This window comes from Microtus pennsylvanicus, chromosome 1 (assembly GCF_037038515.1).
Source record: "Microtus pennsylvanicus isolate mMicPen1 chromosome 1, mMicPen1.hap1, whole genome shotgun sequence".
Lineage (NCBI taxonomy): Eukaryota > Metazoa > Chordata > Mammalia > Rodentia > Cricetidae > Microtus > Microtus pennsylvanicus.
Genome location: NC_134579.1, coordinates 149212290 through 149279610, shown reverse-complemented (window position 1 = coordinate 149279610; position 67321 = coordinate 149212290). Strand labels below are relative to the sequence as shown.

At 40.1% G+C, this 67321-nt stretch overlaps 4 protein-coding genes and 1 pseudogene across 5 annotated transcripts; 1 reads left to right on the top strand and 4 right to left on the bottom strand.

Moving 5' to 3' along the window:
• Positions 1 to 6841: 6841 nt before the first annotated feature.
• On the bottom strand, positions 6842 to 8247 carry LOC142837482 (uncharacterized). The gene is given in 3 exon segments (XM_075952572.1): positions 6842 to 7269; positions 7272 to 7884; positions 8032 to 8247. Coding segments are annotated over 3 exon segments (1257 nt in total).
• A 5213-nt stretch (positions 8248 to 13460) lies between these two features.
• Positions 13461 to 24308, bottom strand: LOC142860757 (uncharacterized). 2 transcript variants are annotated; one of them, XM_075992479.1, is made up of 4 exons: positions 24079 to 24308; positions 23177 to 23438; positions 20670 to 20796; positions 13461 to 15853 (listed from the first exon to the last, which is right to left on the bottom strand). In XM_075992479.1, the coding sequence occupies exons 3-4, from the start codon at positions 20788 to 20790 to the stop codon at positions 14064 to 14066; spliced, it is 1911 nt and encodes a 636-aa protein (XP_075848594.1). In that variant the 5' UTR covers positions 20791 to 20796; positions 23177 to 23438; positions 24079 to 24308; the 3' UTR covers positions 13461 to 14063. The 2 variants fall into 2 exon arrangements, with proteins under 2 accessions (XP_075848594.1, XP_075848583.1); XM_075992468.1 differs by having other exon boundaries at positions 23400 to 23438; positions 24079 to 24300.
• Positions 24309 to 33216: 8908 nt separating this feature from the next.
• Positions 33217 to 34157, top strand: LOC142857489 (vomeronasal type-1 receptor 4-like; annotated as a pseudogene).
• A 7920-nt stretch (positions 34158 to 42077) lies between these two features.
• Positions 42078 to 43019, bottom strand: LOC142857439 (vomeronasal type-1 receptor 4-like). The gene has a single exon (XM_075985700.1). The coding sequence runs from the start codon at positions 43008 to 43010 to the stop codon at positions 42078 to 42080; it is 933 nt and encodes a 310-aa protein (XP_075841815.1). The 5' UTR covers positions 43011 to 43019.
• A 13366-nt stretch (positions 43020 to 56385) lies between these two features.
• On the bottom strand, positions 56386 to 57306 carry LOC142857384 (vomeronasal type-1 receptor 4-like). Its single transcript, XM_075985566.1, has one exon. The coding sequence runs from the start codon at positions 57304 to 57306 to the stop codon at positions 56386 to 56388; it is 921 nt and encodes a 306-aa protein (XP_075841681.1).
• Between the last annotated feature and the right edge of the window lie 10015 nt (positions 57307 to 67321).

The following is a 67321-nucleotide window of genomic DNA, read 5'->3' as shown; positions in this document are numbered from 1 at the left end:
TTTTCACTTAAATATCTAGTAATCTATTTGTTTCTCCAAAATACAGTTGGCCTTTCATTTGCTTGGTAATTATTTGCTCATATCCTTAGGTGGATGGGGAACACTCTGTATGCGCCATGTAGCCTTGACTTTACTGCAGTCTTCTTGCTGCTGTCTTTACTGAGTGATGGGATTACAAACAAGTGTGTGCCACCACTCCCAGTTCCATCTGTGTTTCATGCAGTCCAAGTGGGGATGCCATGGCAAGGGCCCATATAATTGTAAGTCATGAACAGTGTCACTAAAGAGTACACCCCTGAATGTGCTACTGCTTTTGGTTTAGTGTTTTCCATGGCAAAAGGAGTTCTGCGTTTTTCTAATGGACTGTACCCATCACAATAATTATTTGTAGTTGGATAAGGAGCTGTAGGGGTGGCTCAGTGGGTGAAGTGCCTGCTGCATCAGCGCGATCTGAGTTTGACCCCTATTACCCAAGTATAAATGACGGCATATGGCTGTCACTCCAGAATCGGGGAGGTACGGATAGTTAGATCCCAGGAAAGTGTTTACCAGCCCAACTGTCATGGTAAGCTTCAAGTTCACTCTGAGATTTGTCTCAAAAAATAAGAGGTAGGTGAGGGCTGGATAGACGGCTCAGTGGTTAAGAGTGCTTGCTTCTCTTTCAGAGGACAGGAGTTAGTTCTCAGCATGTAGGTCTGACAAGATGCAACTGTTTGTACACCAGTTCTAGGGGACCTGATCCCTTCCTGTACTGTGTAGGAACCTACAGTCTTATGTGTACCCACATATAGGCAGGCATGGATACATGTAACTAAAAAGTAATAATCTAAAAAAAATAAGATGGAAAAGCAATTGAGGAATTCCTGGCCTCCACACGTCACTCACAGGTAAGTACATCTACACACATGCACAAGCACACGCACAAAAACAGTGGGCAAAGGAAGCAGGCATGAGTACCTATGTGTACCTATTGGTGAATATGACACCTCTAGTCATGTATTCAGATCTGGGGAAGTAAGTACAGTATGGGTTCAGGAACCCATTAGGCTTACTACGAGGTGGGCCCATGGCAAAACTCTGTAGAACATCTGACTTTATAACAGCTCCAAGACTGGGCCACTCTTAAGTGATACAGGGTCTCTTGGAATAGCGTAGTCCAAGACCATTGTTCAGTAGTCATCCAAACATCTGCTTTCAACAAGGAGTTACCCTTGGGTAGTTTCCTCTGGAGGGTTTGGAAGAACATTTTTAAAATTTTGTGTGTGTGTGTATGTGTGTGTGTGTGTGTGTGTGTGTGTGTGTGTGCATGCATGTGTGCTTGTGTGCTCGTGCACATGCATGGGAATGAGTGCATGGGATACGTGTGGGTGTGCAGAGACGAGGGCATCAGTGCTCTCTTCCATCACTCTGCCTATTCTGAGGCAGGGTCTCTTACTGAGCCTGGGGTTCCCGGCTACGCTGGAAGTGAGCATGCCCCAGAGATCCCCCTGTCTTTAGTGCACACTGGAGTTGTGATTACAGGCATTTTATGGGGACCCATGACTTGCTATGTGATTGCAGGGATCCAGTGGATGCTTTGAGAGCAAGGGCTCTTAACTGTTGAGTCACCTGTTCTGTCCCATTCTCTGTTATTCTCTGAGACAGGATCTTTAGTCCACATTGGTTCAAAACCCCCTCTGTACCAGGATGGCCTTGGACTTCTGATCCTTCTGGTGGGAATGGAAGAGTGGTATGAGTGCAATGCAGGGGCTCTACCACCTGGGATACATGCCCATCTCCTGAGAAAGCACAGGAAAATTATTAACTGTGAATTTTGGTCATTGTATGGAGAACCATGTCTTGTTGAAGAGGTTCTGACTTAAATTGGGGAAATAATTGAGGGTGTTTATGACTTAGGTTTGGTTGATAGCAGTGATATCTTGTTTGTACTCTAACAAATAAAGATTGCCCGAAGATCAGAGGGTAGAACTAGCTACTAGTTAGTTAACCATAGAGTCTGGAGGTCTGTATAGACAGGAAATGATATGGCTGGGCAGAGAGAGGAATATAAGGCAGAAGGAGATAAGATCTCAGCCCCCTTTTGACTGGGAGTTAGCAAGGTAAGAGTTGGCTGTGGCTTGTTCCTCCTTGCTCTCTCAGATATTTCAGCATTTGTCCTGATATCTGGCTCTGGGTTTTTAATTAAGACCAATTAGAACCCATGCAAAATTGAGATCTGTTGACTTAGAATTCTTCCACTTCTACAAACTTAGTAGACTTCTTATCTAACACAGTTCTAGGACCACCATGGTCAGCAGCTCAATGATGTATAGTTTGTGTGTGTCTGAATGTGCATGATTGTATGTATGAGTGTAAGTGTATGAATGCAGGTGTGTGAGTGTCACAACGTGAGTGTGGAGGTCAAAAGACAACCTTGGGTGTTAGTCCTTGCTTTGTACCTGTTTTAGACAACCTCTTTCTTGTAGCTTATGGCTGTGCACTGCAGCTTATCTGATCCATGGGCTTCCAGAGATTCTTCTGTTTCCAACTCCCATTTACACACATGAGTGCTGGGACTATAGATGCATGTGTTACTGACTCTGGAGATTTTATGGGGTTTTATTATATAAACTCAGGTTGTCAGGCTTGTGTATCAAACATTTTACTGAGCCATCTTCCCAGCCCCAGACACTGTATTATTCTATGAGTGAACTGGTTCTGATTGCTTTTCAAACAAGTTTTATTTTTTAATATATTTGCATGTGTGACTCCATGTGTGTCTGTGCATGTCCCCACAGAGGGCATCAGTTCCTCTGGAACTGGAATTACAGGCCGCTGTGACCTTTCCCATGTAGGAATACAATTTTGGTCCTCTGAAAGAGCAGTAAACGCTCTAAATTGCTAAGCCATTTTCCCAGCCACTTTTATTTATTCTTTGATTTTGATATCTACTACCAAAAAATACCTTTCCTGTGGTCATTGAGGGCCACTACCTGGTAATTGTCACCTTGTATTCAATTTCTGCCTTGCACTTTTTCCCATTCAGAGGAACAGGTTCCCAAGTAAGTTCTGAACTATAGACAACAATGTTCACAGAGGTCTTCTATGTTTCTGCATTGTCTCACAGATTTATTTATCACAGCCATGGTGAAAGGCATGTTCCTAAGGTGGAGGAGAGAGAAAGTTAAATGGTAAATGTATAACACTACAATTTCCTCAAAGCTTTTGCCTTTAGTTCTGTTTAGTATGCCAGCAGCAGTTTTGATAGCCAAACCATGTTAGTTTGGCCCACTTTGATCCATATATCTCCAACTGATCAGATAAACAGCTAGAACCCCTTTTATCTCTAAGTCACCCCACTAATTGTATATTCCTCACTTAATAGGGTCATGTCAGAAATCAGTCACATCCAAGTTCATGCTTTATCCTGGATTGTCCCAAACTCTTAATATGTGTTACCGTAAATATCCTCAGAGTTAACATTATAGCTATCCCTCCACCTTCATAGGCTATGGAGGTGTGTTTTTGAGATGTGTTTCACCTGTCCATCAGATGTACTTTTCTCACAGCCTGCTGGAACTTGGGTCTAGTTGCAGACATGGAAGCACAGAGAAACATTGGGGGTGGATGCTGAGTAAAATCCATTATGTCTTGCAAGATAGTACCAGGAGACACATGTTGGGGATGACACCTTTAAATCAAGTGAAGCACCAATTGGGATCTGATTAGGGTCTTTCTCTTACTCAGGCTGTCTTTCTCTTACATCAGGCTGCCTTTTCCTTATTCCTTTGGGATTACAGTTGCTTTTCTCTATTCTCCCCAGACAGTTTCTGCCACTATTGCTGGATATTGTATTAAGAACTTTTAATAGTGTTCAGTGCTTTGTGCAACCCCAAATGGTTTCTGAGATAATCTTCTCTCCCTTGCAGACAACTGACACAGTGTTATAGGTGATGTGATAATCACTCAGCAGAAGGGAGTTGAGATCACTGATTCCAAACTTCTGTCTGAGGTCATGGGCCTCTTCCCACACACTCCACACATGCTTTTCTCAGTCCTGTGTGCAAACTGAAATCTGAGAAGCAGCTCCTCGCACCAGGGGATATCATAATTTTAGAACTGTCCATCTCAGGGAAGCTAACTTAGTTCTCCTTAAACTTTGTTCTCTGGAATTAGTAACAAGAACCATTACCTTCTGAGACACAGTTAGATGGATAGGTAGGAAGTACGCTGGAAAGAAGTTCAACAGGTGCACTCTGTAAACTCTTATGGACCTGTTTAGGGGCTGCCTACATTGTCATAATGAGTGCTGTTGCTGATGATATGATAGAATGCCTCCTTTTAAATGGTTTATCTAGGTAAAAATTGGAGGCTCAATTTTAATTTGTATAACTTCTCCATATAGAACTCTTTCATTATGACATATAAGATCTCTGATTTGGACTCTGAATAGTGATGCTTTCTTTCAATTTAAAATGAAGATAATAATAATTATTTTTTTGAGACAGAGTCTCTTTATGTAGCCTTGGCTGCCCTGGAACTCTCTATGTAGACCAGACTGGCCTCCAATTCATAGTGATTCTCCTGCCTCTGTCTCCTGAGTGTGCAGATTCCAATGTTTTTCACTTAGAATATTTGACATCTTTTACATTGTATATCCAGTGTTATTTGATTCTAAATGCATGATCAAATCTCTGTTTTACTAAAATAATGGTTCTAATACCGTATATTAAATAAATAATGTCCAAATAAACTGATCATTTATAATAATAAACATATCCATATATATGTGTATGTGACTTGCTATAGATACTTCTTGTATACCACTAACTTTTCTATTTTTATGTCAATATAAATAACTCTACTTATGTCTTAATTTTCTTCTTTAAATTTTATAAATTCTTTGTTTATAATTGAGAAATGTTATGATAATTATGTTAAATTAATATTTATATTGAGGTTTTATGTTGATCTATAGTCTGTTTTTGCTAGTCCCTACTTCTGATGTTCATATTTTAATAGTTTAGAATCATGCTTTTGTTTCCCTCAACGTAGCTTTATGTTAGTGTTACTTTGCCAGATTTTAGTAATATTTTCAAATTAATCAGTCATGGTAGATTTTTTTTTATTTTTCCATTCAAAAATTTACACTTCCTCCCCTCCTCCCATTCCCCTCCTCTCTCCCCCTCCCTCCTTAAGAGAGGGCAAGGAACCCTGCCGTGTGGGAAGTCCAAGGCCCTCCCCCCTATATGCAGGCCTAGGAAGCTTTGCATCCAAATAGACTAGGGTCCCAGAAAACCAATACATGCAGTAGAAACAAGTCCCAGTGCCTTTTATCAAAGGCTTGTGAGTCAGTCCCCATTTTCAGCCACATTCTGAGAGTCCTGTTGATTGCATGCTCATTTATTCTCAGTCCAGCTGGATTTGGTGAGCTCCCATTAGAGCAGGCACACTGTCTCAGTGGGTGGACCAACCCCTCATTGTCCAGACTTCCTTGCTCATCTTCTCTTTCCTTCTGCTCTTCAACTGGACCATGGGTGCTCAGTCCGTTGCTCTGATGAGGGTCTCTGTCTCTATCTCCATCCGTTGCTGGATGAAGATTCTATGGTGATATTCGAGAAAATCAGTGTGATAGTCTAGACAAAGGCATGAAGCCAGATCCACATGCGCCATCCTGATTCTGGTGAGCTCCTTTGCCTTTTATTAAATCTATAACGCCTTGAACATCTGGACAACCATAAAACCAGCTACTGGACGATGAACAGCTCTGTGTTTTTGAGTACTTGTTTACCAGCATTAAGCCCTTTTGTGATCATCATCATTAGTGATAACAGAATCTCTAGGTTGTGCTTTGACTGTTGCATGAAGACCAAGTGTCTTTCTGATTAGTTCAAGTGCTCTGGCTTTCTTTACTTTCTTTTATGAAGTCACCTCAACATTTGAAAACAGTTATCTATTACATGGTAGAATTTTGTGAAGTCAACCAGGGAAAATAGGACCAGTAATGCCCTTGCCCACATGGACCATCTCATAAAGCTAAACATTTACATTATAAACTCACATCTAAAATGACTAATTATCATCACTATGTAGTCTCAGTGGAGCAATTCAGGGAAATGTTAAATATTGTTTTGGAAGGAAAATTTGAAGTTTAGGCATTATGGAACATATATTATTTTGGATTTGATGACATATATTATTTTGGATTATTTAAATTATATATACAAGTCATATATGATTTGCATATAATCGTGTTAACTTCTTTCTGGCTGTGGGAAAAGCACCATGTTTAGGAAGTTGTATGAGTTCCCAGATTTTAGAGCATTTAGGTATTTAGAGTGAATAAGACTGGGGAGAATCTATGATCTAGAAAGGAAGGTGTTAGAAAGTTCTAGGTTAAGAAATTAAGACAAATGAAAAAAAAAACCATGACTATTTAAAAGAATTGCAAGGCTGGGGTGGAATGGCTTGGAACTGTGGGTGACATAAACAGTTATCTTTGTTTTAAATTCCTTACAGAATATTTACTTAAGATACTCATTTTCATTCCTCATTTAAAATTATTTTATTAAGAGTATATGTTTGCTTGTATGGGGGTATATGTAAGTGAGTGCAACACCTGTAGCGTCCAGTAGAGGGCCTCAGATCCCCTAGATTGAAGATATGAGAGGTGGTAAGCTACCCTGTGCTAGTGCCGGGAGTCTAATTTGAGTCCTCTGAAAAGGAGCAGCTCTCAACTGCTGAACATTTCCTCTCAACCCTTTCATGGTTTGTTTGTTTTGAAAACTGAGTCCAATTAGTCCTCAATGAAAACTATCAATTTGTAGCATCTAGTATATAGCATTAAATGCTTACAATTTTCTCAGCTGTTTTCATCTGAAAACAATTTCAAAAGAGAACAGATGGATATTAAATTTCTAAAATGTGGACTTTCAGGAGCTGTGGTAGACACAGTGTTAAGGAATTTCCCGTATTTGCTGCCTTCCTGAGTATTCCCCATGCCATGCCATTTTTGGTGTTGAAAGAAACTGGAATGCTGGCTAAACGATTTACCACATTTGGTGCATTCATAAGGCCTTTGCTCAGTGTGGACTACTTGGTGTTGAATGAGGGCAGACTTGCCTAAATCACTTTCCACAGTGTGAGTTCTGCAATGTTGGGTAAGGCTGCTGCTTCGGCCGAGGGATTTCCCACATTCACCACAGGTATAAGGCCGCACCCCAGGGTGAACGCTCTGATGTTTAATAAAGGCAGTCCTCCAGCTAAAGGACTTTCCACACTGGCCGCACCATAATACCTTGTGCTGGTATGGGTTCTCTGGTGTTCAACAAGACTGTAGCTCTGCCGGAAGAGTTTCCCACGGTCAGCACACTCAAAGGGCCTTTCTCCAGTGTGAGTTCTCTGACGTCGGTCAAGTTTGGATTTGTACCCAAAGGCTTTGCCACATTCCCTGCATTCATGAGGCCTTTCTCCAGTGTGAATTTGCTGGTGTCTGATAAGGGTAGCTCTTCGGCTAAAAATTTTCCCACGCTGGCCACACTCATCAAGCTTTGTTGTAGTGTGAATTCTATGGTGTTTAATGAGGCTGACGTTTTGCTGAAAAAATTTGCCACATTCCCTACACTCATAAGGCCTTTCTCCCATGTGAATTCTCTGGTGTCTAATGACGGTAGCTCTTTGGTCAAAGGATTTTCCACACTGCCCACACTCATAAGGCTTTTCTCCAGTATGAATTCGGCAGTGTTCTATAAGGTTAGAGCTTTGGCTAAAGGGTTTCCCACATTCTCCACACTTATACGGCCTTTCTCCAGCGTTAACTCTCTGATGGACAATGAGAGCGGCTTTTTGACTAAAGGATTTCTTACACTGGTTGCACGCACACGGCCTCATCATGGTGTGGATTTGCTGATGTTCAATGAGCCTAAACCTGCCTGAACAGTTTTCCACTTTTGTCACATTCATATGGCCTCTCCCCTGTGTGAGTTCTCTGATAGGATTGGATTTACATCCAAAGGCTTTCCCATGCTCTCCTCACTCAAGGCCTTTCTCCACTGTGAAGTCTACAGTGTTCAGTGAGGTCGGAGCTCTGAGTGACTTCCCACATTCCCCACATTTGTATGGTTTTTCTCCAGTATGAAGCCTCTGGTGTGTAGTAACTGTGGCCTTTTGACTAAAGCATTTTCCACATTCCTTACTTTCATAAGGCCTTTCTTCAGTGTGAACTCTCCGGGATGGCACAAGTGAGTATCTTGTAAAGTTTGTCTGCATCTTCTAGGCTCATAATCCATCTCTCCAGTGCATACCTTGGGTGCTGAACAAGCTTGAGTTTGTAGCTGGAAGGTTTTCTGAATTCTTGGGACTTAAAGTGACTTTTTCTGCTACTAGCCTCCATAGACTTGGTGATTTCATTTAGCTTCTCATCTCTGGGACTTTTCTGGTACCGAAGAAGTTCCCATCTAGCTGTGAAGTCCTTTCTAATTTTCCTATCGGTGAAGGGATTCCCTGACACATGCAGTATGCAGTTTTTCCATAAGGGAGTCACTGTCCACCCCTCCTCTTAATGGGTTCTTGGCACTGTGATGCTTTTGGCCCTGGAGGATTGAATGTGCCTCTACAACGAATAGGTTTTGTCCAGGTAGGTCATTCAGATGCAAAATGTTTGTCAAGATAGAAACATAGATGTCACAGGGCTCCTTGTGTGCAGAGTGTTTATGGAGAAATGCCACAAGCCAGGACACCAAAAGAAGGTCTACTTACTGAGAAGACTCAGCAGAAGGAAAGGCAATCTGTGATGGCTAAGCAAGTTCAGCCTCATATTTCAGTTCCATATTTTGGAAGCCATGCCTGGGGTAGCCTTTCTTCTTTCACCCCACTGGTTGCTAAGAGTTTCATGAGAAACCTTTCTATGTAACCCCACCCTGGGTTTTCACTCATGGCTTGGGGTTCTTCAGGTCCACGCAGTGGAAACTGGTGAAACAATCAGTTTCGCACACCATTCCAGAGACAAGGAGTGAGGTCATCAGTGAAGGTTCTGGAACTCTCTCTACTCACCTGTGAACAGTCCATAAGTGCTTTGGTAGTCATGAGACTCTGTGGGAAGAAGGTTGCCAAGGATCAAGGTAGGGGTTTCACCAGCTCAGGCCTCCTGCAATCCCTGTCCAATTTTGGAGCTATTAGGTTTTATTATTTTTATTATTTATCCCTAGGCTTTAGCACACAAAGTCGACTCCTAGAAGACTCCTCCTGGCTGAGTTAACCCCTTGGTGTTAACCCTTCCAGTCTACTCTGAGTGTCTTCAAACCATGCCCTTCCATTCTGAGACTCACTAAGTTCCAGATCCATAAGGCTGCAAGGAAAATTCCTCACCTTCTCATTGTAAGGCATAAATAGTCCTCTCAATCTTTCAGACAAGATACACACCTGCCAATTAGCCCTTTGCGGGTCCCGTAGTAAAGATTTCACTCACAAGCTCAGTATTGTTCAGCATGCAGGGATTTCTACAGTGAGAATGAGAACAGAACTCTCTCGGGGATCTAGGACTGTGGTGAGGCCAGGGGAACAGATCACTTGGGCAGGTTGCACCCCTGCGGCAACAGCCATCGTACTGGGCAAATGTTCGAGCATCCCTCCCAGGGGCCAGTAGTAGTAATGTAGACCTGAAGCCCTGCCTGTCCTCTCTACTCACCTTGGTCCCCACTCCACACACTTATATCAGTGATAGCCAGAAATAACTCCAAAGCAGCTACAAGGACCGCTTGGCAGAGATTTGGGAAGTCTTGCCTACAGTTTGCCGTTCAAGCACCTAAAAGGCCTTTCTCGGAGTTCATTGGTCCAGCCTTTTGCCACTCAGCGCAAAGAATTGTGAGTAATGTAAGTTTCCTTAGTCTGCAGCGTTCCCCATTGGTTTCAGTGGCAGGTTCATGCTGCTAGAAATTTAAGAGTACACCCACAGAGCCTCGCGGGGTCCCTACAACCAACTTTCCAGAATGAGTTAGGGTCCTTTGGGATAAAGACCGGCGGTGTCCTCTCATATAGTCCTGAGCCTGGGGCCGACCCAGCCCTTTTAGAATCTCTTGGGTTAGGGGAACTGCTGTGGAAAGTACCAAGAATAGCAAAAAATAGAGAGCTAGAACTGTTTGACTCATATGGCATCAATGAGACCAACCAAACCAAAAGACAACAAAAATCTGAAGTTTTGGAGTCTCTATGAACAAAAGTAGACTGGCGAAGTAGAGACAGATGAGGACCAGGTCTCTCTAGAGGGAGAAGCTGAATTTGGAGTCATGTGTAGATAGATGTTCAGTTTGTGATTAATATGGCTGTATATTACTCATACGATGGCATTTTGAAGCCCTCTCTCATCTTCGAGCCCTTACATTCTTTCTGGTTCCTCTTCAATAGGGTTTCCTGAGCATTGAAGAGAATATGTCCTATTTAGGGTGAACACTCAACCATCGAAGTCTTTTTAGTTTTAATATTTATTTTTATTTCTCTCTCTTCCTTTCTCTCTGTCTGTTTATGGAGGCCAGAAGAGGTTATCAGATTTCCCAGAGCTGAAGCCAAGATCAGCCATTACTATGTGACTAGATGCTGGGAACTGAACTGGGCTCCACTGGAAAATCAGTACTAGCTCTTAACAACCTGACAGTTCTTTTCTTGAGTGCTTGCTTGGTGGTTCTAGAGGGCAAATACTCCTATATTTGTGATCAAAGGCTGCTTCTTTACCAGGGAACGTTTTCCTCTTGGACCAAGCTCACAGCTTCATAAGGGACATGCATGGGGCAGCAAGGGAGAAAGAGAACACTTGCCTAGCTAGCCAGTCAACCAATCAACCCTGGCAATCAATGGGCCTACAGATGTTGTAGCCAGACTGCCAGCACATTCTAAGAGTGTTTCTTAATGTGAATCACAATGGACTCAATCAGTTTGAACGTGTTGTGAAGTTTTTTAAATGTGTAAGTTCCTTTAACTAAAATCACTAGTATAAGTTAACTAGACTTTCCAAAAAAGAACTGCACACATGGGTTCTTTGTAACTTTATTAGTTGTCTTCAACTGGCCACAAGCTGCTTGATCATTAACAGACGAACAAATAGGAACTTGCCCACAGAATAGAATTCTGCTTAACAATAAAAATAACGATGTGTTCATATAGGCAACAATAGCAAATCTAAACCAATTACCCAATATGAAAAATAATTAGAAAACGGCAAGCACTTTATGATTCTCTTCAAATAAAAATTCCGAAAGCTCCTTGTGTAAAATCAGCCATTATGAAGGAAAGCAAGTCACCAGATACTTAAAACCTGTGGAAACCAGATCACACAAGAGAAGAGAAACTTTGGATAGAAACGTTATTGAGATCATGAAGACCTTATGGTTTTATAACCTGATCAGTGCATATACCCATAAAAATGTTCACATAAATGCACAGCTGTTATACATCAGCATGTGAATTTTGCATAACTGAAGGAATGGTTTACTCAGGTTCCATCTCAAAGGGTTCAGTCTGTCCTACTGGGGAAGCTAGGCTGGGGGTAGGGTATAGCTTAGTTCAAGGCAACAGGAGCATATGGCAAAGGCTGTGCACCGGATGGCAAAAAGCAGAGAGGCAACCAACACAACCAGGCCAGCGGTTCTCAACCTTCCCGGCGCTGACAGCCTTTAATACATTTCCTCATGTTGTCGTGATCCCTCCTAACCATAAAATGATTTGCTACTTCATGACTGTAATTTTGATACTATTATAAATTGTATTGTAAACATGTGATATCCAACCTAAAGGGCTCACAGCTCTCAGGTGGAGAGCCACTTAACTATGGGCTGGGGATAACCTTCAAGAGTTGCTCCTAGTGACTAACTCCTGCCACCAGTGCCTCATCGCCTAAGGATCCTACCATCTGCCAAAATAGCACTACTATCTGGGAAGCAGATTCTTAAAATTTGAGAGGCATTTCAGATCCAAACCATAAAATTCCATTCCTAGCTCCCAAAGGCTCATTGTCATCTTCTGACGCAAAATGCATTTAGTGCCACTTCAGCTGTCTTGAATATTAACAGTCTTGGTACTATTCAGAAGCTCAAAGTTTCTTCTGAGAGCAAAGGTAAACAACTGAGCCAAATAAATCCAAAAGAAGGTTATGTAAGTCCAAACTACAATGGCACAGTGTAACCATTCCTATTTCAAAAGGGAAGAATTGGACCACAGAATGGGAACAAAGGAGAGAAAAACAATTGAGTGGAAATCCTGTAGCCTCATTCCTGGGATCAGGATCACACATTGCCATCACCTGAGATCCAAAACGCTTGAGTATGCCTCTTCCTAAGGCCCTGTTATCTGAAGCCTGCATAGCCTCTATTGGACTGGTTCTAATTGGTCCTGGCAGTTTTCCTTGGCAGATATCCCATGTTCCCAACACACAACATGCACTTCATGTTCTCAAGCTCCATGAATCTCCCTGTCAGAGGCATCCGAGGAAAGTAATCTTGGCCCACAGTAGTTAGCATCACAGGCTATTCTCTGGACTCGATGGAAGCCTCCACAACATTATAACTTCGGCCTGCCTACCTGTAAAATGAGCACTGTGACAACGGTATTAATGCTGCTAGTTCAAGCAGAACCGCAGTCTTCTTGGTTCACAACTGCAGTAGCCTGCTTATGGGAGCTGGACCCAGGAACGCATCCCCCTAAGCAATTCTTTATAAAACCTTAGCAGTGCCCTTTAAAAGGGAAAGTCTTTCCCATGAGTTTTAGTTGAACAGCCTGGAGCCTTCAAGGTATTTTTTCAATGTCCTAGCAATGGAATGCTTGGCTTCTTCTATGGTTTCCATTAGCAACTATGGCTGCTGTCTGCAGCTCCAACCCATTTGGTTCCTGGCAAAACTGTAGCTTTTGAATCTTCACGCTCTGCTTTATGCTGATGTTTCTCATAGTAAATCCTGCTGTAAGCAGCCAGAAATTATTATGTCACAGCCTGAATTCAGACTCAGTTAAAATTTCAGGACACAAGATATGGGCAAATTATTTTCCAGAATGCAATACCAGTGGTCTCTGTCTTTGTTCTCATATATAAAGACTCTGTCTCTCAACTAATCAATGTCCATATTAATATTCAGCAATCTTGGGCATCATGTCAGATCATGACGACAGGAATGATGGAATACATTTTAATTTATTCTTAGAGCACTAACAACTAACCTGACCTTCAAGGTCACCTGTGGTCTAAATACAAACTAAACACCCTCCTCCAACAAACAATCCAAAAGCTGGCATTGAGGCAAAAAGCTGGGACTAAACACTCTGCTTTGTTCCACTAAAGGTCTTGGAAAGCAACATAAATAAGTACTCTTTCCCACGACAGTACCTCCACTGAAACATGAATGGAGCTGCCTCAAACACTGTTCCAATCTATACAAACAGGGCCTACGGTAGTATTTTACCCACTTAAGGCTGTGAATAGAAACTCTTGATTAAAAGTACACGAAAGAAAAACCTATAAGGCTTTTATTATTGCATGAAACAGCAGGGGTTACTGGTTAGTGATCTTGGAGTATGGAAACAGCTACATGAATCATGTGAGACAAACGAATAAAAAAAGATAATCCTTCCTGAAGCCTCCAGATAAACCCAGACCAAGTCCTTTCAGGCAGAAAACGGACCCTAAGAAGGGATTAAGGTCATTTGCAGGGCACAGGCAGCTGAGGCTTTCACTAGGGAAGGGGAGACTATGTTGGGGGGAATATGCACTCAGTGCAAGTTGTTAGATGGGAGACACTTTTCAGGAGACACGACGGCAGGTAATTAGTTCTGGCAAGGGAGACAGGCTGTCTAGAATGTGCAGGGTGCCTTCAGTACATATTACACATGCCTGGCACTCATTTGGTACCCTGCCCCTCTGAAGACTTGTGTGAGGCTCTAGTCTGCCATAGTGAACAACACAACACTCTTGGGATGTCTAAGGGTGTTTTCAAGCGCAGGCTTCCAGGATGTGATGTCTATCCCACGTTGAAGGATTTCCCACATTTTCTGCCTTTCTGTGACATTTTTGGTGTTAGAAGATTCTAGAGGGCTGTGTAAGATGTGCCTCATTTGCTGTATTTAGAAGGTCTTTCTCCAGCATGAAGTAACTGATGCCGGGTGAGGGTAGACACCTGGCTAAAAGATTTCCCGCACTGGTCACACTCATACGGCCGCTCCCCAGTGTGAATTCTGCTGTGCTGAACAAGGTTGGTAGTTCGACTGAAGGTCTTCCCACACTCCCCACACGTGTAAGGCCGTTCTCCAGTGTGAACCCTCTGGTGTTTGACCAGATCCGCCCTCCGGCTAAAGCATTTCCCACACTGATCACAGTTGTAAGGCTTGGCTTTAGTGTGGATTTTCTGGTGTTCAGCTAGGTTGTAGCTCTCCCGGAAGAATTTCCCGCATTTGCCACACTCATACGGCCTTTCCCCAGTGTGAGTTCTCTGGTGGCGATCGAGTCTGGATTTGTATTCAAAGGCTTTCCCGCATTCCTCGCATTTAAAAGGACTTTCTCCCGTGTGGACTCTCTGGTGTCTGACGAGGGTGGCCTTTTGCGTGTATGATTTCCCGCACTGCTCGCACTCATAGAATTCGGTTGTGGTGTGAATCCTACGGTGTTCGATGAGGTAGAAGTACTGTTTGAAGAACTTACCACATTCCCTACATTCGTAAGGCCTTTCTGAAGTGTGGGTTCTCTGGTGTTTCATGAGGGTGGCTCTTTGCCGAAAGCAGAGGCCACACTCCCCACACTCATAGGGCTTTTCTCCAGTATGAATTTTGGAGTGTTTAATGAGGTTGGCACTTTGGCTGAAGGACTTCCCACACTCTCCACAGCGATAGGGCTTTTCCCCGGTGTGCACTCTCTGGTGGACAGTGAGGGTAGCTCTGTGACTAAAGGATTTTTCACACTGTCCACATTCGTAAGGCTTGTCTGTAGTGTGGGTCCTCCGGTGCGTGATCAGGCTGACGACCTGTCTAAACAGCCTCCCGCAGTCACCGCATTCATAAGGCCACTGTCCTGTGTGCGTTCTCTGGTGCCGGAGAAGACTAGAATGGCACCCGAAGGCTTTCCCACACTCCAGACACTCGTAAGGTCTCTCTCCACTGTGAACTCTGCAGTGTTCGCTGAGGTTGGAGCTCTGACAAAAAGACTTTCCACATTCCCCACACTTATATGGTTTTTCTCCAGTATGACGTCTCTGGTGTATTCTAAGTGTGGCCTTTTGGCCAAACAGTTTTCCACAGTCACGACACTCATAGGGTCTTTTTTCTGTCTGCTCTGTCTGGGGTGGTACCAGTGTGTACTTGTTTAAGTCTTGCTTATGTTTGCTAGATCCAAACCCCTCCTTTTCACTGCAAACTCTCTGGTTCTCGAGAAGTCTGTGTTGGGGGCTGGAAGGTTTCTTATATTCATCTGACTTAGAATTATTTTTATTAGTGTGAAAAGCCTTTCCACGCTTAATTTTGTTTTGATTCTCACCTTTGGGAAGGGCCTGGGGTTGGAGAAGATTCCACACAGCTGAGAAGTTTTCTCCAATCTTACTACAGATGAAAGGGTTCCCCGATACATGGCATATACAGTTCTTCATAAGGGAGTCCACATCTCTCCTTAACCAATCCTTGGCTCTATGATGCTTCTGGTCCAGGAGGCTTGCACACACCTCAGTCAAATATGGTTTCTGCGCACGTAGGTCATCCAGATGTAAAATGTCTTTCAGAACTGCGGCACAGATGTCAGAAGGATGAGTCTTCTGTGTGGGCAGGCCCTCCTTTGGAGTCCTGACCTGTGGTTTTTCAGCTGGTGAAACACTCGGTGCACGAGCTGCTTCTTCAGCCTCTGCTTCATGCCAACAAACTGCAAGGACAGAGAACATATTCACTGTGATTGGAATTACCAATTATGTTTTACATTCATTCTCCTTACTGAATTCATCATGAGGGGTGGCTATAACTTTTTATTTTAAATTTTATATGCTTAGCTTTATATTCAGACCATCTTATGATTAACAGGATACATGAAAAAACATTTACCCCAGCTTCTAGCTACCTTTATTACAAACATAAAAGTTTTATCAACTGCATAGAAAGGAAAAAGACATAAACCAGTTGAATCTCTCAGAGCAAACCTCTCTCTTTGGCAGAAATCTCTCTGAAAGACTAGCGAGTGTCCAGCAATTTGCTTTTAGCCAATCATCTGCAGGTTGATTCTATTTTTGTGGTTGGTGAGGGAAGAAGGAATATTATTTAAATGTTCCCATAAAAGAGGAAAGACTATAGGGCAGACAGCCAGTTCTTCCCTTATACACACCATCTATAGTTTAAATGGAAACATCTCTCCAATGTCTACTTCTTTAGTTCCTTTTTTTTCTTTAAGATTTACTTTTGTCTTTCTATGTGTTGTGTACATAAGTGTGTCTGCGTATATGTGTGCATGCATACAAGCCAGAGAATGTGAAATCTCCTGGAGCTGGGTTGTAGATTGTAAGCTGCCTGATGGGCAGGGAGGCCAATTCTTAATAGCTAGCATAAAACTTAACAATAAACACATAGTTCATTTGCCATTAGAATAATCCAGATCTGACACTGCAAACCATATCTGCAGAGTTTGTATATCCAAGAATAGACTTCTTTGCCCTAACCACCCCAGCCATATTCCAGACAAGAAGGCCATATCCTGAGGATGGAGAGATGTCTCAGTGGTTAAGAGTGAGCACTGCTCTTCCAAAAGACACAAGTTTGATTTCCATTTTCCACATCGGGTAACTCAGAACCATCTCTAACTCTAGCTTCAAGAGATGCAATTTTCTCTTCTGGCCTGCACTCGAGTGCACATCATCTGCCGTCCAGTCAGTCCTTTTCTTGCATTTGCATCCTCAGCACTTGCTGTTTCCTCACGACATCCTTGAACGATGCAGTGCACCCCCTCTCAGAAATAAAGCCTCTTTCAATAGCACTCACCTCTCCCTGCTGCCATTCAGTCATCTCTAGAAATCCAAACCCATGGTATGTATTAGCGGAAGTGCGACAGCAGGTAGGGCTGCTCAGGTGGTGGAGCGGAGGGCATTCCCTGGATTACTCCAGTTATTGCCTGAAGTACTGATCAACACGTGTTGCCCGACTGCCCTTCTGAGCACCGGCATGCACGCGCTTTGGTAGGTACTTGTCGGTGCACTGTTCAACTTAAAACTGTAAAGGGGTCATACTGTTTGGCAAGTGTTAGGTTTTCTCCATGTATCTTTGGGTCTAAAGATTGCAGGCCACTTGTGTGTCTCTGGGCCTGTTTGGTTCTGGGGACCATAGGTAAGGTAAGAACAGGATGGGCTGTAGTTGCAGGAATTTTCAGGGCTATTGCCTAGCTGATGGGAGACGAAAGCTCCAGAAGAAACAATGTGAGGTATGCCTCATTACAATTTAAAATGACCGAGGGTCCCACTCAACAGGTAGGCAGTAAAGGGTAACATGAAGGACTAAAGGTTGGATACTGAGCCTCAGTGGCATCCCCACTGACTTTATTTTTTTTAATTAATTAATTTATTTAAGGATTTCTGCCTCCTCCCCGCCACCGCCTCCCATTTCCCTCCCCCTCCCCTGATCAAGTCCCCCTCCCTCATCTGCTCGAAGAGCAATCAGGGTTCCCTGACCTGTGGGAAGCCCAAGGACCGCCCACCTCTATCCAGGTCTAGTAAGGTGAGCATCCAAACTGCCTAGGCTCCCCCAAAGCCAGTACGTGCAGTAGGATCAAAAACCCACTGCCATTGTTCTTGAGTTCTCAGTAGTCCTCATTGTCCGCTATGTTCAGCGAGTCCGGTTTTATCCCAGGCTTTTCCAGACCCAGGCCAGCTGGCCTTGGTGAGTTCCCAATAGATCAGCCCCATTGTCTCAGTGTGTGGGTGCAACCTTCGTGGTCCTGAGTTCCTTGCTCGTGCTCTCTCTCCTTCTGCTCCTGATTTGGACCTTGAGATTTATGTCTGGTGCTCCAATGTGGGTCTCTGTCTCTGTCTCCTTTCATCGCCTGCTGAAGGTTAATATTCAGGAGGATGCCTATATGTTTTTCTTTGGGTTCTCCTTATTTAGCTTCTCTAGGATCACTATTTATAGGCTCAATGTCCTTGGTTTATGGCTAGAAACCAAATATGAGTGAGTACATCCCATGTTCCTCTTTTTGGGTCTGGCTTACCTCACTCAGGATAGTCTTTTCTATTTCCATCCATTTGAATGCAAAATTCAAGAAGTCCTTGTTTTTTACTGCTGAGTAATACTCTAATATGTATATATTCCATACTTTCTTCATTCATTCTTCCATTGAAGGGCATCTAGGTTGTTTCCAGGTTCTGGCTATTACAAACAATGCTGCTATGAACATAGTTGAGCATATACTTTTGTTGTATGATAGGGCCTCTCTTGGGTATATTAGGTTGATCCCGAATTTCCTGAGAAACTGCCACACTGCTTTCCAGAGTGGTTGCACAAGTTTGCATTCCCACCAGCAATGGGTGAGTGTACCCCTTTCTCCACAACCTCTCCAGCAAAGGCTATCATCGGTGTTTTTGATTTTAGCCATTCTGACAGGTGTAAGATGGTATCTTAAAGTTGTCTTGATTTGCATTTCCCTGATCGCTAAGGAAGTTGAGCATGACCTTAAGTGTCTTTTGGCCGTTTGAACTTCTTCTGTTGAGAATTCTCTGTTCAGCTCAGTGCCCCATTTTATAATTGGGTTGATTAGCCTTTTACGGTCTAGTTTCTTGAGTATTTTGGAGATCAGACCTTTGTCAGTTGCTGGGTTGGTGAAGATCTTCTCCCAGTCAGTGGGTTGCCTTTTTGTCTTAGTGACAGTGTCCTTTGCTTTACAGAAGCTTCTCAGTCTCAGGAGGTCGCATTTATTCAATGAGGCCCTTAATGTCTGTGCTGCTGGGGTTCTACATAGGAAGTGGTCTCCTGGTCCCATCTGTTGTAGGGTACTTCCCACTTTCTCTTCTATCAGGTTCAGTGTGTTCAGACTGATATTGAGGTCTTTAATCCACCTGGACTTGAGTTTTGTGCATGGTGATAGATATGGATCTATTTTCATTCTTCTACAGATTGACATCCAGTTTTGCCAGCACAATTTGTTGAAGATGCTCTCTTTTTTCCATTGTATACTTTTAGCTCCTTTATCGAAAATCAGGTGTTCATAGGTTTGTCCCCACTGACTTTAAAACGTACTTTATAGGTCATACTTTATATGGCAAAGAGGGTGATAAGGCCCCTAGTCAACATGCTTATTAAGTTATCACAAAACAAAGCTAAAGTGACCAGTGTTCTTCCAGATACAGTGTCCAAGCATGTTATGTGAAAGTAGAACACCTTAGGAGCGGTCACCATTTCTATAGAGACTATACCTAACACGAGGGCTCATCAAGTAAATATCAAAACAAAAGGTGCAGACCCCAGGCCTTCTCTACCTCCCAAGATCATCTGATGTACGAAAAATGGAAACCAAAGAAACCAAAGGCTCAGAAATTAATAGCTCAAATTCCACAAACAGAAATCCAAACACAGATACACAGAAGTGGGGAATATTAAAAAAGAAAAACAATTGGTAGAAAATGATAGTGCTATAAATACATATATAATATGTGTATGTGTGAGTGTGTGGTGTATGAGTGTGTGTGTGGTGTGTATGTTGTGTGTGAGTGTGGTGTCTGTAGTGTATATGTGTATGAATGTATAATTTAAAAGAAGATTCCTCTCTGTACACGAAGGCCTAGCTCCAGACCAAGGTCCTCCTCAGATTGGCTTTGCCTGGTCCAGCTCATGTACCAGTTTTATCTGGCCTAGCTCCATTCCACAGATCCCATTCTTGTACAAGCTAAGGCGGGACAGAATCTCATATCAGACACAGAGCCAAAGAAATAAGTCCATGTTCTCAGACCACATAAGCACCAAGCATCACAGCATGAAATCCCTGAAAGAGACAGTTAGCTATCAGACACCAGCTAGAAGGGAAAAAAACTTGGAGATAAAGCATTATGGATACGAACATGGCCATCTGGCCAAGGAAAGGGCAATGCCACTTTAGAAGCTGTGGTTATTGTTAACTGTCAATTTAACAGAATCTCGCATGACCTGGAAAAAGGCCCACTGGCATGTCTGTGGGAGACTGTTTTGACTACCCTGAGGTGGATAGCCTGCCCATTATGGGTGTCACCATTCCCTAGGCTTGGCAGTCCTAGACTGACTATGAATGAGAAAATGAGCTGAGCACTGGCATGCGTGAATTCCCTGTTCTCTGCTCTCGACTGTGGGTGCGACGTGACCAGTTTTCTCAAACTGCTGTGACACCTCGGCCATGATGGAGTACAATGTGGAACTGTTGAGTCTAAACAAAGCCTTTCTCCCTCATGTTGCTTTGGTCAAGATATCTTATCAAAGCCACAGAAAAGAAACTACAGACATATTACCCTGACAGTAGGACTTCTGCCACCCAGACATTCCGATGAACGCTCTGGGGTGGCAGGTGTTAGGGCTGCTCAGGGCAGTGCCCATAGCTCAGCACTGATACCCATAACACACTTGCCGAGAGAGAAGGGAAGTCAACAGGCCTACAGCTTGATTGTGGAAAGGGCAGAGCTCTGGTTCTAGGAGGAAGAGACAGATGGGAACCAAGACACAGGGGAGGTACAGGTCCTTACCTAGTGAGGACATAAGGGCAAAGTTCTCCAGCATCACATCCAGATACAGTAGCCTCTGCGCTTCATCCAGGAGCTCCCACTCTTCCTGGCAGAAGTACACAGCCACGTCTTCAAAGGTCATGCAGTCCTGTGATGGGGGCAAGTCCGTCAATGAAAAACTTCTTTTGGGATTCCTAGTTTTCTCACCCACGCATGCTCCCTCTGCTTACTGTCCTCTTAAGAAGAAAGAAAGCCCAACACATAGACTCACCTGTGACCTCATACCTAGATCACCATGACCTCCCAATGCACCCAGCGAAAGGTGACGGGGGAGTAGCTATTGGACCTGCCAATAACAAGGCTACCAAAACTTCTTTTGAGGCTATGGGCCCTAAGGATTGGAGAAGGTGGAACATAAAACCACAGCGTGAGGGTTTTAATTTTTTTTTTCCCTAAGCAATAGGTGGTCAGTTTTGACTCCTCTACACCAGTCCATTTCCCTCTGCACGTGGTGGGTCTCTCTGTGCTTGTCAAACCACAGAGAGCAGGAGGGGTTGGGGCACCCACTCTTATCCCAGCTCGTCCATAGTTACTCATGCACTAAGGGAAGGGACCCTATTACAGCTGCTTCCTTGCGCACAAACTAGGTCACGGCAAGGTCCTATTGCAAAGGTTTCCTTGCTCATAGACAGAGGCTGAGACTCATTTGCTATTGAAGGGGTATGATTTACCTATCGACCAATAGAAAGGGGGTGTGGGGCTGGGGGTGAGGCACCCTGAACCCATATAATTCCACACACGTTTAGAGATAATGGTACTCAGGTATGAATGTGCCCCTACGCGTACTTGAAGAGTCTGAGAAGCTTATCAGTAAACTTAGTTCTGTTCTGATCTCTTTTTCCTGTCTTTAACTCTTTAACTGACAGAGACAGCTCACAAAGTCTAGCTGGCCTGTCTTTGGTCAAGCAATTTTCCTAGGATTCCCCCACAAAACCAAGTAAGACATTGCCTGTCATCCAAATCCCAAGGCCTGCAGGTGTCGAGCTAACATTTCCTACCGCTGTGTGTTTCTTCTTACTCCATACCTTTCTTATACAGCTCACCCCCACAGGCACCTCAGACCCCAGACCCCATACATACCAGAGGCATCTGCCTGGGCATTGTTTAGCAGAAGGTATCTAGAGAAAGCTTCCTAAATGGAAGTAAGAGAGTTTCTAGTGTCAGGGGCCGCTGCCATCCTCTCTCGGTGCCTTTATGGGTGACTCTGTTACTTGTTCCAATGCTAGCCACCATCATGACTTGGGGAATGACAGGTTAGTTTCCCATTTGTGAGGCACTCAATGCCACCCCACCTGTCACAGGCTTCCTCTAACTAAACCCCACTGAATGTCTATCTACACAAGCCCTCCTCTCCAGAATACTGATCTTCCTAGATGAATACTTATGCCCCTGAGCACCACAAGGAAAGAACCTCCTCAGACACCCCAAGGATCCCTCCTAACTGCTGGTGAGGCTGGTACGTGTGTGTGTGTGTGTGTGTGTGTGTGTGTATACAGACACTCATACTAGCCACTATGTGATGTTACCTCACTGATTCCAAGTTGGTTTTTTTAACCTGAGGGGCGTTCCATGCTTCCTATGGAAGCCTTGGCCAGCTACTAGATCAGCGACATTCTCCCGTGGTTCCGACAGCTCCTCCACCCCCTCAGGTGTGCTAACGATGTCTATATCTCCAGCTAGATGCCGCTCAGTCATCAGATCTAGTCCTGGCTCTCACCCTTTTCTGCCAATGGCACTCCCACCAAGATCAGGTTCCTTCTGGGTATGATGTACACACTCCCAGTCTAAGCACTGAGGAGGCTGAGGCAGGAGTAGGAGCTGACCCAAGGAGTTAAAAACAAACAAACAAACAAAACAGCCTTTAGAGCACAAAGAAGGGAAGAACAAAAGATAAAATAAAAAAGACCCAATTCCATTTCCTAACTGAAAGTCAAGCTACAGTTCAGGAAAAAATCAGCCTTCACCATTTGGGGTGTCTCTAGGATTAATCTTTCCAGAGTTTCGGATCTGTATGACTAGCTAGCAGCTGACACCTCCTCTATGCATTTTGAAATCTTTTTTTGGTATTTATTTATTTATATTTATTTATTTATTGTGTGAGTTTTCGTGTGTGTGGAACAGCATGCATGCGGAGGGCAGGATAACTTAATAGAGTTGATCCACTGTTTTCCACTGTGTGTGTCCTGGAGTTAGTTAGTTCAAGTTCTCAGGCTTGGTGCTAAGTGCCTTTATCCACTGAGCTACCATGTTGGTCCTGTCTCTCCCTGTTCCTTAGGTTTATGAATTGTGTGGTGTGTGTGTGTGTGTGTGTGTGCAAGTGTGCGCATGCACATATATGTGGGTATAAACACGGGAATGAGGGGCTAATCTGTAGGAGCCAGTTCTCTCCTTCTACCATGGAGGTTCTAGGGATTGATTTTGGTCCTCTGGTTTGGTGGCAAGTGCCTTTACTTGCTGAGTTATCTTACCAACCACTCTGTCTTTCTCAGTTTCTCCCCACGTAGTCCAGGCTGGCTTTGAACTGGTGGTCCTCTTGCCTCTGTCTTCCCAAGTGTTGAGATTACAGCGGTGTGCTTCCATGCTGGACTGTACAACCCACTCTTATGAAGTCCCACAAAAATGAACTCTACTACCAACTTGAGACAAGGAGTGGGGCCACACTGGTGTGGTTCTGGAACACTCCTCACTCACCTGTGTACAGACCATATGTGTTTCTGTGGACCTCGTTATCTGTGGGAAGAAAGTTGTAAGAGTCAAGCACCACGGTAGGGTTTCATGGGTTCAGGCCTTTCCGTGACCGCTGTCCAGTCCCAGATCTTCATGACCTTTGTATGTCTAGACTATCTCTAAACCTTAGTGCACAATGCTGAGCCATAGCAGCTATGGGGTTGCACAAAGCTCACCCTTCCCGAGGCTCCTTCTGTATCCCCTTCCAACCCATTTTAGCTCTGTGCAGCTTTTGGAATATTTTGAATAGCCTCTGACCGCATTCATCTACCACTCAGTTCCGCTGGTTCCTAGGTCCCTAAGGGTGTAAATAATACGTTCCACCTTGACATTTTTTTAAAGCTAGAATGCTTTCAGCTCAAGTGTCCAAACATGACATTACCCACACCAGGCAATCAGTCTCCTCCTGGTCCCTCTCTCCCAAGCCTCACACTAGTTAGGAGAAATCGGGACCCTGCCCAAGGGCTCGGTACTGTTCTGGACTCAGGGATTTCTTCCAGCGGGACGTGAGCTGAGCGGGGGTGGCGTGGGTGGTGGGCGCTCAACAGGCTCTAGGATCCAGTGTCTGGGGCGTGTGTGTGTGTGTGTGTGTGTGTGTGTGTGTGTGTGTGGTGGGGGGGGGAGCCTAGCATGCAGCACTCACCTGAGCCGGGTGCTTCTGAGTCGCCATCGGACTCTGCTGATGTTGCTGGGGATCGCGCACGGCCATCACCGCAGCCGGTGGTCTCATCGGCCGTCACTCCGCGCCAGCTCGCTCCCTTACCTTGAGTCCAACTTGGCGATCTAAAAGCTCCGATTCCTTCAACTATCTACCCCTGGGAAGTTAAACCATAGACAGGACACAATGTAGGAAGTCCCGCCCAGTGCCTGTCTGTCCTGCCAGTCTGAGACTACTGTCATTGGCTCAACATTTGCAACGCTCCTCTTTGCATTATGGGTAATGTAGTTCCTATTGCTCCAGTAGCCAACGTCAACCCTCGGTCCATCCTCAGAAGTCTCTACTTATTTCTGACTACTTCTTCAGTAAAGGAAGAGTGGGGATTTTATTTGGGGAAACCTATACGTATTCATAAAGGAAAAGCACTCCAGAATCTGTCATATTCATGACCATGTTTAGTGAAGGAATATGTTGCTCCTTAACGAAAGATGATGGATACATTGCGGTATGTTTTAAATAGAGGTAATTTAGCACAAATTTAGAAATTAAAATGGCAGACAGGAAAACCTGTACACGACTTTTTTTTTTTTGCAAGATTTTGTAAACCTCTCTTTGCGTTTTGAGTTAAGTATAGAGTAAGCCAAAGTAAAAATAAATAACAAGAGGTAGAGAAATATCAACACATCGGTTCGGAATCTGAAAACTCCCAGCCAAAATGGACAAGGCAGCCAGCTGGTGTTCCCATTGCGGAGGGTCCCAGGCATAGCAGTGTCTCCTCAGGTGAAGATTTCGTCGGGAAAGAAAAGAACAAACATCATCACTTCAGGTGTTCACCACATCTGGCAGAAACTGGCAGGGAAGGCGAGACAGTGGCGGAGGTTTCTGCCTGAGCTTTCTCCACTAAGATGAGCATCCCAAGGCGGAACATCTTTTTCTCACTGATGAATTTATTCATTCATTCATTGTTTGTTTGTTTGTTTTTGAGAAAAGGACTCACTTCATAACCCTGGCTGTCCTGGAACTCAGTCTGTAAACCAGGCTGGTCTCGGACTCTTAGAGATCCTCCTGGCTCTGCCTCTGAGTGCTGGGTTTAAAGGTGTGCACCATCATGCCTGGCCCATTGCAGGCAATTTCATATCAGGAGAAATAGCGGTAGAGACTGTTGGCAATGTTCACTTTCGAGCTGTTCTTTAGGGACACGTGATTAATTTAGGCTGTTTTGCTCTTCCCTCCTCATCTCAGAACTGGGAGAGGGAGCAGTTCATCTTTAGACAAGGGGCCTCAGAAAAATGCTTTCATTGAGAAAGTGCATTTTTCTAGATTGGTTTTGAGGTGCTCATCAAAGGAAGATTCCATAGGATTGTGTGTGTGTGTGTATGTGTGTGTATTACTGGAGATCAAACCCAGGACCTGTACATGTTAGGCATGCACTAAATCACTTAAAAAGAAAACAAAGAAAAAATAGAAATTAAATAAAATATGAAATGAAGTGACATTATTTAAAGAATAACTTGCAAACAATGAAATAATATTAAAATACCCTAAATGTATTTGAAACTATTTGGAAGTATCATAAAAAGAGAAATAAAAAATAGCATTTGAATATGAGAATGAGCTTTGATGTAAAGAAATCAGACACTGAAACAAGCTAGGATATCGATCAATATAAAAAATTATGTTACATGGAGGCAACCTGATGCAAAACGCACCATGTTGTTTGCCATCATTTCTACCCAATATACAGAAGAGAGCCAGGTGTGGTGGTGCTTGCCTTTGATCTCCTTCTCTGCCTCCTGAATTCTGGCAATAGAGACAGGGCCCAGCACCACCAGTTTATCTTATTTTACTTTCGGACAAGGTCTCAAGTAATGCAAGTCACCCTTGAACTTGCTATTTAGTCAAGGATCATCTTGAACTCCTTATCCTTCTGCTTCTAACTCACAGGTGCTAGGACTAAAGATGTGTCACACCAAACCTTGCTCAATCCCATACTTTAGATGAGTGTAGTGCTAACATTTACGTTACATGTATTTTTTTTTTTTTTTTTGGTTTTTCAAGAAAGGGTTTCTCTGTGGTTTTGGAGCCTGTCCTGGTAGACCAGGCTGGTCTCGAACTCACAGAGATCAGCCTGCCTCTGCCTCCCGAGTGCTGCGATTAAAGGCGTGCGCCACCACCGCCCGGCAATGTTACATGTATTTTATAACAGTAAAAAGGTCTCTCTCTCTCTCTCTCTCTCTCTCTCTCTCTCTCTCTCTCTCTCTCCAAATTAGAATTCCTGGTGAATTACATTGACAGATTTTCATTTTCATATGTTGATCCATATCCTGAATCTCTGGGTTAAAGCCTACTTGATCACGGTGGGTGAATTTTTTGATGTATTTTTGGATTCAGTTTGCCAGTATTTTATTGAGTAATTTTGCATCAACGTTTGTGAGTGTGATTGGTCTGTAATTCTCTTTCTTTGTTGTATCTTTGTTTGGTTAGGTATCAGGGTAACTGTGGCCTCATAAAAAAGATTTCACAATATTTCTTCTGTTTCTATTGTGTGAAACACTTTGAGAAGTATTGGTATTATCTCCTCTTTGAAATTCTATTATAATTCTGTGCTGAAGCCATCTGGCCCTGGGTTTTTTCTCATTGGGAGACTTTAATGAGTGTTTATATTTCCTTAGGGGTTATACATCTATTTAAATCATTTATCTTGTCTTGATTTAATTTTGGCATGTGTTATCTATCTAGAAAGTTATCCATTTCTTTGATATTTTCCAGATTTGTGGAGAACAGGTTTTTGAAGTATGACCTAATGATTCTTTGGGCTTTCTCCTTGTCTGTTTATGTCCTTCTTTTTGTTTCTGATTTTGTTAATTTGGATATTCTCCTTCCGCCTTTTGGTTAGTTAGTTAAGGGTTTGTTAATCTTGTCAATTTTCTCAAAGAACCAACTCTTTTTTAAAATTGATTCTTTGTATTGTTCTCTATTCCCCCCCTATTTTATTGATTTCAGTCCTGAGTTTGATTATTTCCTGCCATCTACTGCTCCTTAGTGATCTCACCTTTTTTTTGAGACAGGGTTTCTCTGTAGCTTTGGAATCTGTCCTGTAACTAGCTCTTGCACACCAGGCTGGCCTCGATCTCACAGAGATCTGCCTACTTCTGCCTCCTGAGTGCTGGGATTAAAGACATGTGCAACCACTAACCAGTGCTGTTTGTTTTTTCAAGTCAGGGTTTCTCTGTGTAGCTCTTTTTGGGTCTGGCTTACCTCACTCAGGATAGTGTTTTCTATTTCCATCCATTTGCATGCAAAATTCAAGAAGTCCTTTAGCCAGAACCTGGAAACAACCTAGATGCCCTTCAATGGAAGAATGGATGAAGAAAGTATGGAATATATACATATTAGAGTACTACTTAGCAGTAAAAAACAAGGACTTCCTCTGTTTTCTTTATGTGGGCATTTAGTGCTATAAACTTTCCTCTTAGCATTGTTTTTATAGTGCCCCATAGGTTTGGATATGCTTTTTCTTGGCTTCCTTTAATGAATTTATTGACTTATTCCTATTTTTTGTTTGTCTTTTCTTCGACTTTTCTTTTTGAGACAAGGTTTCTCTGTAGCATTTGGGTCTATTCTAGAACTATCTCTTGTAGACCAGGTTGGTCTTGAACTCATAGAGGTAGGTATTTCACCTGCTTGCAGGCTGGTGGGGACTGCCATCCCTGCATACTTAACCAAGAGTAAGCCCATATTTGAATTCTTTATTTTTGTTTCACTGTGCCTTCCATCTTTCTCTGTTTGTCTGTTGTGTAAGTCTGGATCAGTACCTACCAGACTGATACCTTGTGCATCTGCCTGAACCTGTCTCCGTGTTTCTGTGTCTGCCTCACAAAAGACTTTGCTCTGCATTTATTGAACAGCATGGTAGCTTCATATGGAGGAAGAAATGAGGGATACTATATAGGGATCTTTAAAATAATTTAGATGGGAGTAAGTCACTGACTCCAACAGCCTCCAACTGAGTCAGATAACAAACAGTGTTTTAAACATCACTGTACACAGACAGACCTATAATCATGTCATTTTCAACATTTTTGGTGGATATTTGTTTCATAAGGTTGCTTTCAAGCTGCTTGCCGTTTTCATCATTTATTATCATAACATACATACTCACATGCATTACACTTGGGTCAGGGGCACAGAAGACTACATGTTTTAGAATTAAAGCTATGCATTAGCTTAGGTTGTAAAAGCTGAATACATGAAAAATCCAAGGTAAGTAATGTTGGTTGTTGCACTGTTCTCTTAAAGGCAGGTTTAAAAAACAGGCTGAGTGCCCAGTGGGATAACAGTTTAAATCTTTTTTTTTTTAAATTTTTATTATTTTTTTTAGTTGTTGAAAAAAAATTCCGCCTCCTCCCTGTTTCCCATTTCCCTCCCCCTCCTCCCACACATCGCCCCCTCCCCCCACTCCCTTCCTCCTCCCTCTTGAGAATGAAGAGCATTCCATATTCCCTGCCCTGAGGGAAGTCCAAGGTCCTCCCACTTCTATCCAGGTCCAGGAAGGTGAGCATCCAAACAGTCTAGGCTCCCACAAAGCCAGTTCATGTATTACGATCGAAACCTAGTGCCATTATCCTTGGCTTCTCATCAGCCTTCATTGTCCGCCATGTTCAGAAAGTCCAGTTTCATCCCATCCTTATTCAGTCCCAGTCCCGCTGGCCTTGGTGAGCTCCCAACAGATCAGTTCCACTGTCACAGTGGGTGGGTGCACCCCTCGTGGTCCTGACTTCCTTGCTCATGTTCTCCCTCCTTCTGCTCCTCATTTGGATCTTAAGAGCTCAGTCCAGCGTTCCAATGTGGGTCTCTGTCTCTATCTCGATCCATCGCCAGATGAAGGTTCTACGGTGATATGCAAGATATTCATCAGTATTGCTATTGTGGCGGACTTCTTGACCGGTGACGGAAGAACGACCACCACACCAGGATTCCACTCAGATCACGCTTTACTGGAGTGCCCTTGATTGATGGGGAGCAGGAAAGGAGGGGGCAGGAAAATGAGGGACAGGGAGCAAAGGGGCAGGGAGCATAGGGGAGAGGCAGCAGGAAGCGAAGGGGAGCAGGAAGCGAAGGGAAGGGGGTGCACTTAGGCAGCTGCTTAACTAGGGAATTGGCACACGGGTCGCCCTGTGATTGGCTGCCACCAACAGCTGACACCAGACCGCATTGGGATAGGCTCAAGAATCTACATCCACCGCGCATGCGGGAAGCGGGGAGCGCAGCTCTCAAAGCCATAGCCAAATATGGAGTTGTTTGTAACAAACAAGATAGGATGTCGGCGCCATCTTGTAATGGCGATCCTGTCCGGCTCACTACAGCTATAGGATAGGGTCATTTCAGGTTCCCTCTCCTCGGTTGCCCAAGGTACTATTTGGGGACATCTCCCTGGACACCTGCGAGCCCCTCTAGAGTCAAGTCTCGTGCCAACCCTAAGATGGCTCCCTTAATTAGGATATATATTTTTCTGCTCCCGTATCCACCCTTCCTTTATCCCAACCATCCCATTCCCCCAAGCTCCCCCCATTCTCCCCTTCTCACGTTTCTCACCCCATTTGCCCTTAGTCCCATGCCACCTCACCCCCAAGTTCCCAGTTTTTCCCCGGCAATCTTGTCTACTTCCCATACCCAGGCTGATGACTATATGTTTTTCTTTGGGTTCACCTTCTTATTTAGCTTCTCTAGGATCACAAATTACATGCTCAATGTCCTTCACCAACCCTGCAACAGACAAGGGTCTGATCTCCAAAATATATAAAGAACTCAAGAAACTAGACTTTAAAATGCTAATTAACCCAATTAAAAAATGGGGCACTGATCTGAACAGAGAATTCTCAACAGAAGAAATTCAAATGGCTGAAAGACACCTAAGGTCATGCTCAACCTCCTTGGCGATCAGGGAAATACAAATTAAAACTACTTTGAGATACCATCTTACACCTGTCAGAATGGCTAAAATAAAAAACACCAATGACAGTCTTTGCTGGAGAGGTTGTGGATAAAGGGGCACACTCATCCATTGCTGGTGGGAATGCAAACTTGTGCAACCACTTTGGAAATCAGTGTGGCGATTTCTCAGGAAATTCGGGATCAACCTACCCCTTAGATCCAGTAGTACCACTCTTGGGAATATACCCAAGAGATGCCCTATCATATGACAAAATCATTTGTTCAACTATGTTCATAGCATCATTATTTGTAATAGCCAGAACCTGGAAACAACCTAGATGCCCTTCAATGGAAGAATGGATGAAGAAAGTGTGGAATATATACATATTAGAGTACTACTCAGTGGTAAAAAACAATGACTTCATGAATTTTGCATGCAAATGGATGGAAATAGAAAACACTATCCTGAGTGAGGCATCCCAGACCCAAAAAGATTACATGGGATGTACTCACTCATAATTGGTTTCTAGCCATAAATAAACAGTTTAAATCTTAATGGATCAATGTGCATTAATTCTGGCCGGGAGGTCCAACAAAACTTCCAGTGTCATAGGATGTAAATGTATGGAATGTAATGTAACTCATGCATCTCTGCAATATGGTGGACTTCTTACTTCACCCTTTGCCTCAGTTCCTGCTCCCTAGAATACACTGCCCATCTGCTTCTGCTACCTGAACTCTCCGCCTCTGACATCACAGTAGAAAAGAATCACTTCACCCTTCTAACTTCCCCTCTGCGATGTTCATTACTCAGTGAAAAGTTTTTCTTGCTTATTGATGAGAAAGGTGATGTCAACTCCCTTGACCTAAATGTCATTGTTCCTCATTGTGACATGATTCTGTCATCCCTCTTGGGGGAAGAGCTCAGAGAAATTCAACCTTCAGCTTTGGGGAGGCTATCAACTTTGTAGTCATATTAGGGTTGTAGGTCCCATTGGCCTCTGAGTTTACATCTAGCAACCAGCATCACAGAAGAATCCTACCTACACAGGTGAGTTACTTTCCTTCAGGTATCCAGTCTGCAGAAGCTAGGGCAGTGTCTGGAAGGTGGGTGAGTGCCGACTTCTGAACTGATCCTCCTCTTTCAGTGAACAGCTCCTGTATGGATTAAATGCTTGTAATGGGAAGATAAGCCCAAGACCTGAACCCAACATGGTCTGATGGGGACTGGAGCTGAGACACTGTTCTGGATTTTGATATTTTGGTGTTCTTTTCCAAGACAGTGACAATGTATTTGTTTACAGTAATGTGGAGGGCCTGGTGACTAAAACAGTTTGTGACTGTTTCTCAGAATGCACCTGCATTTATTTTTTTGGGGGGGGAATCTCGGACCCTGTTCCCTGGCCTGGAAAATCTCTTCCAGAGTTTAGTTATTAACAAGAACAGTTTGAGAGGTGTTTGATGGCCTCTGACAACTCTAATTCCCCCTGGAGCTTTTTATATATGCAGACTATTTTATTTTCACTTTTTGGAAATGCCTGTATAAAGTGGCATAGTGAGAAATTAATATTTGTTTAGAGGGCTTCTTGTTCTGGGCTGTGAAAAGAGGAGTAAGTGGTAAAACACTGTTTCAATATCCAAATTTCAAGTCTGTGGCCATTTTTCTAAATGAATGAATGCCACCTCATATCACTAAGGTCTGAGGCCCCTGCTATTTTAATGTCCCCCAGACACAGATGTTCATGGCCTCCAGAGTTTACTTTTTATTCATTTAGTTTTGAGACAGGGTCTCTTTACATAGTCCTAGCTGTTCTGGAGCCTGTTATGTAGACCAGGTCAGCCTCAAAGTCTCAGGGATCCTTTTGACTCTACCTAAAATGTCTTGGAATTAAAGGCATGTGTCACCATCCCCAACACATATATCATATTTGAATCAAACAGATGTGTCAATTACTATTGGGTTATGTGTTAGGTACCCATTGCATCTTGAACTGACAGTATTTAATATCTGTCAATTTCTGCAACATTTATCACTATATTCATTAAATTTTATATCCCACAGTTAAAAATGAATGCTATTGTTCAGTGTTTCCATGCTGTATCTATTGTGCTTTAATTTTAGTACAACAAGGTGCAGAATCTCAACAGAGATTGTCATTGCACCCTATTTTAAACACACGCACAAGGTCCTTGTTATTTCCTTTTTTGTATACTTGATTAAGTATTATAGGGTTATATTTTAAGTTATATGCAATATGTTAAAAGATTAGAAAGTAAATTTGAAAACACTTACAGGCAAGCATAAGCATGTATATGTATACACGGACATATGCAAATTCAGTTCCTTGTGAGTGTTCTGACAAAGAAGAATTCAAATGTTTTCTTTCCTGATATCTGATGGTCACTAGTTTCTTTTCTTGGTTGTTATTACTCTCTATTTTTCATTCTCAAATTTTATTGTGCTTTTATTATTCTCTATCATGTTTTCTCACTTTTTATCATTAGAGAAATTTGTGTAATATATTTTGATCATTTTCATACCTCCTCCTCCCACATTTACCATCTTTCTCTATTCATCCATCTTCGTATCTTTTTAAGCTTTCAGCCCATAAAGCACAGTTTGTCCTGCCCACCTGCTTTTGGGAGAGTTACCATCCACTGGCTCATGGTCAACCTATTAGGGGACACATTTAAAAAGAAGCAGACTTCCTCTTTTCTAGCAGTTATCGGTTGTTAACGGAATCTTAGGGGTTATTATTTTCTCTGGAGTCAGACAATTTCCTTTATAATAAGTCTCTGTTTTTTACTAGTTGCTGGGATCTTGGAAACCTGTAGTGTATCTGCATCCAGGACACTCGTCAGAATGTAGCTTGATTATTACACCCTGTACACTGTGGAATTTAAACCAGCTGTTAATTCTAAAGTACTTGAAAATGCTAACATCTATTGATAGCAATATGAAGATCAGCTTTTACCACAATGTCTGGTTAAGTATCTGCAAATCAAACAACAGGAATTGTTAAAACCTAGGAAACTTCTTACTGGAAAGAAACATTTTAACATCACTTATGAAGCTAAGATGATAGTGACTATGCAGTGCAGTGTTTGAAATGCTAAGAAGAGAACAGTGCAACTTGTGTAACAGGTGCTCTCTGCGCCTGTTGTGCAGCGACCCAAGACCGTGACAGAATGGCCTCCAGAGACCTGACTGTGCACTTCATCTTCTTGTCCCAGACAGCACTGGGAATGTTGGGGAACTCAGTCTTACTTTCTTGTTTTATCATTGCTGATTTCTCTGGAATCAGGGTGAAACCCACAGACATGATTGTCAAACACTTGACCATAGCCAACTTCATTGTTCTCTGCAAAGGAATCCCCCAGACAACAGCTGATTTTAGTAAGGCTTACTTTCTAGATTATGTTTCATGTAAACTTACTTTATATTTTCATAGAGTTGCCAGGGGAGTATCCCTTGGCTCCACATCCCTGCTGAGTGTCTTTCAGGCCATCACCATCAGCCCCAGTAATTCCAAATGGGCACAGTTCAAGGTCAGAGCCCCCAGGATCATTGGTCCTTCCCTGGGCCTGTGCTGGGCCCTCCAGATGTTGATATATGCCTTCATTCCCTTGTACACAACTGACATAAGGGCTGGAAGAAATGTTACTGGGATAAAATATTTTGGATACTGTGCTGTTGTGTGAACCCTGGAAGATTAATTAACGCACTTAATGCAATTCTATTGACATCCAATGATGTCATGTTTTTGGGATTGATGATGTGGGCCAGTGGCTATATGATGTTTATCCTGCACAAACACAAGCAGAGGGTCCAACACATCCATAGATCCCTGTCTTCTAAGTCATCATCTGTGACCAGGGCCACCCAAAGCATCCTCACCCTAGCGAGCAGCTTTGTTCTCTTCTATGTACTCTCCATTGCCTTTACATCATACCTGTCTGTGATCGATGGGACCATTCAGTGGCTGTCAAATACCAATTTAGCCATGGCTATGTGCTTTCCAGCATTCTGCCCCTTTCTGCTGATCAAACACTATGCTTCCTTTTTCTGTCTCCGCTGTACCTGTTCTCACCAGACAACACACTGTGCTTGTGTAGTCAGAGAGCTCTAAAAGCTGTGCTGTCTGCATTCCTCTTTCTATGTCATCTACTCAGTTCTGTTCTGTGAACCCACTGTCAACATCAACCTTCAGAGTAGACACAGATTGTCTACAAAGTTTCTCCCAATACAGTTTGCAATTTAGTCTGGGACACAGGCAATCCATGCTTTATAATGTGAGTGCTGAGTTAATCACCACTCATTGTTTTTGTGGAGAATACCATAGCATTAGAGATAACTAAGCTGTGGGGGCTCTGTGCATTATCCTGACTAAGGTGAACTTCCTTGAGGATGGGATGTCAATCAAAATTCTCACCTTCTATCCAAAAGTTAACCAGGCCCCTTGCCTATGGATCAGAGTGTTAATTGCTCAGCTACTTTCCTACCCCATGTCTGCCTGTTTGATGCTACATTCCCTGATAAAATGGAAATGGACAAATCCTCTGAGGCTGAGAAAGCCCTCAATTTAATGTTTCTAAATTTTTTTTCATGCTTCATGACTGCAATAGTAACCCTAAATTCGAAGTTGGTATTGGGGGTTGGGATATTGCTGTGACAAGCATGACGATGCTATTATTTGGAGGAATATGGAAGACTTTGGGACTTTGGACCAGTAAAATATTTGAATGCTGTAAGTAGGGTTTCCCAAACCATCCTATAGGAGCTTGGAAGCCAGAACTGCCAAGAGTAATGCTGACTCTGGAGAGCCAGCTAGAGATTTTAGAGGGAACTAATACTACAGACCACTCTTGTGATATTTTTTTTAAAAGAAGTAGTTGCTTTTTTGCTCATGTTTTAAAAACCTGACAGAAGCTAAATCTAAATTGAAGAGTTTTGGATGAATGTCTTTGGCAGAGAAAATTCCAAGACTGTGTTTGTCAGTGATCACTCTTATGCAATCTTCTGAAAAAGAGCAGGTGGGGTCAAAAGAGATCCAAAATGTTCAGTGTGAAGAGAAAAAGAGCAGCAGGGCACATGATATGGGAGACAAGCCCTGTTATCAAAGAGATGAAAATGCTGCTTGCTGACTGGAATACAAGGTGTGGTGCTCTTTGGGTGAGATCCAAGTCAGCTAAGCCTGCAACCTGCAAAAAGAAAAAAAACCTGAGGGATTTCCTAGGGCTAAACAACAGCAAAAAGTTTATGCAGATGTAATACAAAGAAAGAGCTACATTCCCGACAAGGAAGCCTAAGAATTTGGCAGCATCTGACATGTGGTTCTGCCTTTAGAGTCATGAAGGATACAGAAGTATATGAACTGTGGAAACTTCCTCTGAGATTAAGGAAAACTACTGATGTCAACCAAGCATGCAGCAGTGGAGGACCTGCATGGAGGCCAGGAAGACCTTTGTATGAAGCTATGAAGGTGAAGTCTGGATTGCCATGGAGACCGCAGGATGTTGGAGATGCCAGAATGAGAGGATGCTGGCCAAGGAGAGGTGCAGACATGGTGTGGAATCAAGAGAGATAAGTGTGTTGTCTTCAGCACTGCTTAATTGTGTGTGAGATGTGAAGAGCCATCTAATAAGCCTTTGACGTTGGACATAGAGATACAGAATTTGGATTGTGCCCTGCTGGATTTTGTCTTTCTTCTGTATTGTATTTCCTCACTATGTTCCTTACCTTTTGGAAAGGTAATATATATTCTGTGTCACTAGATGTTGGGAGTGTGTAATTTGTCTTTTTATGTTATGAAGGTTAAAGTGAAAAGATGGCTTTAAGTCTCAGAAAAGCCTTTGGACTTTGAATATGAAAATGGCCCCTGTAGCTTCGTATATTTGAGGCTTCCAGTTGCTGGAACTGTTTAGGGAAGATTAGGAGGTGTGTCAATGGCAGTGTGCTTTGCAGTTTCAAGAGCCCACACCAGACTCAGGCTTGCTCTCTCCCTCTATCTCTTGTCTGGGGATTGGGATCTAAGCTTTCCATTTAATTTGATATTAGCTGTTGGCTTGCTATATATTGCTTTTATTATATTTAGGTATGATCCTTGTATCCCTAACCTCTCCAAAACCTTTATCATAAAGGGGTGTTGAATTTTGTCAAATGCTTTTTTTGCATCTAATGAAATGATCATATGTTTTTTTCTTTCAGTTTATTTATATGATGGATTACATTGATAGATTTTCATATGTTGAACCAGCCCTGCATCTCTGGGATGAAGCCTACTTTGTCATTTGTCATAATGGATAATTTTTCTAATGTGTTCTTGGATTCTGTTTGCCAGAATTTTATTGAGAAATTTTGCATCGATGTTCATGAGTGAGATTGGTCTGTAATTCTCTTTCTTGGTTGGGTCTTTGTGTGGTTTTGGAATCAGGGTGACTGTAGCTTCATAAAAAGAGTTTGGCAATGACTCTTCTGATTCTATTATGTGAAACACATTAAGGAATATAGGTATCAGCTCTTCTTGAAACTTCTGATAAAATTCTGCATTAAAACCATCAGGTCCTGGACTTTTTTTGGTTGGGAGGTTTTTTTATGACCTCTTCTATTTCCTTGCGACTTATAGGACTATTTAAATTGTTTACCTGTTCTTGATTTAATTTTGGTAAATGGTACTTATCTAAAAACAAGTCCATTTATTTTACATTTTCCAACTTTGTGGTATATAAGCTTTTGTAGTAAGATCTAATAATTCACTGAATTTCCTCAGTGTCTGTTTTTATGTCCCCCTTTTCATTTCTGATCTTGTTAATTTTCTAGCTTCAACCATTTTCCTGCAAAATTCAAGATGTTGTTATGTTTTCTGCTGTGTAGTAATCCATTGTGTAAATGTACCATATTAATTTATCCATTCTTCGGTCAAGGGACATTTATGTTGTTTCCAGGTTCTGGCTATGACAAACAAAACTGCTATGAACATAATTGAGCACATGTCCTTGTGCCATGATTGAGCATCCTTTGGATATATACCCAAAAGTGGTATTCCTAGGTCTTGAGGACGGTTGTTTCCTAATTTTCTGAGAAGTCGCCACACTGACATCCAAAGGGGATGTACCAGCTTGCATTCCCACCAGCAATGCAGAAGTGTTCCCTTTTCCTCACAACCTCTCAAGCATAAGTTGTCATCAGTGTTTTTGATCTTGGCCATTCTTACAGGTATAAGATGGAATCTCAGAGTTGTTTTGATTTGCATTTCTCTGATGACTAAGGATGTTGAACATTTCCTTAAGTGTCTTTCAGCCATTTTAGATTCCTCTGTTGAGAGTTCTCTGTTTAGGTCTGTACTCCATTTTTTCTACTGGATTATTTGTTCTTTTGATAACTAATTTCTTGAGTTCTTTGTATATTTTGGAGATCAGACCTCTGTTAGTGAAGATCTTTTCTCATTCTGTAGGCTGTTGTTTTGTCTTGTTGACCGTGTCCTTTGCTTTACAGAAGCTTTTCAGTTTCAGGAGGTCCCATTTAATAATTGTTTCTCTCAGTGTCTGTGCTGCTGGGGTTATATTTAAGAAGTGGCCTCCTGTGCAAATGCATTCAAGTGTATTTCCCACTTTCTCTTCTGTAAGGTTCAGTGTGGCTGGCTTTATGTTGAGGTCTTTGATGCATTTTTACTTGAGTTTTGTGCATGATGATAGATATGGGTCTGTTTTAATTCTTCTACATGTTGATAATCATCCAGTTATGCCAAAAACATTTGCTAATTAAGCTTTCTTTTTTCCACTTGATAGTTTTTGCTTCTTTGTAAAAAATCAGGTGTTCGAAGTGTGGATTATTCAGGTTGTCTATTCAGGTCCATTGATCCTCCTGTCTGTTCTTATGACAGTACCAGGCTGTTTTCAGTACTATATCTCTGTAGTAGAGTTTGAAGTGAGGTATTTTGATGACTCCAGAAGTTCTTTTATTGTACAGGATTGTTTTGGCTATCCTGGATTTTTCGTTTTTCCATATGAAGTTGAGTACTGTTCTTTCAAGGTCTATGGACATGTATTGTTTAATTCTGGTTTTGTCATGAACTATCTTGTTTTCTCCATCGATGGTAATTGATAGCTTTGCTGGGTGTAGTATTCTGGGCTTGCAGCTGTGGCCTCTTCATGTTTGCATCACATCCATCCAGGACATTCTGGCTTTCATGGTTTCCATTGAGAAGTTAAGTCTAATTCTGATAAGTCTGCCTTTATATGTTACTTGGCCCTTTTCCTTTGCAGCTCTTAATATTCTTTTCTATTCTCTATGATTTGCATTTTTATTATTATATGCCAAGGGCTTTTTTTGGCTCAGTTTTTTGGTGTTCTGTAAACTTCTTGTACTTTCATAGGGATATCCTTGTTAGGGTTGGGAAAGTTTTTTTCTTGTATGATTTTGTTGAATATATTTTTCTGTGCCTTTAAGTTGGACTTTTGGTCTTTTCATGATGTCCCAGATTCCTGGATGTTTTGTGTTAAGAATTTGTTGTATTTAACATTTTCTTCGACCAATCAACCTATTTTCTTTATAGTTTCTTGAACCCCTGAGATTCTTTCTTCCACGTCTTGTATTCTGTGGGTTATGCTTGCATTTGCAGTTCCTGTTTTTTTATCTAGATTTTCCATATCCCAAATCCCCTCAGTTTGTATTTTCTTTATTGCCTCTATTTCAGTCTTCAAATCTTGAACTGTCTGCATCACCTGTTTATTTTCTTGGTTTTCTTTAAGAGATTTATTGATTTATTCCAATTTTTTGTTTGCTTTTTCCTCCAGTTGTTGAGTGACTCTACAGTTTTGTTAGTCCACATTCCTTACCAGTGGTTTTCATAGCCTTCAGACCAGTTTCAATAATCTGTGTCTTCCATCCTCTTGTACTGTGCTTCCTCCTAACTCAAATATATTAACCTCTATGTCCTTCCCATTCCAGGCCATATGCTTTCCTGGTTAAGCTGAAGCATATTCAACTCCTCTGTGACACTGATACATACTCTTGACAGATAGAGCCTGTGTTATCTTCTTTGTGGCACCTTTCTTCTTTTCTTTTTTACCTCCTTTTTATTTATTCTTTGTGTTATTCACATCATGTTTCTCCATCACATTTATATCCCATTATCAATCCCTTTTTATCCACCCTTTACTCTTGCAACACCATTCAAATAAAATAAAATTTAAGAGAAAAAAGAAACAATGAGAAAGAAAACATCAGTCTCATCCTGGCAGCTAACAGGGTGAGTCATGCAGGAAACACCTTTATCCATTTACCTTTACTTGCAAGTGTTCTTTGCAGAGAGACATTGGTCTGCTTCTAGTCCTCTGGAACTTCTCTTGATTATCCTGCTGTTGCCCTGTGTTGTGAAAATCCTGATGCTTTGGGCCTGAAGGACTGTTCCTTCACCTGCTCTAGCAGATCACAGATTGGGTGGGTGGGTGTTGGAATGGGCCTGAGTAGTTGCAGGGTTTGTCAGACCCCCAGATTTCCCTTTTCCTCATCACAAGAGTGAGCTCCTTAGGGCACTTTTTATAAACTCATGTCCACCATTGTCCTGTACTACCCAGTTCCCTTTATTTTACTGTGCTCATTTTTCTTTACTCCTCTTGTCTATATTCTTCTCTGAGCTTGTTCCATTTGTTGATATGGCTTAAATAAAATTATATTGTATTTGAGTCTTTGAAGATTTAAGTTTTGCATGCTATTCCCCAGTTATGGATCCCCTTAGAAAATTTGTGGATACCTTTGAATATTAAATATAAATGGAGATGGCCAGTAATTATGTGACTCTTATTTATATGATTTTGGATTCTAATATTTGGTTGTATGTTTATGGTATATTGCATTTATTATGCTGACTTATGATATTCATTTCTAGTCACTCCGTGACATTTATGATGAAAGCATGTTGGATTTTGTGAAAAATACTTTCTGAAAAAAAAAGAAAAATACTTTCTGACACCTAGACTTGACAGTGGGTTGTCTCCATCAAACCTATCTGTTAAGAGCTCAGAAAACCTCATGGAAGAGGAGGCATAAAGAGTATTAGAGCAGGAGGGGATGGATGACACCAGGAAACATTTCTCTCTAAGTCATCTGAGCAAAGATCATAAGAACTAAAAGAGATTGAATCTAAATTACAGGACCTGCACAGGTTTACACCAGGACCTCTGCACATTTAGTATATCTTTCATTTTAATTTTTTTATGGGATTTCTGATATGTGAATGAGTAGGTCTCAGATTCTTGTGCCTTCAGAAAGACTGTTTTTCTTTTGTTGGTTTGACATGTCCAACTTCCATGTGATGGTTTTCTTTAATCTTATTGTATTTATTTTGTTATGGTTTGCTATTATGCCTTAGAATCCTGTTCTCATGTAATGACAGAAAGGGAGTAGATCTGCATGGGAGTGGAGGTGGGGAGGAACTGAGAGGAGTAAAGGAAAGTGGAAATGTAATCAGGATATATCATAGGGGAACAGGATCTATTTTCAATAAAATATTCAAAAAATAATCAAAGGTTTTCTGGGCTCTAATATGATAATCAAGCAATTTTTGTCTTTGAGTGCTTTTTTGATGCATTATAGTTACTAATGGCTATATGTTGGCCATCCCTGCATCTTTGGTTAAATTGTGATAGCCTTTTGTTTTAAACTAAAATCACTTTATTGTAATGAACTCAGAAATAAAAGCATTAAAGAGCATCCACGAAATAGCCTCTCCATGGAACACTTGCCCAAGGCCAAAATTCTGTCTATGTCAAAGAACCTTTATAGTTAGAATAGCCATGCTGAAGCAGTGCAGCTTTGCTTAGGATTTTACATCGCCACTAGCAATTACAATTTTGTGCCCTTGTCAGAGTAGGAAATAGAAAAATAATTATCTTTATATCCTCTTTCATAAATCATGGATTCATTTACTTTCTCATCACCTGATGCTTTCTTTATTCTTTGTCTCCTTTCTAAAATGATATACTGAAGTTATATTTACACCCATTTACATAAGTGCACATAGATATTATGGAATAGGATCTACATGTGAAGGAGACCATGTGATCTTTGTTCATTTTGAGATTGTGTGATCTGGCTTAGAACCATCCCTTATAAGTGCATTGATTAACCAATACATGTTATGATTTCATCTTTCACCTTAGTCAATAGTCAATTTTACCTAAGAACACACATTTAATTATCAATTTATCTGTTTTTGGTTATGTAGGTGGGCCATATTTCTTTGTTATAGTAAATAGAGCATAAATGAAAATGGATATTAAAGTACCTCTAGGGTATGGTAAGGAATTCTCTGGGTTTAAAGCCAGGAGTGGAATGCCTGGGTCAAATAATAGTTCCATTTTCCATTTTTGAGAAAACCTAAAACTGATTTCCAAAATGAATGTATTAAAGTTTTGCAAATTCTTTCATGAAGCCAGCATAACACTGATACCAAACCAGATAAAGACAAAACAACAGCAAAGGAAATTTACAAGTCAGTATCCCTGATAATGTTAAAATTCTCAATAAAATACTAGGAAGCAAAATTCAGAATGACACCAAACCCATCCTTCATTTTAAATAATTTTTTGTGTGAGGTGGAAGGTATTAAGCCTATTTTTATCAGGTATTGGAACAGGCTACAGCAGTTCTGTTATGACCATGGCCTCCTGAGGAACAAGTTTATTGCCAGGAACTATTTCAGATTTCCTTGAAGATAGAATGTAAAACACAGAGGTGTCTGTGAAACCACCAAGATCCACTGACAGGATGAAAGCCACAAGAAGGGCATTTTTATTGACAGCTTTTTCCTGGATCCTTTGCACATCAGGTGGTCAGAGGGTAGACTCTCACAGATTCAAGTTGAAGAGTACAATGGGCCTTAAACAATATGAAGGCTGCTGATTTAACCTTCTGACAAAACTCCCATATTCATTCCAGCTAATCTTAAAAAGACAAAGTGTTACCTAGTTAACTTTCTGTGTTGATATTTGGAGTGTGATAGGTCAGTTAACAACTGGATACTAAGAAAAACATATCATTTCCAATGCTAAAATGAGATTGAATAATTTTTCTTCCTTATCCAGACCAAACTAAGTCTGGACCCAATGGAATAATGATTCATGAGAATTAGGGGTCCAAAAGATGGAAAACACAGAGAAGTCAGGCGATTCATGTTCACCAGCCACCAATTGTTATTATTTAAAAGACTGATGTATCCTCTTAAGATGGAGGAGAGAGTGTAAAAAACGAAAAAGTTAGACACTAGGATCAGAATGTTCTGGGTGACTCTGGACTCAGGCGACATTCTACTGGAACCATGAGAGCTGCGGATGTGTTGAACCCTCTGCTTGTGTCTGTAGAGAATGACAATCATGAAGCCACTGGACCAGGCTATGATCACAGAAAGAAAGACTTCAGGGCAAACCACCAATGCTGCATAGAGTGAATCAACAATTTCATCCCGCCCTACAATGGAGCAGTATCCAAAATCTCGTTTCTGTGACACGTTTTTGCTGCTCCTGTTCAAAATTGTGTATGAAAAATAAATGAAATTTATGGACATGTACAGGATCCAGAGGAGGAAAATGTGGCAGCTGATGTACTTCTCAACTTTGACTTTATGATCCGTCCAGCAGGATTTCCTGGAGCAAATGGTCAAGGCCTGAAAGACACTCAGGAGGCAAGTGATACCAATGGACACACTCCTACCACATCCTTGAATGTACAATAGGAGCTTACATCCAAAATCATTCAAGAATTGCTTAAGTCCCCAAACTGCCATAGTTTGGGGCACTCCTGTAGAGAGAATGATCAAGGCATTGGCTGCCAGTACGTTCATCAGAATCACATCTGTGGGCTTTAATGTGCATTTTCTGCAGTAAAGGATTAGATAGTAGAAAATTAGAGAGAAATTTCCCAGGATTCCAGTTGTGGTTTGTAATAAGAAAATAATGCTGATTGCCATATTCCAGAAGTCCATTCTGTGACTTGGCACAATTTCCTTTAGAATATGGCCCCACTATTCTTCTGACCAAATAACTACCTTTATTTCATGTGGCTACTGAAAGAATAAAGGGTATTTTAAGCTTACGTGTTCAAGGCCAGCCCTTACCATTTAGAAAGGCCTCATCCTCAAAAGTTTGATAGTAGTAGTTCCTTTCTAGTATGCTACTGTAAGGATGAACAATACATTAGAATGTACATAATAATGAAGGAGGGACATCAAACTTCAGAGAAAAATGAATCATTCATAATGATTTGACATTGGCCCTTGAGAAACAATGGAAACTGACTGGCCAAACAAACAAATATAATGCAACATTTTCAGAATATAATATTTTCTGGTCATGGTGTTAATAAAAACAACTTAAGTAGTGTCCAGAAAATTACATATATCAATGGTTAATGTATATCTCATCTAAAAATAAGATATGAAAGAAGAAATTTATGATGCCTCTGAGAATTACATTGCAAGTGACCCTTCATCTTGTCTCGTGTCAAGACAGCTTTTGTTTAACCTGAAATTAACTCTCCCTTTTCTACTTCCTCCATGAGGAGTCCCTCCCTTGGAAATGTACCCAACCCGGTTGTAGAAACTGGGAGTCAAAACACCCCAAATAGCTTCTTGGTTTTAGCTTCTCTTAACCTGTTTGATTGCTTTGCTCCCTGCCCACCCTTGCAAACTGACAACCAGGATATACTTGTTCTGTCATGTTTGCCCTTAAAAGCTTCCTGTAAAATGAATTTAAGACAGCACTGTGAGAAATGTTGCTCTCCAAGTAGTAACCAAGTCCACTTAAAACAGACTTTCAATTTCAAATTTTGTCATGCTGAGTGGACTTTGGGTCTTTATACAGTCTTATACAGGAAAAATATTAAAAGCACAAATGCATTAGAATGATGGTTGAATTGACAACTTATATTATGTTAAGATATAGCTTTATGAAAATCATATCACATAGATACATATATGTGTGCACACTTTTCAGAGCTTTTGGAGAGAAGGGGATATCGGGTATGGGGAAATCTCACAGACTGAACAATCATATAAAATAAGGCAAAATGTGCTAGCAGAAGTGGCAAGGAGAACGATATCTGAAGAATGACAGCTATTGAAGAAATGTTTAGGGTCTCTATTAAAACTGTGTCTGGGATAATCAATGCACCATTTCTTAGGCTTATAGTGGAAATTATAGGAAAAAAGGCATTGGATTAGACAGTCCAGCAGTGCAGTTAAGTCAGAGTATACTCCCAGCACACCATATTCTATTCCTGCAGGAAGGTGTCTGAAACCCTCGGAAGCAGGTGAGATCCCCTTGAAGAAGTAGGCAGAAGCAGCTATGTGTTGGTACCAGGATGAACCATGCAGGCTCAGGAAATGCACCATTGCTCCACACAATCAACAGCCATGCAATGACAGCTGAGTAACCAATAACTTGAAGAAAATTGGCTATAAATCTTGAGATCTGAAGAAATTAAATCAAAGTCAGAACATGATCTGAGACCTTAGGAACTACCAAATACTATCGGTCTCTACTTCTCCATGCACTGATACTGGAGAATACCTTCGGCGGGCGAGGGCTACAGCAGAATATAGAAAGTAGTCTATTAAGGAGGTAAAAAGACCCCAAAATAACACTAGCATAATTCTGTCTCAATATTGTTTTTTTATATAGGTGACAGAAATGTGTATTTATGTGGGTTGAATGTGTTTTGAGCTCAGGAAACTAGAATGGGACCCATAAGAGGGTTAAATAGAGTCTGTATGCCTCTGTAAGGACAGAAAAATTACAAGAATCAACAAGATGCTTCGTTTTAAGACAAGCCGTGACCCTGAAGACGACTTTAATGACAGTCACTAAGAGGTATCTGTACCACATCTTTTTGAGAATTAAGAATTTCAGTGTCAGATCTGTGAGGCCACTCTGCTCAATTCTGGTAATGAATATTTGTCTTCACAGTCATAGTGTTCTGCACACAAAGACACAAAAAGTATGGGTCAAATCCAGCAAAATCCAATATTCTCACCATTAAATATCCACTTAGTTTTATTCATTAAAAATTGAGGGTATAATGGCAAATACAATTTTTATGAGTTAAGTGCATATATGGCAGATAGCAGTGACAATTTATGAGTCACAACTCTCGTGTTTGTTTGATTCCATTCCTTGAATTTAAAACTGTATGATGTGGACACTCTCATGATCTGACCTTAGACACTCTGAGGATAAATGACTCTTTAAATCCCAAAGCTGTTTAGAGGTAAAGCAGGTACAGAAAGGTCATGGCTTGGATAGTGTGACACAAACTGTCCCCTCAGTCTGTGATCACAAAGCAATGACAGATGTTCCCAAACGCATTTACTTCTTCTATGTGGTCTGTGTTCCCCACCTGGCACTTTTCACGGTGTTGATAAGTGGCTGTCTGCTTTCTGTGGTCAGTTTTCATTTGAGGGCACTGTAGAGATCGGTCAGTGGTAAAGAACATGTGATGCTCTTGCAGATGACCTAGGTGTGATTCCCAGCACCTACTTGTATCTCAGCATCACCTGAAACTCCACGTCTAGTGGGTATTAATATTCTCTATGGGAACTGCAGGCACTGAATTTCCATAGTGCACACTTATACATGCAGCAAAACATTCATCCACACAAATGCAACAGATAATAACACATCTTTTTAAAATATAAGGATTCATTTCTGCATAAATGTTCACTCTATAGGAAATGCCAAGTGCATATAAAGTCTTCAAGATTGTAATAGAAAACAGTGTTCTAAGGCTGGTTTGACGTGATAGAAAGTTTCTTTCAGTTTAGTTTCACAAGTATGGGATAAACCTGGTGTATGTGATTCCACCAGAAATACGCATTCCTACTGTTGCAGAGACAAAGCATATAGTGGTAACTACCAATGAATTACTACCACTACTAATCTGTAAATATGCAACGTTAAATATCAACATGTGATTAAAAAATAACTGCACGAGAAGAACATTGAGTACAATAATTGACTTAGAATTCCGTATATATTTGCAAATATTTTGTTGCTGTTGTCCCTATGTAGCTCTGGCTACTCACTATGTAGACTATGTTGACTTTAAACTAACAGAGAGCTGCCTACCTCTGCTTCATAAATGATGAGATTAAGGGTATGTACCACCACAACTTACATATGAAAATGCTTATATTAATTTATCTATTATAATGCAATTCATGGTGCATTAAAATAGATGTGGTATTCATGAGACTATAAAGAATAATCAGAATAATGTGAAACCTTAATTGTTGTCTAAGGAGGTCCAGCACTAGTGTGGATATAAAGTAGCTGAATGGTACATTCAAGGCTTTCAAAACACAAGGCCCTTGTTCTATTGGCAACAATAATAAACACCGAGGAAAGGCATGCTATCTGGTTCTTCTTAACTTTATAGTAAGACTAATACAGGAGAGATAGGTAACTCAGGACACATATGGTTCTGTTTGTCACTGCCAAAAAATTATGCTCTACTCTACCTTCCGTTCCATGTTACCTTTACAAGTTCAAGAGTTTTTGAGCCATTTTACTACTGGCTATTCAATACAAGCAAACTTACCACTTCCTCTATAATCATACGAGAAATGAGGTGCCACATAAGAATGTTTTATTACTCCAGAAACATACTCACATCCTACACCTTCCCAAGGTTGTGTGTTTCTTATATTTCCACTTTAATGTCCACTTTGGGCATGAAACCATGGCAAGTTAATCTTTAATAAAACTTCAAAAAAGATCAATACATGGAGTGTAAGGTTAATTATCACATTAACAAAAACTTCAAAATGTACCGCCACACACAAGGAAAATGTGCTCTAACCTCTTAATGATACCAATAAGTCTGTTCCCTTCAAAAAAGAAACAGAAGTCTGATTTTGCTAATTACTTAAAAGTCATTAGTGAGGACCTTATAGTATTGTTTTTCTGTACCTACTGTATTCCAAGATGTGCATTATTTGTCAAAATACTGTCAGATGTAGTATTAGGATTTTCAATTCATTAATAGAAAAAGCACATTACAACAAAAGTAGGAAGGAAGAAAGAGAGAAGAAAGAAATGGAACAAAAGGAGAGAGAGAGAGAGAGAGAGAGAGAGAGAGAGAGAGAGAGAGAGAGAGAGAGAGAGAGAGAGAGATTTTTAGTTGCATAGAACTGGTATCTGTATATGTTTGAGGCCATGAGTTCAACAAACACCATTTCAACATTTATGAACACTGATGTTGACTGAGGTTTCAGTTCACTGAAAGGTTGTCTGAACAGAATTACAAACATATTTATTTAATTTCTGATGCTCCACCTGACGATCAAAGGCATAGCAAGTATGACAACAATTAGGATACACACTTTCAAAGGAAGATCAGGTGAAAATATTGAAAGCTGTGTTATTTTTGTTTCTTTGTTTTGTTTCTCTCTTTTTTTTGAGATGTGGTCTCTCAATATATTTCTGGTTAGTGAAAACCTAACATACCTGGAAGCTTTTTAAATTTCTACCTACCTGGAGTTGTGCTCTCTGAGAGATTAGGCACATTACGAGGAAGATGAGACCAGTGGACCTACACCAACACACCTGTGAGTATGGGAAGAACTACAATTATTGAAAAGATGCTTCATCCTAAGAGCTGCTATGGCCATTGAGACTCTTCAGATGACAATGGCCAAGAAGTCAGTGTTCCATGTGCTTGATAACATTCAGTGTAGAAAGATAATAAAAAGAAACAATGACTACTGTCCGCCATAGGCTGAGGCCACTCCTGTGCTCAGATCAGAGAGACCACTCTACCCAATCTGGAAATGGGTGTTTGTCATCACAACCATAGGATTCTGCACACAAAGGTGCAGTGTGGTCAAATCCACTGAAATTTAGTGTCCTCACTGGTAGTTATTCACTTTGTTTTATTTTGTAAATGTTACATGTATAGCAGAAAATATAATTTTAAAAATATTTATTTTATTTTATTATTTTATTTGTATCGCTCAAATTCTACAGTCTTTCTTGCCCAGTCATGTCCCATCAACAAAGATATAAAGTCCAATATACTGTTGTACTAAAGTCACATAATTTGATTCCCCCCTTAATAGTGAAGAAATTCCTATTCTACACAGTGAACAGAAGTTCCCTCTCATGTTTCCAGCTCCCTCAATTATTCCTGACTATCTTCTGTGAACTTTTAGTTCTTTATGTTCACTGACATAGCCATAAATGACAACACGTCATTTGTAACTCATAAAAGCCAATCAGTCAGGGACTTATTTATCTCATATGTGCACCCTTGTTCTAGAGGAGAGTTATTGGGTTGCATGCCTCAATTTCTCTGCTACCAAAGCACTCACACTGATCCCATCAGATCTAAATTTCAGTTGCCATATGATTCTTGTAATGAGAGAGTCTTCCCTTCCTTGTTCTGAAGAGTCCCCAATGTAGGAAGTTCAAATATAGAGTTTTGCCCAATTTTCTTTTTTATTTTATAAATTTATTTATTATGTATACAATATTCTGTCTGTGTGTATGCCTGCAGGCCAGAAGAGGGCACCACCATGTGGTTGCTGGGAATTGAACTCAGCACCTTTGGTAGAGCAGGCAATGCTCTTAATCTCTGAGCCATCTCTCCAGCCCCCTAATTTTCTTAATATCCTCCCCTGATCCATGTTAAAAACCCCATGCCCATACTCATACATAGATCTTTCCATTTCTGTGGATTACAGCTTAGACTTCATGGTTGTTTTGTACTGCTTTATCTGTTTGTTTCATCTGAAATCTTTTCCTTTTGCACACTGAACATCATAAGCAATGGTATGTGTATTTTTTTAGTAATTAAGTGCATAAATAACCAACAACTATCACAGGGTATCAATGGAAGCATGGCTCAAAGTTCAAATCCTCAAAGTAATCTGCCATCCTCTCCCAGAAATCTTCTGCTGTCAATAACACATCATCTATGAGTGGGGAATCCTGACATCTTTCAATCTTCTGGAATTTTGTCTAGCTTGATTGTTAGCAGGTTTTGTTCATGCTGCCATGAGTTCACAAGTGCAAGTGCACAGTTCTGTCTGTACAAAACCTGTTTCTTTAGAATAATCAACTGTTAGAATTGTTCTAACACTCTTTCTGCCTCTTCTTCCATGATGATCCATAATCTGTGGGAGGAAGAGCTGTGATATAGATGTCCTAATTTAACTGCGCTTTCTGGAGTCTCTTATTCTCTGCATCTTGAATGATTTTGCACCTCTGTAGTAATCACCATATAGTGTAAAATGAATCTTCTGTGATAAGGGTTGAGAACTGTACTAATAAATTGGCATAAAGATAAGAGCTTAGGGGATTGATTGTTACTATGTCCATTTAGCAGAACAATAATATTAAGTTCTTTAAGAGGGTCTTGATACTCTTAAGCCACATAGCCTTTTACCTGGTAATGGTTCCATCTTGGGGGGGGGGGCTTTCAGCTCAATTATAAAGTGCTTGGTTACTCCCATGATGTTCATGACACTATTTCACTAAGATTATTGTTGTTATAGATATCAGGCTTCACATCTCAGTAACATTTATGATTACATCCAGCACTATGAGAACTATTCAGAAGGGATGAAGCTTCCAGGTGGTCACAAATTTTTTCTTGATGGTGTATAACTCAAGAATAAGGTATTTTCAGCAATAGGGTCTTACCATCTAGAACCTATAGATGGATACATATTACAGGGTTTTGACATTGTTTTGGGCTGTGTTCAATTTATTTCTCAATATTCAAGTGTCTAATCTGCCCCATTTTGGTGTAGTCAGCAGAGGAACAGTTAAAGTTAAATCTGAGATTTAAATTTTTAATGAAGTAGGAGTCAAAGAAATGCATAACATTACAATTAGCAAGGAGATTATTAGAACATTTAGTAAAATGTGATGCAAAGCATTTAACAATGCAGGCATAAAATATTCTGAGAAACATGAAATGTGTGCACTTTTTGGTGAAACAAATATTTCAATTTTTTTTGAATTTTTGAAATTTAAGTATACCTACATCATTTTCCTCCTTCTCTTTTCTGCTTCCAACACTTCCAATGGGCACTTCACAAGTTTTCTCAATTCTATGGCCTCTGTTCCTTTAATTGTTTACACACACATACACACATGAGTCTTAATGATATAAACACAACCTGTTTAGTCAATATAGTAGTACTTGTGCATAAAAGATTTTAATGTTTGTCTTTTGTTATCAGAGTACATATTAGGAGGCTCTTTATTGGGGAAGACTATTATTCCCAATATTAACAACCCATAGTTGATTTTAGTTTGAAGTCAATTTTGTTAGATATTAGTATAGCCACACCCACTTTTTTCTTAGGTTCATTTGATTGAAAAACCTTTTTCCAACCCTTTACTTTGAGTAGATGTCTGTCTTTGTGGTTGAGGTGTATTTCTTGTAAACAGCAGAATGTTGTATCCTGTTTTTGCATCCAATCTTTTAGCCTGTGCCTCTTTATAGGTGAGTTGAGTCCATTGATATTAAGTGATATTAATAACCAGTGGTTGTTAACTTTGGTTATTTCTTTTTGGAGGTAGAGTTTGTGTGTTTCCCTTCTTTGAGTTGTGCTGGTGAAGGGTTGTTAGATGTCTGAGTTATTGTGGGCATTGTTGGCAACCTTGGGTTGTGATTTTCCTTCTATTACTTACTATAAAGCTGGATTTGTGACTATGTATAGTTTAAATTTGTTTTTATCCTGGAATATTTTGTTTTCTCCATTGATGGTGAATGAAAGCTTGGCTGGGTATAGCAGTCTGGGCTTGCATCCATGGTTTCTTAGTTTCTGCAGCACATCTGTCCAAGACCTTATGGCTTTCATGGTTTCCATAGAGAAGTCAGGTGTAAGTCTTGTAGGTTTACCTTTATAAATTACTTGATCTTTTTCCTTTGAAGCTCTTAATATTCTTTCTTTATTCTGTATGTTTTGTGTTTGATTATTATATGGTGAGGGGATTGTATTTTATCCAGACTATCTGGTGTTCTGTATGCTTCTTGTTCCTTCATAGGAATATCCTTCTTTAGGTTGGGAAAGTTTTCTTCTATAATTTTGTTGAATATATTTTCTGGGCCTTTGAGCTGTAATTGTTCTCCTTCTTCTACCCCTATTATTCTTAGGTTTGGTCTTTTTATTGTGTCCCAGATTTCCTGGATGTTTTGTGATGAGAATTTGTTGGACTTGCTGTTTTCTTTGATCAGTGCGTTTATTTTCTCTATGGTGTCTTCAGCATCTGTGAGAAATCCTTAATAAATAAAAAAAAATAAAAGTTTGCTATGCAAGTAAACAAAAAAAAAAGGAGGCTGAGACTTCGTCAACTAGCAGGCATAGACCCAGCGGAAATTATAGTGCCTTTCACTGCTGATGAAATAAAGAAATTATGGGAAGTTAATGAACCATGGCAAAGAGCTTGTGCTAATTTTTTGGGAGACATTAATAACAACTATCCAAAAAGCAAGAGGCTTAACTTCATAAAGAGAACTTCTTGGATCTTCCCTCTAATTGTCCTTGATGCTCCAATAACTGGAGCCCATACATTCTATACTGATGCCAATAAATCAGGGAAGGCAGGTTACAAATCAGAAGACTTGGGTAAGGTGGAACAAAGTCCTTATGATTCTGTCCAGAAGGCAGAATTATATGCCATTCTTATGGTGCTAAGGGATTTTAAAGAACCTATCAATATAGTTACTGGTTCACAATACACAGAAAGAGTTATTTTACATATTGAAACTGCTGAATTTATACCTGATGATACAGAACTAACCTCATTGTTTATCCAGGTTCAAGATTTGATCAGGAACAGGCTTTGCCCTATGTACATAGCACACATCCGATCCCATATGGGTCTGCCAGGTCCTCTAGCACAAGGTAACGCAGAAATTGATCAATTATTGATTGGTAGTGTGCTACAAGCCTCTGAATTTCATAAAAAAATCATGTTAATAGCAAAAGTTTGAAGAAAGAGTTTTCTATTACATGGCAACAAGTTAAGAAGATTGTAAAGAAATGCCCTACTTGCTCTTTCTATAACCAAATGCCACTGCCTGCAGGGGCTAATCCAAAGGGCACCCAAAGGAATGAAATCTGGCAGATGGGTGTGTTCCACTTTGCAGAATTTGGCAAATTAAAATATGTTCATCACACCATTGACACTTATTCAGGCTTTCAGTGGGCAACTGCTTTAAGTTCAGTAAAAGCTGATTCAGTAATCACTCATTTATTAGAAGTCATGGCTATCATGGGTATACCTACACAAATAAAGACAGATAATGGTCCTGCTTATGTCTCTAGGAAAATGAAACGGTTTTTTGATTATTACAATATCAAGCATGTTACAGGTATACCATACAATCCTACAGGTCAAGCAGTCATAGAAAGATCAAATCGAACTATAAAGGATATGTTGAACAAACAGAAAGGGGTGGAAAACACCCCCAGAAATAGGTTACATAATGCTTTGTTAACCTTGAATTTTCTCAACGCTAATGAGAAGGGAATGAAGGCTGCAGAAAGACATTGGATAATGGAAAAGTCTGCTGAACTAAATCAACCAGTTTATTTCAAGAATGTGCTGACCTCACAATGGAAGGGGTTTTGTTCTTATCTCCATAGGTGAGGAAAAATTGTGGATACCGTCAAAATTAATAAAGGTTCGGTTTGAAGAAGAGAAGCCACTTGGAAAAGATAAATAACAATTCATTCACAAGGATGGCGAGCATACTGATGGTAAGAAATACAGATAGGTTGGGGCAGGGTTCTTTTCTTATCTCCACAGGAAAATACTCATCTTCAAAGAAATTAAGGGACCCTGAATATTTAATTACTGATGGATGGACACATTTTGTAAGTATTAATTTTTTTATATATATGTCTTATTAAACATTTCTTTATAAATATGTAGAGCTGGTTTTGAAGTTGGACTCTGGCTCAGTCCCTCTCCAATTCCAAGCCTGTTAGTAAGAGAAAAACCCAGAGTTTCTGAAGTTTCCGTCTTATGTCAAGAGCCATGATATGGGACAGAAAGAAATATGAGTTTAGAAAACATCTTTGCTTTTCTTCATATCTATCATACTTTTAATTGAATATGTCTATCATGCCTTTCATTGAATATATATATGTATGTCTATATATGTCTATATGATTAATGTTTAAGTTTTTCACAATGAACAATGAGTTTTTCCCGAAGTGACATTTGAAGTTTCCAGGAAGAAGATGGGGCCCCACAACAACAACTCTACCTGGTTGATATGATATCATGATACTGATAGCGCTACTACAAGACCTGTTTTGGGTACCAGCTGCACAAGACGATCCCAACTTGGTTAGCTGAAATGGTGCACATCTTGTACAACATTCTGGCCAGGCCTCCACAAAATACTCAGAGACTATTTGCAATTTTAAAAGACATTAATCTTGAAATTTAACCATCATTTTACTTTCACAGGATCCCCCAGAAAGAACGTCACCCCCATGACAGCTGGAAGTAATTCTAGAGGACAACGTTCCCTCTCCCAGTAAAGTTTGCCCCTGGGTTTAGGGACATCATTTAAGGGTTGGGAGGTTGGGGGAGGAATTTTATAAGCTCAGGGATCATTTTGAAAAAAAAAGAGGGAATGATGGGATAATAGATATATAATTGTGAGTTACTGTTTTTAGACAAATATATTGGTATCGATTCTTGTATATTGATACAAAGTTAAATTATATTGACTATTGTATGCATGCATGTTTCTACCTCTGTTTAATACATTTTTTATGTATTGACATATATTGTATTGATATATATATAGTATATATTTACCATATTGCAGTATACATTTCTACCTCTGATTAAGATACTTATATAATGTTTGTGTATTGATTTATATATTTACCATATTGCAATGTATATTTGTACAGTGTTTATATTTGGAGGTCATTATCCTCATTTGTTACACAGTTGTTTATTGTCTTAGTCTTTAAGTTAGATAGATACTGAGAATTATATAGATTAATAGTCATCTAAGTTTGTCATTTATAATTAGACTAATCAGGTTCTTTAGATATATAGAGATTATACTCAGTATAGATAGATAGTCTTCGACCTCTTCAAAGAGCTGTAGAAAACGGCCGTTAATCTAACTCAGAGTTTTGTGATAGTGAGACACAATTGCTCCTGGCAACACCGCTCTATTCCCGAGAGAATGTTGAGCACCAAAGACACTCCACATGGAGCCTTTCTTTTTGGCAGAACTGGCCTTTGGGCAAAGAAATGACCATACCTCAACCACTGACAGAGATACATAGCGTGCATCAATGGATAAAACAGGACTGTCATATCCTGCCAAGACAGGGTAAGATAGTTTTGAAAAGTTCCTTGCCTTTAATAATGGTAAGTCAGTTATGTTAGGCTTTAGCCAAAGTTGGTTGACTCAACATTGCAAATGAGACTTTGGGTGATTTCCCAGATAGTCAGTTGTCTCTGTCAATTGTTGCACATTTTGGATATATCTCGTTTGTTAAGTAATATTTATTCCCTTCTCGGATCTTTGACGGAGTTGAAGATTATATAATTGTAGTTACTCTCTACATTATTTAGACTCCTTGAGATAGAATGTTTAGCAAAACTTTTGTTCTCAATATTGTTTGTTATATTTATTATTTGTTATTATTGTATATAGTTGCATTTGGTTTAGTTCTGTCTTATTTAGACAAAAAGGGGAGATGTAGGGATAAGTCCCGCCCTCTGGGGGCATGTTCTCCTTGGGCTAATGTTTACCTATAAATCTGGCGAGCCTGCTCACAGCGCTTGCTTCTGCTTTCCTGGTCTCCGCGGGAACAGTGGTTTTGTAAGTCTATTTCACCATTAAAGCTGTATATATTTTTACAATCTGTCTGCATTCGTTTACGCCGTTACACACTTTATTATAATGAAATTAGAAAGAAAAGCATTAAAGAGCAATCATGAAATATCCATTCATAGGAAAACTTGTCCAAGCCAAAATTCTGTCCATTTCAATGAACTTCTATATAGTTAGAATAGCAATGCTAAAGCCATACAGCTTTGCTTGGGGTTTTACATTGTCACTAGCAATTACATTTTTATGCCCCTTTGCACCAGAAAAAGAAAAATGTCAAAGTAAAAAAATACAAAATAGTTATTCTTATATCCTCTTTTATAAATCATGGATGCATTTACTTGTTCATTACCTAATTATATGTTCTTTGTATCCTTTCTAAATGCTATAATGAAGTTGTACTGGTACCCATTTACATATATACATGTATACATTATAGGCTAGGATCTGCATATGAAGGAGACCATGTGATCCTGTTTCATTGTGAGATTTTGTGACTTAGCTTAAAATTATCTTTTATAAGTACATCAATTTTCCTACACATTTGTGATTTCATCTTTTACTATGGTCAATTAATAGTCAATTTTACTTAAGAACACATATTTGCTTTTCTATTTTTCTCTTTTTGGTTATGTAAGCGGGCCCTATTTTCTTGCTATAATAAATAGAACAGCAATGAAAATGGATGTTAAAATGGGTATGATAAGGAAATCTCTTGATATAGACCCAGGAGTGAAATATCTTGGTCAAATAGTAGTTCCATTTTCCATTATTTTGATAAAACCCAAGACAGATTACCATATCGGCTGTGTAAATTTTTTTCAAACTCTTTTTATGAAGCCAGCATTACATTGATGTCAAACCAGATAAAGATAGAACAACAATAAAGGAAATAAACAAGTCAATACCCATAAGGCTAAAATTCTCAATAAAATAATAGCAAACAAAATTCAGGATACACCAAAGCCCCCTTTCATTATTATTAATTTTTATGTGAAGTGGAATGTATTAAGCCTATTTATTTTCTGGTATTGGGATATGCTAGAGCAGTTCTTTTATGATCAGGGCTTCCTGAGGAACAAGCTAATTGCCAGGAACTATTTCAGTTTTCCTTTAGGGTAGAATGTAGAACACATATCTGTCTGTGAAACCACCAAACAGCCAAGAACTCCTGACAGAATGAAAGCCACAAATAGGTCACTTTTATTGACAGCTTTTTCCTGGGTCCTTTGAACATCAGGTGGTCAAAGTAAAGACACTCTCAGCTACGAGAGTATGGTGGGCCTCAAACAATATGAACAGCTCATTAAGGCTGCTAATCCAATCAGCTGACTATACTCCCATATTCATTTCAGTTAATCTTAAAAAGATAAGGTGCTACCTACTTAACTTTCTGTATTAACTTTATGAGTGTGACAGGTCAGTAAACAACTGGATACCAATCAAAACATAACATTTTGTAATTAAAATGAAAATCAGTGATTTTTATTCCTTATCAGGACAAAACAGTGCCTGGACACAATAAAGTAATGATTCATGAGAACAAAGGGTCCAAAAGATGGAAAACACAGAGAAGTCAGGTTACTGATACTCACCAGCCACCAGTTGTGACTATTTAAAATAGCAATGCAGCCTCTTAAGATGGACGAGAAAGTATAAAAAGCCAAAAAGGTAGATAAAAGGATCAGAATATTCTGGGTGACTCTGGACTCAGGCGACATTCTACTGGAACCATGAGTGCTGCGGATGTGTTGAACCCTCTGCTTGTGTCTGTAGAGAATGATAATCATGGAGCCACTGGACCAGGCTATGATCACAGAAAGAAAGACTTCAGGGCAAACCACCAATGCTGCATAGAGTGAATCAACAATTTCATCCCTCCCCACAGTGGAGCAGTATCCAAAATCTCGTTTCTGTGACACATTTTTGCTGTTCCTCTTGAAAACTGTGTATGAAAAATAAATAAAATTTATGGACATGTACAGGATCCAGAAGAGGAAAATGTGGCAGCTGATGAACTTCTCAACTTTGACTTTATGATCCTTCCAGCAAGATTTCCTGGGGCAAATGGTCAATGTCTGAAAGACACTCAAGAAACAAGTAGTAGCAATGGACACACTCCTACCACATCCTTGAATGTACATCAGGAGCTCACATCCAAAATCATTCAAGAATTGCTTAAGTCCCCAAACTGCCATAGTTTGGGGCACTCCTGTAGAGAGAATGATCAAGGCATTGGCTGCCAGTATGTTCATCAGAATCACATCTGTGGGCTTTAATGTGCATTTTCTGCAGTAAAGGATTAGATAGTAGAAAATTAGAGAGAAATTTCCCAGTATTCCAGTCGCAGTTTGTGATAACAAAATAATGCTGATAGCCAGATTCCACAGGCTCATTCTGTGTCTTGGTGCAATTTCCTTTAGAATATGGCCCCACTCTTCTTCTGGTAAATTATTACTTACAGATGTATGCAGCCTGCAGTAGAGGAGGAAGCATATATATATATATATATATATATATATATACATATATATGTATATATTATTTTATATGTATGTTACTGTGAGGATGAACAATAGATTAGAATATACCTAATGATGAAGGAGAGATACCAAACTTCAGAGAAAATGAACCATTCAGAATGCTGTGACATTGGCTCATGAGTAACAATGAAAAGTGACAGTCCATATAAAGAAGTGTAATGCAAGACTTCCAGAGTACAATATTATCCGGTCATAATGGTAATAAAAACAACTTCAACAATGTCCAAAAATTAATTATCAATGGTTAATGTATCTTTTTAGAGATATGGAATGAGAAATTTATAATGCCACTGAGAATATATCTATGGCTTTGTGGCATGGCAAATGACCCTTCATCTTTTCTCATGTATAGCCCTCTTTGGTTTAATCTGAAATTAGCTCTCCCCTTTCTACTTTTTTCTTGAAGACTCTCTTGGAAAAGTACCCAACCCGATTCTTGAAACTGGCAGTCAAAATGTCTCAAATCACTGCATGTTTTTAGCTTCTTTTATCCTGTTTGATCGCTCCTCACCCACTTCTGTAAACTATCATGCAGGATATACTTATTCTGGTTTGATTACCTTTTAAAGCTCCCTGTAAAATGAATTAGAGGCAACACTGTGAGAAATGTTTCTTTGCAATAAATAATCATGTCCACTTAAAGCAGACTCTCAATTTCAAGTTTCATCATGCTGAATGGAATTTGGTTCTTTACCCTGTAACAGTTTTTTTTTTTGAGGCAGAGTTTCTTTGTAGTTTTGGAGCCTGTCCTGGAACTAGCTCTTGTAGACAAGGCTGGCCTCGAACTCAAAGAGATCCACCTGCCTCTGCCTCCTGAGTGCTGGGATTAAAAGCATGTACCACCACCACCCGACCCTGAACAGTTTTTATAGGACAACATATCAAAAATGCTAGGGCATTAGAATTATAGTTTAAGTGATAAGATATCTTCTTAAATCATAACTTTACGCAAATCACACCACATAGATACAAACATGTGTGCACAAACATATTAGAGCCATTAGAGAAAAGGGATACCTGGTATTATAAAATCTCATAGACGGAACAACAGTATAAAATAAGTCAAAGTATGCCAGCAGAAATGACAAGAAGGACAGAATCTGATGCATGATAGCTACTGAAAGAATGTTTACGGTCTTTATTGAAACTGTGTCTGTGATAATCATACCCCACTCCCTAGTCATAGAGTGGAAATGATAGGGAAAAGGCAGTGGGTTAGAAAGCCCTTCAGTGCAGTGTAGACAGAGTAAACTCACAACACACCATACACTATTCCAGCAGGATTAGGTATCAGGAATCTTCTGATGTCGGTGAGATGTTCTTGAAAAAGTAGGCAGAAGCTACTGTAAATCAGTAGCAGGCTGAACAATGCAGGCCTAGGAAAGCTGCAATTGCTCTACACAATCATTAACAAGGCAATGGCAGCTGAATAACCAATAACTGGAAAAAAATTGACTATTGATCTTGGGATCTGAAGAATTTAAAACAAAGTGGGGACATAATTGAGACCTTAGACTTATAATGAGGTACTAGCTGTCTTCATTTATCCATTCACTGACACTGAAGAACACCCTAGGGAAGAGCTACAGAAGGACCTATCCTGGCTCAACATAGTTCTTTATTACTTATAGGTGCCAGAAGTAAATATTTATATGGAATGAATGTACATTGAGCCTAAGAATCTAGAAAGGGCACCATAAGAGTGCTATAAAGAGTCTTTATGAGATTGACTGGGGAAGGTTAGAACACACACATGATTTGAGAGTAGAAGGAGAGATAATGTTCATGCAACAGTTAAACTAGAATGGAGGCAGAGAGAGGGGAAGAAAGGGTTGGGTCTAACAAAACCCTACATATGAAAAATTCTTAAAGACAAAAGATGTTTTAAGCTAATAAGAAACAAAAGAAAATAACATTGATAAAATGTGAAAGAAGAAAGAATGAAAATATCATACTTGTTTGTAGATAAACCAAGAACCTTGTAGCCTGTCATGTCAGTGAATGTTACAAAAGACTGAAAAACTGGTGACATCTCCTTATGTGGAATAAATACACACCAATATGATGATACTCAAATTCTGAGAATAACTTATGTTTTGGTTCTGGTTTCTATAGCTGTGAAGAGACAGCATGATCACAGTACCTCTTATAAAGGAAAGCATTTAACAGGGGCTTGCTTATAGTTTCAGAGACTTAATCCATTATCTTCCTTGTGAGAAACATGGCAACATGCAGGCGGACATAGTGCTGGAGAGTTACCTGAGTTTTACATTTTGACCTGCAGGCAACAGGAGTCCCTTGAGACAGATTTCAAACCTTAGCCCCAGCATGATACACACCTCCAAGAAGACCACACCTCCTACAAATGCCACCCACTAGAGGCCAAGCACCCAACACATGTGTTTATGGGGTTCATACCCATTCAAACCACCACATTCTACTCTCTGGCCTATATAGACTTTTTAAATTGATTTTTATTGATCTCTACATTTTCTCTGCTCTCCCCTTAAGCTCTACCCCAAGGTCTCCATGCTCCCAATTTACTCAGGAGATCTTGTTCTTTTCTACTTTCTACTTCTCATGTTGATTAGATCTATGTAAGTTTCTCTTAGTGTTATCATTGTTGTCTAAGTTCTCTGGGATTGTGGTTTATAGGCTGGTTTTCTTTGCTTTATGTTAAAAAAAAACCTATAAGTGATAACTGTCTTTCTGTGTCTGGGTTACCTCACTCAAAATAATGTTTTCTAGCTTCAACCATTTTCCTGCAAAATTCAAGATGTTTTCTGCGGTGTAGTAGTACTCCATTGTGTAAATGAACCACATTTTCCTTATTCATTCTTCGGTCAAGGGGCATTTATGTTGTTTCCAGGTTCTGGATATGATAAACAAAGCTGCTATGAATGTAATTGAACACATGTCCTTGTGGCACGATTGAGCATCCTTCGGATATATACCCAAAAGTGGTACTCCTGGGTCTTGAGGAATGTTGTTTTCTAATTTTCTGAAAAATTGCCACACTGACATCCAAAGAGGTTGTTCTAGCTTGCATTCCTACTAGCAATGTAAAAGTGTTTCCTTTTTCCCACAACCTCTCCACATAAGTTGTCATCAGTGTTTTTGATCATGGCCATTCTTACAGGTGTAAAACAAAATCTCAGAGTTGTTTTAATTTTCATTTCTCTGATGACTAAAGATGTTGAACATTTCCTTAAGTGCCTTTATCCATTTTAGATTCCTCTGTTGAGAGTTCTCTGTTTAGGTCTGTACTCCATTTTTTTTTTATTGGATTATGTGTTCTTTTGGTGACCAATTTCTTGAGTTCTCTGTATATTTTGGAGATCAGATCTCTGTCAGATGTGGGATTAGTGAAGATCTCTCCCTTTCTGTAGGCTGTTTGTTTGTCTTGTTGACTGTGTCCTTTGCTTTACAGAGGCTTTTTAGTTTCAGGAGGTCCCATTTATTAATTGTTTCTCTCTGTGTCTGTGTTGCTGAGGTTTATTTAGGAGGTGGTTCCCTTTACCAATGTGTTCAAGTATACTTCCCACTTTCTCTTCTATAAGCTTCAGTGTGGCTGGCTTTATGTTGAGGTCTTTGATGCATTTGGACTGAGTTTGTGCATGGTGATAGAGTCTATTTTCATTCTTCTACACTTTGATATACAGTTATGTCAGCACCACTTGTTAAATATGTTTCTTATTTCCACTGGTATTTTTTGTTTCTTTGTCAAAAATCAGGTGTTTGAAGATGTGTGCATTGATATTCTGGTCTTATAATTGGTTCCATTGGTCCTCCTGTTTGTTCTTACGCCAATACCAGGCTGTTTTTTGTACTATAGCTCTGTAGTAGAGTTTGAATTCAGGAATTGTGATGCCTCCAGAAGTCCCTTTATTGTACAGGAATGTTTTGGCTATCCTGTTTTTTTTTTTTTGCTTTTTCATATGAAGTTGAGTACCAGTCTTTCGAGGTCTTTGAAGAATTTTGCTGGGATTTTGATGGGCATTGCGTTGAATATGTAGATTGATTTTGGTAAGATTGTCATTTTTACTATGTTAATTTTGCCTACCCAAGAGCATAAGAGATCTTTCCACTTTTTGGCGTCTTCTTCAATTTCTTTCTTCAAAGATTTAAAGTTCGTGTCATAAAGTCTTTTACTTGTTTTGTGAGAGTTACTCCGAGATATTTTATACTATTTGTGGCTATTGTGAAGAGTGTTGATTCTCTGATTTCTTCCCCGTCCCTTTTATTATCTTTATACAGGAAAGCTACTATTTTTTTTATTTAATCTTGGATCCTGCTTTATTCTTAGAAGTGTTTTTGAATTGTATAAGTTCTTTGGTAGAATGTTTGGGATTGCTTAAGTAAACTATCATATCATGAGCAAACTGAGAGTTTAACTTCTTTTCTCGTTTGTATCCACTTGATCTCCTTCTGGTGTCTTATTGCTCTAGCCAGGGCCTAAAGAACTATATTGAATTAATATGGAGAGAGTGGACAACCTTGTTTTGTTCCTTATTTCAATGGAATTACTGGGACCTATCAGAATTACAAAATCAAAAACACTAATGATGGTGTATGCTAGAGAGGTTTGGAGAAAATGGAACACTTCTGCATCATTCATGGGAATGCAAGCTGATACAACCCCTTTGGATGTCAGGTGTTCAAAGATGTGTGGATTGATATCTGGGTCTTCTATTAAGTTCCCTTGGTCCTCCTGTCTGTTCTTATGCCAATACGAGACTGCACAAACGTTTCTTATTTATTCATTTGATGCTTCATATTATGATCATATACATAGGAAATATGATATTATTTAGGACTTATAATGTCTAAGAGGGGACACATAAATATGCAACATCCCTCTATGGTTTTTAAGCTTCTACCATTCTGCCATTGTTTCCTTGCTGAAATGTCAGGGAAACATTACAGAACCTGATATCAAAGGACCTATACTCCTGCCTCTGTAAGGATAGAAAAATTACAAGTGCCAACAAATGTTTCATTCTAAGACATTCTGTGGCCTTGAAGACCCCTTTAATGACAATCTCTAAGAAGTGTCCACATCTTTGAAAACTGAGAATTTCAGTGTGCACCTGCATTCAGTGTAGTGACGTAAGAAGAAATGTTAAAGAAAAGAAATGTTGAGACCAACGTGTGAGACCAATCCAGGGCTCAGATCTGTGAGGTCAATCTGTCTAATTCTGGTATTGAGTATTTTACTTCAATGTCAAAGCATTCTGTTTAAAAGTAGAGAAATTAGTGGTCAAATCCAGTGAAATCCAAAATTCTAACTAGTAAATATTTACTTAGTTTTATTTATTAAGAATTGAGGGAATAAGTTTCTTATGAGTTAAGTGCATATATGGTAGATAATACAGACAATTAGTGAGTCACTGCTCTCCTGTTTGTTTGATTCCATTCCTTCTTTATAATTGAATACTCTGGACACTGTCATCTGACCTTAGCAACACTGAGGATACATGACTCTTTAAATTCAAAAAGGCTGTTTAGAGATAAAATAAATACAGGTGGGTCGTGACCATGTCATCTCAGTGTGTGATCACAAAGCAAGAACAGATGTTCTCAAACACATTTATTTCTTCTATGTGGTTTGTGTTCCCCACCTGACATTTTTCACTTTGTTGATATGTGGCTCTCTGCTTTTTGCTGTAAATATTCATTTGAGAGGATTCTCAAGATATCTCAGTGGTAAAGAACATGTGCTGCTCTTGCAGATGACCTGGGTTTGATACCCAACACCTACATAGTGGCTCACAGTTTTCTGCAACTCCTGTTCCAGAGAGTTTTGACATTCTCTTATGGGAACTGCAGGCACTGAATTCCCATAGTGCAAATTTACATATTCAGGGAAACATTTATTCTCACAAAATACAGTATGTAATAAACACATCTTTATATAAATAAGGATTCATTTCCACATGAATGTTCACTCCACAGGGCAATGACAAGCACAAATAAAGGTTTCAAGAGTGTAGTTAAATGCTGTGTTCTAAGAGGTTTGACATGTCAGAAAGTTTATCCCAGTTTAATTTTACAAGCACATGATAAACCTGGTATTTATGATCCTGTCAGATATATGCACTGCTACTTTTGCAGAGATAAAGCATAGAGTGGTAACTGCAAATGGATTACTAACACTACTACTTGGTAGAAATGTGACATGAAATCCTAGCAGGTGATTAGCAAATAAGAACATGAGAATAGCATTAAGTGAATAAAATGATTGACTTAAATATCTGCATGTATTTGCAAATGTTTTGCTGCTGTTTTTAAGTCATTGTGTCATTATGCAACTCTGGTTATTCTGGAACTCATTATATAGACCATGTAGACCTCAAACTAAAAGAGACCTGCATACCCCTGCCTCCAAAATCATGAGATTAAAGGTATATAATACCACAACTAGTGTATTTGATAATTCTTATAGTCATTTATCTATTATAATGACATCCATATCCCATTAAAATAGATGTGGTATTGTAAGATTATAAAGAATAATCAGAACAATGTGAAACCTTAAAAACTGTCGAATGGAATACAGCACTAGTGTAGATATAAAGTAGCGGAGTGGTTCATCCCAGGCCTGCAAAGCACAAGGCCCTGTGTTCTATTAGCAACAATGATAAACAGTGAGGGAAGGCATGCTATCTGATTCTCCATATTATTATAGTAACAGCAATCGCGGAGTGATAGCTCAGGACACATAAGGTTCTGCTTGTCACTGCCCAATAATTATACTCTACCTTCCATTCCATGCTACTTTTCCAATTTAAAGAGGAAGAGCTTTCAAAGCTATTATTTTTCCACTGTCTATTCAATACAAGGTTACCACTACCTCTATAATCATATGAGAAATACAGTATCATGTAGGGATATTTCTTTTAAACCAGAAACATATGCACATCCTATATCATCCCAGACTTGTTGGTTTCTTCTGTTTCCAATTTAATGTTTACTTTGGCATGAAACCATAGTAAGTTCACCTTTAATAATACTTCAAATTAGATCAAGACATGAAGAATAAGGTGAATCATTTCATTAAAACAGTTCAAAATGTACAGCCAGTCCTATCCAACCTCATCTGTGTGGATGTAAAGAATTTCACTTATTGACAAGATGCTTCATCCTAAGAGCTGCTGTCACAACTGAGTCTCTTCAGGTGACAATGACCAAGAAATATTTGTACCATGTGCTTGAGAATTCAGCCACAGGGTGACTCAGAATCCTTGTTCAGGTGAATCCAGAAAATTTGTCTATGCTTGTTAATCAATTATTTAGAGCACCCATTGCCCAGAGTTTTAAATAATGTGTTTCCTACAATTACTATCTCTGTTTTAGTGAGATTAAACTTTTATTTATTTATATTTTAAAAACAGTGTTATATTTATATGATTGTTTGATAACTCACTACATTCAGTTTAGTGAAATAATGAAAAGAAACAATGACCACTGGACACCATAGGCTGAGGCAACTCCTCTGCTCAGATTTGAGAGAATAGTCCACCAAATTTATAATTGGGTGTTTGTCATCAGAGCCATAGGATTCTGCACACAAAGGTGCAGTATGGTAAAATCTATGAAATCAAATATTTTTAATATCCTCATTGGTTTTATTAACTTAATTTTATTTTGTTAAGGGTTACATGTATAATGGCAAATATAATTCTCAAACTGTTTTTTATTGTGTTTATATCAATCTGTATCACTCAAATTCTACAGCCTTTCTTGCCTGATAATGTCTCTTCAACAAAGAGGTAAAGTCCAATATTAGTGCTGAGCTCACATAATTTGATTCCTCCCTCAATAGTGAACACAGTCTTATTCTACTCAGTGAACAAAAGCTCTGTGTCATATGTCCAGCTCCCTAATCATTCTTGACCATCTTCTGAGATCTCGCAGTTCTTTATATTCACTGACATATCACCCAGAATTAGCATGTCATTAGTGTCTCATAAAAGCCGGTCAGGCCAAGGACAATGGCACGCGGTTTTGATCCAACGCAATGTGCTGGCTTGGTGGGAGCCTAGCCAGTTTGGATGTTTACCTTCCTAGATATGGACGGAGGGGGGAGGACCTAGGACTTACCACAGGGCAGGGAACCCTGACTGCTCTTTGGACTGGAGAGGGAGGGGGAGAAAAGTGGGGGGAAGTGGAGAGGGGTGGGAGGAGGGGGAGAAGAATGGGAGGAGGGGGAGGGAAATGGAAGGCTGGGAGGAGGTGGAAATTTGTTTTTTTTTTCTTTCTTTTCTTTATTCTCCTTTTATCAATAAAAAAAAAAAAGCCGGTCAGTCAGGAACTTATTTATCTCATATGTGCACCCTTGGTGTAGAAGAGAGGAATTAGGTTTCATTTCTCAATTTTTCTGTTTTCAGAGTTCTCACACTGACTGCAGCAGATCTATATTTCAGTTGCCATATAATTCTTATTATGAGATACTCCTTCCTTCCTTATTCTGAAAAATCCCCTATGTAGGCAGTTCAAATATAGAGTTTTGTCTAATTTTCTTAGTATCCTCCACTGATCCATGTTAAAAACCCAATGCACATACTCATTCGTAGATGTTTACATTTCTATGGATTACAACTTAGACTTCATGGATGTTTCCTTTTTCCTTGTTTATTGATTTTATTTTTTTAAAAGAAACAAAGTTTTTCATTTTACATACCAATCCCAGTTATCCCTCCCTCCCTCCATCCCTCCCATTCTCTCCACAGTCCCCCACCCCATTTCCTATCCACTCTTCAGAGAGGGTAAGGCACATTGCATTGAGGAAGGAGCAAAGTGTTCCCTACTATATTTAGGCTGAGCATGGTATCTATTCAAAGTGGATGGGTTCCAAAAAGCCAATACAAGCAGTAGGGATAAATCCTGTTTCCACTGCCAGTGGCTCTGCAGACTTCCCCAGCCACACAACAGTCACTCTCATTCAGAGGGTCTTGTTTGGTCCTATGCTGGTTCCTTCCCTGTCCTGCTAGAGTTGGTGAGTTCCTGCTAGCTCAGGCAAACTGCTTCAGTGGGTGTCCCCATCATGGTCTTGACCTCTTTACTCATATTCTCTCTTTCTACTCTTCAACTGGACTTTGGGAGCTCATTTATGGCAGTTTTCTAATGTTGCATCTGTGCCCCATCTGTAATCCTTTTACATCCTGAATGGTAGGTGTAATTTATAGTCACTCCGTGTATAAATAACCAACAACTAAAACAATTTATGAGTAACTTCTCATTTCTTATTTCCACTTACAAGACCTGATCATAGAAATACAAGAGGCAAGCACATCTTTAAATATAAAACCTTTTTGTGTCAGAGAGGATCCTGAAAGGATTTGAGCATCACTAGTTTGGTGCAAGCACAGTCACCTCAGTCTGTGCTCACACAGCCATGAGACATGTTCTCAAACATACTCCAGTCCATATGCAGGTTGTGCTCCCCACTTGATGTTTTATATACTTCTATGGTATTATGTTGTATGCTTTTGGCTGTAGAAACCTTTCATGTGTGGGGACTAGAGAGATGGCTCTGTGGTAAAGAACACTTTCTGCTGTTGCAGAGGGCCTGGGTTTGTTTCCCAACATCCTCATGGTAGCTAAAACTGCCTGTAAGTCTGGATCCCAAAGGTTCACAACTCTCTTCTGTTCTGTGCAGGCAATGCATTCTCATAGTGCAATGCATACATGGAGGCTAAATATTTATGCACACAAAATAAAAATAGATACTAAAATCCTTTTAAACATAAATTTTCATGTTTCAATAGGCAAATGACAAGTTCAAATAAAGCTTTTAATATTTTACGAAGGGATGGGACCGGCACAGCGGCAGACGCAGGCCGCAAGCAGTGGGGACTGGCGGGGA

Coding starts and splice junctions, on each gene's coding strand:
- LOC142860757 (XM_075992468.1), bottom strand. CDS start 24,165: ATGAGACCACCGGCTGCGGTGATGGCCGTGCGCGATCCCCAGCAACAT. Junction 20,797..23,399: donor CACATATGGTCTGTACACAG/GTGAGTGAGGAG, acceptor CCCCCATCACAG/GACTGCATGACCTTTGAAGA. Junction 15,854..20,669: donor TGCCCTTATGTCCTCACTAG/GTAAGGACCTGT, acceptor CTGTCCTTGCAG/TTTGTTGGCATGAAGCAGAG.
- LOC142857439 (XM_075985700.1), bottom strand. CDS start 43,010: ATGGACTTCTGGAATATGGCAATCAGCATTATTTTCTTATTACAAACC.
- LOC142857384 (XM_075985566.1), bottom strand. CDS start 57,306: ATGAGCCTGTGGAATCTGGCTATCAGCATTATTTTGTTATCACAAACT.